Source organism: Physella acuta, unplaced genomic scaffold, assembly GCF_028476545.2.
Source record: "Physella acuta isolate Inbredline_101_S28 unplaced genomic scaffold, ASM2847654v3 ptg000177l, whole genome shotgun sequence".
In the NCBI taxonomy this organism is placed as follows: domain Eukaryota; kingdom Metazoa; phylum Mollusca; class Gastropoda; family Physidae; genus Physella; species Physella acuta.
Genome location: NW_026731696.1, coordinates 331,422 through 390,000, shown reverse-complemented (window position 1 = coordinate 390,000; position 58,579 = coordinate 331,422). Strand labels below are relative to the sequence as shown.

The 58,579-nt window shown below is 35.0% G+C and overlaps 2 protein-coding genes across 9 annotated transcripts; one reads left to right on the top strand and one right to left on the bottom strand.

The window, feature by feature from the left end:
• Positions 1 to 15,590: 15,590 nt before the first annotated feature.
• LOC131936390 (uncharacterized) lies at positions 15,591 to 37,059 on the top strand. 5 transcript variants are annotated; one of them, XM_059293349.1, is made up of 23 exons: positions 15,591 to 15,704; positions 17,921 to 18,011; positions 22,616 to 22,711; positions 24,057 to 24,143; positions 25,558 to 25,655; positions 25,919 to 26,027; positions 26,128 to 26,184; positions 26,851 to 26,919; positions 27,389 to 27,469; positions 27,692 to 27,720; positions 27,927 to 28,329; positions 28,792 to 28,968; positions 29,681 to 29,759; positions 30,440 to 30,592; positions 31,001 to 31,236; positions 31,403 to 31,606; positions 31,803 to 31,957; positions 32,397 to 32,565; positions 32,700 to 32,776; positions 32,887 to 33,081; positions 33,416 to 33,479; positions 33,581 to 33,637; positions 35,122 to 37,059. In XM_059293349.1, the coding sequence occupies exons 1-23, from the start codon at positions 15,664 to 15,666 to the stop codon at positions 35,197 to 35,199; spliced, it is 2,805 nt and encodes a 934-aa protein (XP_059149332.1). In that variant the 5' UTR covers positions 15,591 to 15,663; the 3' UTR covers positions 35,200 to 37,059. The 5 variants fall into 5 exon arrangements, with proteins under 5 accessions (XP_059149332.1, XP_059149336.1, XP_059149334.1 ...); XM_059293353.1 differs by lacking the exon at positions 22,616 to 22,711 and having other exon boundaries at positions 15,597 to 15,704; XM_059293351.1 differs by lacking the exon at positions 26,128 to 26,184 and having other exon boundaries at positions 15,597 to 15,704; positions 27,392 to 27,469.
• Positions 37,060 to 37,445: 386 nt separating this feature from the next.
• LOC131936369 (transmembrane channel-like protein 5) lies at positions 37,446 to 52,223 on the bottom strand. Of its 4 annotated transcripts, none has more exons than XM_059293313.1 (21): positions 52,179 to 52,223; positions 51,279 to 51,395; positions 50,292 to 50,483; positions 49,760 to 49,967; positions 49,443 to 49,512; positions 48,880 to 49,149; positions 48,394 to 48,542; positions 47,707 to 47,857; positions 47,324 to 47,494; positions 46,337 to 46,479; positions 44,633 to 44,708; positions 44,452 to 44,481; positions 43,901 to 43,998; positions 43,400 to 43,492; positions 42,382 to 42,457; positions 41,504 to 41,634; positions 41,014 to 41,178; positions 40,799 to 40,877; positions 40,512 to 40,665; positions 39,714 to 39,737; positions 37,446 to 38,919 (listed from the first exon to the last, which is right to left on the bottom strand). In XM_059293313.1, the coding sequence occupies exons 2-21, from the start codon at positions 51,328 to 51,330 to the stop codon at positions 38,858 to 38,860; spliced, it is 2,394 nt and encodes a 797-aa protein (XP_059149296.1). In that variant the 5' UTR covers positions 51,331 to 51,395; positions 52,179 to 52,223; the 3' UTR covers positions 37,446 to 38,857. The 4 variants fall into 4 exon arrangements, with proteins under 4 accessions (XP_059149296.1, XP_059149295.1, XP_059149297.1 ...); XM_059293312.1 differs by lacking the exon at positions 52,179 to 52,223 and adding an exon at positions 52,013 to 52,161; XM_059293314.1 differs by lacking the exon at positions 52,179 to 52,223 and adding an exon at positions 52,013 to 52,161 and having other exon boundaries at positions 51,279 to 51,361.
• Between the last annotated feature and the right edge of the window lie 6,356 nt (positions 52,224 to 58,579).

Genomic DNA, 58,579 nt, shown 5'->3' with positions numbered 1-58,579 from the left:
ACTTATCTGTTCTACAATGTGATGATAAAGCACACGATGACTGCTAGTTCCCTCCCTAAACATAAACTGTGAAGATAACATTCGAGAAATATTTGTATTCCAATCACATTGATAAGCGTTAAAGGACAAAAACGGGATCTTTCGCGCTTTTACTGAATAATTTTTTTAAAATTAAAATTGAAGCTTAAATTTTGTTGTTTACTTTGTTTTGAGAATGCATATAACACGATTTACAATCACAGAGGGCTTAGTTTTTTTAAAAAAGCTACATTTTTTATTCTCAAAAACAGAAAGGTCATGATGTATCCCAGATAAGTTGGCATTTGTTTGGAATACAAAACTTCGATTGGCTGTTGGATCAGGAAAACAGTAAACTTTGTTAAAATCTAGGTGAACGAATTTTTAATGCATTTCGCCTTTATGTTTCGCATTTTTTTAAATGTATCAAAAATGTATGGTTTAAATAGCATTTTCCGTTTCTTCTATGGATGTCTTTGTTTTCAAATTTGTCACTAAGCGTTGATGTTCCATTTTATCCAACATTGCTTAGATATCGAAATTATTAATAACATTAAAATTAGCATTAACATGATACAAAAATACAATATCAAGTTTGTATTGTATCCGTTTTAATAACACCACACACACAAAAAGTTTGAAATTAACATTTCAATTCTGTTTTCAATGTCCAAATAAGATGAGAAATTTCTGTCATGATTTTTATTTCTGAATGATAAAGAAACCAAATGAACTTTGAGGCTGGTTCGGGCCGACGAAAACAAAAATAAAGCGATGAAGATTGACCCATAACAAGAAACGTTTCATGTCTCCCAGCTCACATACCGCCGGTTTAAATTAGTTTCAAATGACATCAATTAACTTTTCTTGACAACATGACATCAATTAACTATTCTTGGCGAAAGCAGTAATTAACAGGTGAGCCAGGGTAATAAAACAATGACCATAAATAATTTAGTCTACCGGCCGAGCTGTTATTTTATACCGGGTTCAGCTATTAAAAGGTCCGGCTAATGTTGTTTTAGCTTTTTGATTGATTTGAACGTTACGGGAAAACGGAAGATGTCTGGTGGAGAAAAAAATTATTTTAATACACAGAATTTGTTTAATGTGTCCGTCAGAGCAAAAAAAAGTTTTTAATCCACAGAAACTGTTTTAAAAGTTGCTCAAAACAAAAATAAACTATACGTGTCTTCAGCAGGAAATATTTGTTGTTTTGTTCCATTTGTTCATTATTTTAATTAAAAGATTAAACTTTTTGATTGACTTCGCAACTTGTGCATGATGTATATTTGCATTGATCTGCGAGTTACATTTCTGACCCTTTGCTATGTTGTAACAATGATATTTATTTTCATGGATGGATGTGCCATTCAGATGTTAAAAGCTTTACATCTCACCATTTCTTCGTTTTAATTCGTCCGTAAAGTACACTATGAACGAAAGATACAAGTTCCCCGTTTACACATAAAGTTTTAATAAGACAAACATAAAAACCTTTAAACTAACAAGCTTTTAAATTCTCTGGGGGAAAAAACAGAAAATTAAGCTGATTTGCTTTCTGTTTTAAAAGCTTTCGTAGCTCATGAAATCTCTTACATATAATAGCGACCGAAGCTTTTATTAAAGGAAGTAGATTAGTTTTATTTTTCTTATTTTCAGTTCATTTGAAATCGTTCTTATTTTTAGTTCATTTAAAATTGTATTATTATAAAGGTTTTAATATTTATTTTATTTTACACATTTTTGTCAATACTTGGTAATGGCGTTAATTTTTAATAGACTACGACTAAAAGTATTTGCGTTAAAACCCGACTAATAGCCTGTGATCTCTAAAATTCAATTACCTGCCCCTTCTTAGCTCGTCGTCCACGCTCAGGTGAGAAATCAGCTGAGCGTGGACGAACAGTATCAGTTAACCTTCGACAGCCCGCTAGTATTTATCTTGTTATCTCCCTTTTATTATCGAATTTTGTAACTTTTAAATTAAATTTGAATAACTACTTGTCTAACTTATTAGATTAAAAGTAGACATTCTTGCATTGTCTGTTAGTATTTGAATAAAATGTTATATATTCAAGTAGTTCAACGTCACCCAGCTGATAAACACACATCTCTGGTAGAAGAAGAAATCTGGAAATTTTGAACGACATAATTGCATTAGAAGTGGGTCCAAAAATGAATTGCAAGATTTGCCACAAACCCACAAACAGACATTGCGAACTAAGTAAAAGCTTGTAAAAATAGCATTTTTCCTTATGATGGTATATTTCGAAATCTAGAGACGTGTCTTGGGTTTACTTTGACAGTATTTACACAGTTATTTCCCCGTAGGACCTACTTATAGCACTGCGAAAGATACCAGATGGCGCATATTAAAACAAAAAAATGTTTTAATAAAATACTTAAAAAAAACTTTTTAAAAAACCACGTTTTTCTTGTGGACTAAAAAGTAGAAAATAACTATTTACATACATTTGATGACAAAAAACGTGGGTACGTTCACCATCAAATTTCCCGACCCATCTGCCCGACCCACGTTTTTTGTCATCAAATGTATGTAAATAGTTATTTTCTACTTTTTAGTCCACAAGAAAAACGTGGTTTTTTAAAAAGTTTTTTTTAAGTATTTTATTTTCTCCTTTTTAGTCCGTTGCTACACATGAAAAACGTGGTTTTTAAAAAAGTTTTTTATATAGTTTATTTTCTACTTTATCTAATGACTTGATTAAGTATGAATTGACTAAGTGTTTATAAATACACGGACTAAAAAAATCTTGAGCGACCAGGATTCGAACCTGGGTTGTCGCGGCCACAACGCGAAGTACTAACCACTATACGATCACGGCCAGCGCGCTCACATCGATTGGGGCCGAAGTAACTGTGTCAACAAGCCTCCAGTCTTGTCGGTATCTTTAGAAATCATGTCCTCAATTTTATGGTCCTTTGGGCGTAATTAAATTAAGCTAATTACGGTCTCTAATTGCTAGTTTTTATGATTGCATCTGAAATTGTTAGGCGAAAGTAACCTGCATGCCAAATTTCAGATCTATAGAGCAATCAGAAGTGGGCTAATTTTCGATGTCAATTTTAACAACAAACACATCCACGCGAAGCTGAGTTAATAATAAAATACTTAAAAAAAAACTTTTTAAAAAACCACGTTTTTCTTGTGGACTAAAAAGTAGAAAATAACTATTTACATACATTTGATGACAAAAAACGTGGGTACGTTCACCATCAAATTTCCCGACCCATCTGCCCGACCCACGTTTTTTGTCATCAAATGTATGTAAATAGTTATTTTCTACTTTTTAGTCCACAAGAAAAACGTGGTTTTTTAAAAAGTTTTTTTTTAAGTATTTTATTTTCTCCTTTTTAGTCCGTTGCTACACATGAAAAACGTGGTTTTTAAAAAAGTGTTTATAAATACACGGACTAAAAAAATCTTGAGCGACCAGGATTCGAACCTGGGTTGTCGCGGCCACAACGCGAAGTACTAACCACTATACGATCACAGCCAGCGCGCTCACATCGATTGGGGCCGAAGTAACTGTGTCTATAGGCCTCCAGTCTTGTCGGTATCTTTAGAAATCATGTCCTCAATTTTATGGTCCTTGGGGCGTAATTAAATTAAGCTAATTACGGTCTCTAATTGCTAGTTTTTATGATTGCATCTGAAATTGTTAGGCGAAAGTAACCTGCATGCCAAATTTCAGAACTATAGAACAATCAGAAGTGGGCTAATTTTCGATGTCAATTTTAACAACAAACACATCCACGCGAAGCTGAGTTAATAAAAACGTGTTAAAAACGTGTTAATAAAATAATAAAAATGAAAGACATTGCAAGTTCAACCAGTTCTCCCCCATCCGTACTGGAGAGTGCTGCAAGGGAAAGAACTGTCAATAGTGAAATTTGATACAGAAGACTTGCGAGGTTGATTGCCTCCCCTGGCTCACCATTACTGGACCGTATTGCACTGAGCATAGAATTATTGTATGGTAATGCCGTTGTCAAGACGGCACGTCACTCGCTCGATGATTCTCAAATCAGAGGCGTAGCTAGGGGAGGGCGGGGAGGGCGGCCGCCCCGGGCGCCGACCCTAGGGGGCGCCAAAAGGGGTAGAAAAAATTTAAAAGCTCATTTTAAGCTGCAGTTTTGAATAATAAATAGTCAAAGTAAACAAATTTAACGGCTGAGAGCCTTTGCATACTGATTTAACTGTTTTTCACATTGATTGTGTAACTGTAAAACGTATATCCTTAAGAAACAGTGACCGGAAAAACCGCTTTCCAGCTTTCCTAGATAGGGGTTGGGGCGTTTTTTCAAAGACTAAAATCGAAAAAATTCACTCCGGATTAAGGAATAAATAACCGATATTACTCAGAAAAGAAACCCATTGAACTAAAGCGTATTTTACGATTGTGTTACATTAAAAAAAAGTTGACAAAATCCGTTCGTGAATTAAATGAGTAGGCTGTGTGTCTTGACCTACGCGGAAGCCCTGAGACTGAATTACCGAACCTCTTTTTCTCTTCCACTTTCCCCATGGACAAGCACATGCATAGTGATGTTATTTTTTGTCTTCCTCATATTGTGTCCTAACCACCACCTTTTCATTCTCCGCTGTCTTTAACCTAGCTCCGAGCCATACAGTAAAAGATACATCATATTCAGCTATAGCTCCTTATTAAATTTTTTTGACAATGCATTTGAATTCCACATCGACTTGGAGTGTCAATACGCATTTTATTGCTGCTGATTCTAATCTGAACGTCATGAGCGTCAGCTGTTATCATTAAACCGGTTATTATTGCTGCTTCATCCAGTACAATTAGTTCTGAATTTGTTGTTGGTTGTGTGTGAGAAGGCAGCGCACATCTGATAAATCCAAGACTTCGAGCTGTTGTGTCCGTTGGATTCCAGTTTGTTTCCTCTTGCTTGTTTCTTTATACAATCAACCAGTTAACGAAATACCCATGTCGTATTCCAATGTGAACAATAATTTGCTATTGTATGTCAATTGTATGACCTTAATCTAACAAACGTAATCCAAATATACACCATATCATAACAGAGACTGTTCCAAAGATAAAACATAAAAAGACTGTCCTAAACAAATTAGCTTCGCTACAATTTTTTTTTCTGACTTTACTAATCGTCATTTGTACAGGATAATGCATCTTAAGGGGAATTTATTTGGCGTCGAGTAAAGTTTTAGGGAACGAAAATCATGCAGCGTAATTATTAATTTTTTTCCAGACTGCCGCATATATATATATATATATATATATATATATATATATATATATATATATATATATATATATATATGTATATATATATATATATATATATATATATATATATATATATATATATATATATCCTAATATATAAAACCCCACGTTCGCACATCTCTCTCTCTCTCTCTCTCTCTCTCTCTCTCTGTCTGTCCGCAAAATATTTTCGCCGGACATCACGTCAGAATCGGCAGCTATATATGAAGAACTTTTTACGGACTTTTGTTGAAAATAATATGTTAGATGTTTTAAATGTATAACCACAATTTTATTTAAAGAAGAAAAATAAAAAATAAAGGCATATTCGAATATAGAGAAACAGTATTATTTATGCAACCGGAAAAGTGTATAAACTTGGAACAAGAACGCATTTAACAATGACGTCGCTTATTGTTTACACTAAAACACTAAAACAAGACAAAAAATAAAACAAGAGCACGAAACTGATGACGTCATCTTTCGAGTTTAGAATTTTTAAAAATGAACAATTTCATTCAAATATGATTTAGAGCTATGTACGCTATGAAATGTATACAATACGATTTTCTCGGCCTAAACTTAAAAAAAATTATTTTATCTATTTGGATTCTAGATCTAGAGATTCTAGATCTAGATATTGATCTAGATCTAGATGTTCTAGATCATCTAGATCTAGAGATTCTAGATCTAGATCTAGATGATCTAAAAAGCTAAGTTGTCGGGTGCCTGGCACTTCCCGGCGCCGCAGGCGCTTCAAATTTGGCAGGATCTTGCCTTGGGGCGACAGAACACGGGGGCCGGTTGGCCGAAAAGTCTACGATGAGGGGGTCAAAACTGACCTCGACTGACCGGCGCCTTATATGGGCGAATTAATTAAGCATTAATTAAGAATTCTCAATGTTTTCGAAAGCCTAAGCGAAGCTGGGCAGCATGCCTAGTATATATATATAGGGCTTATGGGGGGAGGGAGCCAAACTGAAAGTTCGCCCCGGGCGCCTGGAGGGGTAGCTACGCCTCTGTCTTAAATACTGGAATATGTTGGGGGGGGGGGGGGGTTTAATCTACGATCTTGTATCTTGTTCTATAACAGATGTAAAGAGATTGTAACAGATTGATGTATTACAGTACGGGTGGTCAAGGATTGATGTATTACAAGTCGACAAAGGTTGATGTATTACAGTACGGGTGGTCAAAAATTGATGTATTATGGGTGGTCAAAGATTGATGTATTACAAGTGGTCAAAGATTGATGTATAACAGTACGGGTGGTCAAAGATTGATGTATTATGGGTGGTCAAAGATTCATGTACTGCAGTACGAATAGTCAAGGATTGATGTATTACAACATGGGTGGTCAAGGATTGATGTATTACAAGTGGTCAAATATTGATGTATTACAGTACGGATGGTCAAAGATTGATGTATTACAGTACGGGCGGTAAAGATTGATGTATTATGGGCGGTCAAAGATTGATGTATGACAGTGGTATAACGGGTAGACAATGTACATTTGTCGTATATTGAGCAAGTCTTGTGTATCGGTACTACACCAACAGCATGACCAAATGCCGCTGCACTGGTCTAACCTGACACCAACAGCATGACCAAATGCCGCTGCACTGGTCTAACCTGACACCATCAGCATGACCAAATGTCGCTGCACTGGTCTAACCTGACGCCAACAGCATGACCAAATGTCGCTGCACTGGTCTAACCTGACGCCGACACACAAAGACCGAATGGTCTAACCTGACGCCGACACACAAAGACCGAATGGTCTAACCTGACGCCAACAGCATGACCAAATGTCGCTGCACTGGTCTAACCTGACGCCGACACACAAAGACCAAATGGTCTAACCTGACGCCGACACACAAAGACCAAATGTCGCTGCACTGGACTAACCTGACGCTGACACACAAAGACCAAATGTCGCTGCACTGGTCTAACCTGACGCCGACACACAAAGACCAAATGTCGCTGCACTGGACTAACCTGACGCTGACACACAAAGACCAAATGTCGCTGCACTGGTCTAACCTGACGCCGACACACAAAGACCAAATGTCGCTGCACTGGTCTAACCTGACGCTGACACACAAAGACCAAATGTCGCTGCACTGGTCTAACCTGACGCCGACACACAAAGACCAAATGTCGCTGCACTGGTCTAACCTGACGCCGACACACAAAGACCAAATGGTCTAACCTGACGCCGACACACAAAGACCAAATGTCGCTGCACTGGTCTAACCTGACGCTGACACACAAAGACCAAATGTCGCTGCACTGGTCTAACCTGACGCTGACACACAAAGACCAAATGTCGCTGCACTGGTCTAACCTGACGCTGACACACAAAGACCAAATGTCGCTGCACTGGTCTAACCTGACGCCGACACACAAAGACCAAATGTCGCTGCACTGGTCTAACCTGACGCCGACACACAAAGACCAAATGTCGCTGCACTGGACTAACCTGACGCCGACACACAAAGACCAAATGGTCTAACCTGACGCCGACACACAAAGACCAAATGTCGCTGCACTGGTCTAACCTGACGCTGACACACAAAGACCAAATGTCGCTGCACTGGTCTAACCTGACGCCGACACACAAAGACCAAATGTCGCTGCACTGGTCTAACCTGACGCTGACACACAAAGACCAAATGTCGCTGCACTGGTCTAACCTGACGCCGACACACAAAGACCAAATGTCGCTGCACTGGACTAACCTGACGCCGACACACAAAGACCAAATGTCGCTGCACTGGTCTAACCTGACGCCGACACACAAAGACCAAATGTCGCTGCACTGGTCTAACCTGACGCCGACACACAAAGACCAAATGTCGCTGCACTGGTCTAACCTGACACCATCAGCATGACCAAATGTCGCTGCACTGGTCTAACCAGACGCTGACACACAAAGACCAAATGTCGCTGCACTGGTCTAACCTGACACCAACAGCATGACCAAATGGTCTAACCTGACGCCGACACACAAAGACCAAATGTCGCTGCACTGGACTAACCTGACGCCGACACACAAAGACCAAATGCCGCTGCACTGGTCTAACCTGACACCATCAGCATGACCAAATGTCGCTGCACTGGTCTAACCTGACGCCGACACACAAAGACCAAATGTCGCTGCACTGGTCTAACCTGACGCCGACACACAAAGACCAAATGTCGCTGCACTGGTCTAACCTGACGCCGACACACAAAGACCAAATGTCGCTGCACTGGTCTAACCTGACGCCGACACACAAAGACCAAATGGTCTAACCTGACGCCGACACACAAAGACCAAATGTCGCTGCACTGGACTAACCTGACGCTGACACACAAAGACCAAATGTCGCTGCACTGGTCTAACCAGACGCTGACACACAAAGACCAAATGTCGCTGCACTGGTCTAACCAGACGCTGACACACAAAGACCAAATGTCGCTGCACTGGTCTAACCAGACGCTGACACACAAAGACCAAATGTCGCTGCACTGGTCTAACCTGACGCCGACACACAAAGACCAAATGTCGCTGCACTGGTCTAACCTGACGCCGACACACAAAGAAACAATTTTGATAATCAGCTCTTTGACAACAGTTGATGACAATCAAATTAGCATAAGCTAATCAACCAAATTAGCATGAGCTAATTGGAATCCGCTATAACTTATACAGACTTGCCACTGTAAGTGCCACTCCGCTCAGTACAGAAGGGGGGGGGGGTACTGAACGGAGAGACATCACCGCCAGAATTCCATCAACTAGCAGGAAATGTTAGCACCTCCACCCCCACCCCCCTCCCCACGACCTGCGATGATTGGAAACCCCAGCAAAGACCACGTCTGCTAATTGTTTCTTTTCATATTCGATTTTTTTTTAAATAATAAGCTTCACCTTCAGGTCCGATAAATAACTACGTAGTTCGTTTTATGCGACGGGTTAATTATCGGCCCTTGATGATATTTTAAAATAATATTCTATTATCACCAGAGTTTCTTTCAGACAACTACCGATTATCACTTGTGACATGTCACGTTTGGTGGAGTAGACAGGTGCTAAGGCTCATTGCCACATTTGTGCTAATAGAAGGTGTTAACATTAATTATCACGATTGGCTTAATATAGGTTGTTAAGACTAATTATCACGTTTATATTAATATTGACGGCGAATACTAATCAAGAGGCGGCCATGCTGGAGACTGTCATGTCATGCGCAGTGTGGGTTGAAGACTGCCATAATGCATGATGTCCCAATGATATGAAGATAGCTAGCACGTGGGTTGAAGACTGCCATAATGCATGATGTCCCAATGATTTGAAGATAACAGCTAGTTCGTGGGTTGAAGACTGCCGTAATGCATGATGTCGCAATGATATGAAGATAGCAGCTAGCACGTGGGCTAAGGCTTAAATATGTTGCCAGTCATATTAGTGTGTGTGCTTTCACTTTAATGATAATGTCGTATATATATATATATATATATATATATATATATATATATATATATATATATATATATATATATATATATATATATATATATATATATATAAGCAGTCATGTTATCACTTTAATGTGTAGTCAGTCACATATCACGCAGTCTGTGATTTTAGCAACCGTTCTGTCACGATAGTAGGTTGTCATGTTGGTACGCAGATGGTCATGTTAATGCATAGACAGTCACGTTAGTACCTAGGTTGTCACATTAGTACCTAGATTGTCACGTTAGAACCTAGACTTTCACGTTAGTACCTAGATTGTCACGTTAGTACCTAGTTTGTCACGTTAGAACCTAGGTTGTCACGTTAGAACCTAGACTTTCACATTAGTACCTAGATTGTCACATTAGTACCTAGGTTGTCACGTTAGAACCTAGACTTTCACGTTAGTACCTAGTTTGTCACATTAGTACCTAGTTTGTCACATTAGTACCTAGATTGTCACGTTAGTACCTAGTTTGTCACGTTAGAACCTAGGTTGTCACGTTAGAACCTAGACTTTCACATTAGTACCTAGATTGTCACGTTAGTACCTAGTTTGTCACGTTAGAACCTAGGTTGTCACGTTAGAACCTAGACTTTCACATTAGTACCTAGATTGTCACATTAGTACCTAGGTTGTCACGTTAGAACCTAGACTTTCACGTTAGTACCTAGTTTGTCACATTAGTACCTAGTTTGTCACATTAGTACCTAGATTGTCACGTTAGTACCTAGTTTGTCACGTTAGAACCTAGGTTGTCACGTTAGAACCTAGACTTTCACATTAGTACCTAGATTGTCACATTAGTACCTAGTTTGTCACGTTAGAACCTAGACTTTCACATTAGTACCTAGATTGTCACATTAGTACCTAGTTTGTCACGTTAGAACCTAGGTTGTCACGTTAGAACCTAGGTTGTCACGTTAGAACCTAGACTTTCACGTTAGTACCTAGATTGTCACATTAGTACCTAGTTTGTCACATTAGTACCTAGTTTGTCACGTTAGTACCTAGGTTGTCACGTTAGAACCTAGGTTGTCACGTTAGAACCTAGACTTTCACGTTAGTACCTAGATTGTCACGTTAGTACCTAGTTTGTCACGTTAGTACCTAGATTGTCACATTAGTACCTAGATTGTCACGTTAGAACCTAGGTTGTCACGTTAGAACCTAGACTTCCACGTAAGAGTTAACACATAAAGGTACTGGAATAACACAATCATGTTCAACCTTTGTATAGAAACAACATTGATTGAAACTTGGAAAGGTTGACCTTTATTCTGAAATTACAAATAAATTTAGAAAATGTATAGTTTGGTTTAGCGGGGTTCAATATAGTCTGTGTAAGATGTGCCTGTTGTAGTCTTGACCCGATTCTGAGCCATAACTGTCCTTTAGATCATTTTTCTTCCCTCTGGAACAAGGGCTTCTGTCGTACCTAGGCTCAGATAATGAGAGCTGTCCAAAAACAGGGGGTCAGGGTGGGTAGGGGTGCAGGTAGCCCCACCCCCCGAACAAAATAGAATTTAGATACAAAATAAATACCTTTACCATCGTGTTGTTCGGCAGTGCGTGAGACCATGTGTATGCACGGTTATTTGTTTCATACAGCCATTTGATTAAGCGTTTACATTTGTGTTTACTTTTGATTCGTTTGTGTTTGTGATTTGTTTGTGTTTGTATTTGTGTTTCCGTTTGTGTTTCCGTATTGTGTTTGTGTTTTTTCTTTTGCATTTGAGTTGTGTTTGCGATTTTGTTTGAGTTAGCGTTAGTGTTGAGTTTGTGCTTTTTTTAGTATTTGTGATTGCGGTTTGCGTTGTGTTTGTGTTTTTGTTTGCGTTTTTGTTTTTGTTGGAGTTAGTTTTCCTTTGTATTTGTGTTTGGTTTTTTCTGTTGGTACGTTTAAAAAGATTCACCGTGGTGAAGCACGGATATGCAGCTATATATATATATATATATATATATATATATATATATATATATATATATATATATATATATATATATATATATATATATATATATATATATATATATATATATATATATATATATATATATATATATATATATACATATATATATATATATATCGATGGTCTCGGTCGCAAACCGTCTAACTCAAAAAAATTCAATTTTCTTTTTTTTACGTAAATCAAAAGCCAATATGATTCCCCATAACACCTGAAAATATTAGAGAAATCTGTAGAATGATTATTGAGATATAATCATTTGAACAAACCGCCTATTATTTCTAGCGCTAAAAATCTCGGCGCAAAACGAATATCGCTATATTTGTCAGTACACTTTTGATCGGGAACGCAGTCAGACGCCGTAATCATACAATTTTACAGCACAGCAGTCACAGTACTTATAGGTAAGGATATTTGATTAATTATGTTCAACTATTCTATTACATTTTATCATTTTAAAGAATAATAAACAAATAGTATTTGTTTAATATAGCCTATTTCCAGATTTTCAATAACCAAACTGATTTGTTTACAATTTTTTAGGCTAACACAATGCTTTGAAACTAGATCTTTATTCTAGAATATAAATTTCAATCAAAACAATATAATTCGAATTATATTTCCACAAGAATGTGCAATAAATTTAATAATTGTTAATTCACTACTAGCTTTAGATTGAGGGTTTAGATACGTGTTAAGAAATGTTTATATGGTAGGTTACAAAATGTTTGGCGTACAACGACATGGTTAGTGGTCTTTAGTAAATGCTTTTATGATTACTTTTTCAACAGACAAGCCTATCTCAACACACCAGCCTCTCTCAACATACCAGCCTCTCTCAACATACCAGCCTCTCACAACAGACCAGTCTTACCACATAACAGACCAGCCTCTCTCAACAGACCAGCCTCTCAACATATCAGCCTCTCTCAACAGACGAGCCTGTCTCAACACACCAGTCTTACCACATAACAGACCAGCCTCTCAACATATCAGCCTCTCTCAACAGACCAGCCTCTCTCAACATACCAGTCTTACCACATAACAGACCAGCCTCTCTCAACAGACCAGCCTCACTCGACAGACCAGCCTCTCTCAACATACCAGACTTACCACATAACAGACCAGCCTCTCTCAAAAGACCAGCCTCTCTCAACAGACCAGCCTCTCTTAACAGACCAGCCTCTATCAACATACCAGCCTCACTCGACAGACCAGCCTCTCTCAACATACCAGTCTTACCACATAAACAGACCAGCCTCTCTCAACAGACCAGCCTCTCTCAACAGACCAGCCTCTCTTAACAGACCAGTCTCTCTCAACAGACCAGCCTCTATCAACAGACCAGCCTCTCTCAACAGACCAGCCTCTCTCAACATACCAGCCTCTCTCAACAGACCAGCCTCTCTCGACAGATCAGCCTCTCTCAACAGACCAGCCTCTCAACATATCAGTCTCTCTCAACAGACCAGTCTTACCATACAAGACACCAGCATCTGTCAACTGACAAATCGTTAAGACACCAGTATCTCTCAACAGACCATCCTTTCACAACAGACCAGTCGTAACATTAAGGCACCAGTAACTCACAAGAGACCAGTCTCTCTCAGCAGACCAGTCGTAATATACAAAAGACCAATCACTCTCAATTGACCAATCTTACCCTCCAAGATACCAGCCTCTCTCAACAGACCATTCTTACCATACAAGAGTCCAGCCTCTCTCAAAAGATTAGTCTTACCCTACAATAGACACGCCTCTCTCAACACACCAGTCTTACCATACAAGACACCAGCCTTTCTCAACAGATCAGTCGTAACATACAATAGACCAGCCTCACATAACAGACATTAGACACCAACCTCTCTCAAAAAGACCAGCCTTACCATACAAGAGACCAGCCGATCTCAAAAGACCAGTCAGACCTATCAAGAATTCAAAGCGACAGATATTCGTGCACTGCAGTACAACCATTATGCTACTATCTACTTTAAAGTGAATTAGCAGATAGCTTGCAATTGCTAAGCTAGGGTCGTAAGATTATGATCTCATCTGTAGCCCCTATCAAGTTGTTCAAGAGCAGAAAAAAAAGATAAAAGCTGTCATATTTGAGCACCTAAAAACAAGTCATAAACACACCTTTTTATGATGATTTCCATGATTTTAAAAATATGTTGCCATTTTAATTTATCTTTATGTGACGTTTATTCAAAGAATAAATTTTTAAAATAAACACATTTTTTTGTGTTACATTTTTGTAAAATAAGTAAACATTAAGTCAGTATTAATGTGATTAGTGTGTTATGTCTCATTCATAATATATCTGACAATACGGTTTCTGTTTTTACTATTATCATTCTACAAACCCATCACCCACCAGATTTAGTAAAATAAATTGTGAGAATAGAAAGATGTAATAAATAAAGCATAACCTTCAACAGTTAACAAGTCTAGTGCTAAATACGGACATAATGAATACAGTCGAAAGCGATAAAGCCATACTAAAACATCTCTACTAAAAATTAAACTGACCCCATAATTAAAATATGAGCCCAAAACTATAATCTAATTATTATGAAGTGTTAATTATAAATTAAAAACATAAACATAACTAAATCACGTTCATTGGACAAAACGAACGAACGCGGCTGAGCCCGAAATTCTCGGCTCAAAACAGCTAAGTCTGCGCGCGCACAGATAGACGGTTTGTACCGAGAATTTTAGACCGAGCAAACCGTCTATCTTTTTAAACCTGCTATAATTTTGTAAATATCAACAAAACCCATTTTAAAACGCTACAGTATAGTCGGTATAGAGTTTCTTCGGAGATATCTTTAAAAAAAAATTGTATTAGAGCGATCGAGAAGGAAATAATCAGTTTTTTGTCTCTCCTGTAAAATTTACATTTTCGGAGTTAGACGGTTTGCGACCGAGACCATCGATATATATATATATATATATATATATATATATATATATACATATATATATATATATATATATATATATATATATATATATATGTATATAAATAAAGAGAGAGAGAGAGAGAGGGAGAGAGAGAGTGGGCCCCTAGTTAAAGTTATTGATCTAAAAAAGAGGAAAATGTTAGCCTATAGATCTGTAACATCATTTGTGGCGAAAATCCCATTACACGCATATAATTCATAACTTAAACGTAGGTTTTTAACAATTATATTGCAACAAACGCGAATGAGATTTACCAAATTAACCAGGGGACATAATCATTTTAATTGTGGAGAAATTTCTATATCAACTTACAGTAGCCTCCCTTAGTTAAAAATATTGATTAGGCCCTATCTTGTAATATTTGTTCAGTGTTGTTGTTGTTTTTTTTTAGAAAAATATGCCAATATAGAAAGCAAAAAAAATTTAATTACAAACCTATCATCAATCATTACCTTTACAGTTTAAGTATCAGGATGTTTTTAGTATACGCAAAAAGTAAATATTTTGGTTAGTTTGGCTACCTTAGCGGTGTATTGAAATTTCTTAGTACTCTCCCTTGAAATGTATTTATGCGCGCTCATAGAAACCAGATTGATACAAACAGTAAAATAAGTTTCTCTTCGCCAATAAAATGATTTATTAAAATTCTATGATAATAAATTTTAAGTTTTAGAATAGGAAAATGACAACTTAGTGTGGCAATATTTTTAATTAAACTCTTCTGAAAGCGACAAAAATTTGAACTATTTTTATACTGTGTCGTCAAAGCATTTTTTCATTGTTTACATCAACGTTAGTCGGTTCTTGCTGAATGAATACGCTTACAATACATTGTTGTTTGCATAAAAGAGTCAATTGAAAACTATTAGAATGGCATTCAATGACTTTTAGAACTACCTGACAGTTAGATTTAACATGTCGTCTAATTCAGTTATTAAAAGCGTTGCAAAGAAATTGTAAGTGATTTTTCTTTCACCACTTCTTACCGTTTAGATCTAGATCCACTACTTTACTTCTTCTTACTATTCCTTAGTAGTTTAGTAAACAGAGTAAAATGAGTAAAGTTATTTAATTTCAGTATTCATGAGTATTCTTAGGCTTTCTTGATTTTATTTAAAACATCCAAACCAAGGCTTTAATTTCTTTTTTTACTTGGGATGTCCAGTAGTAGATCTAGTTTTACAACTGCTATACATACAACAAATCTATGATTTTAAAAAGTGTTCGGTCAAGTTGAAAATTCTGTTGGATATTTAATTAAAATTTACTTCACAACAACATGAAGGACGTAGGAACAATAAACACATATCATGGGTATAGTAACAATGCTTTTAAATAAATGTAAACTATCATTTAAACAAGATCCTATGTAATAACTTAGTAATAAGTAAATATTTTTTTAAAACATTGTTTAAAGAGTCAATTTTATTTAGTTATATGTAAGAGGGTCATTCATAAATGACGTCACATATCGTCCAAAAATTTCTGACACCCCCCCCCCCTACGAGTGTGGCATCATTTATGGACGACCCCAAGGCACTTTTTGTTAGGTATTCCACACAAAATTGTAGAGCTAGATTTAATTACTTAATTTTAGCTTCTAATCATAACACAGTGTGATGCAAAGTCTGTAACAAATGTATCTCCTATGTAGTCAATTCGTATGTGTTAATGTGGTTCTCCAGTCCATATTTATGGGTTGTTGTTTTTTTCAAGCACAATATTATGCATGTTGTTGTAGAATAAGATTTGGGAGCCTTTCTAAAAATGGTTGGATAAATCAATCATGACCTGTCTTTTAAAATATGATTGGGTTCATATCCCTTTCAAAGTTTCAAAGTTAGCCATCTTTATTACTTATGGCCAATCAATAAGTAAAGATTATATTGGCCACTTTAATTTAAATATATCTTTTTTATTTTGTTTTATCATCAGAAAATGGAAATTAAATGTTTTATTTGGTTTTCTATTCACTTTACTAACATACATAATCAATTGATGTGGGTTGCATGCTCTGAGGGTAGAGCATATGAATGCTAATCAATAAGACTCAAGTTTGGATCCAGATATTATGAGGCTGTAAGACCTCCCTGAGTCCATTTTTCTTTGTTTGTTAACTGATTTATGATAAGGAAAATAAAGATGCAAGAACCAGAACTGACCATACTGTCTTTTAATATGTACAGGTCATAGTATCTGGTGAACTCAGTTTCTTCTGCCCAATTCACCTCCAGTTCCAAAAGTATAATTTTAATTATTTTGACTGTAATTGAAAGATAATGATTTCCTTAATTTTTTGCCAAAAAATCATTTCATTTTAATAAATTTTATGAGAAAATTGCTATTTAATAATTTTCTAAAAAAATATTTTAAAATATTGTAATGAACTCATCAGTTACATTTGATTTGTTGTATTTCATATAAATATATTAAATGGTATATAGTCTACACATCAAATATAATTTTTAACACAATTTGTTTTCTATTTTTATACCATTTTTCATTTATATGGCCAGCACAATAACAATAAAGAGGTTTGTGATTTTTCTCTGTTGCAAAAATTCTGGTAAATATTTGTCAACCAGCATCACTTTCTTTCTTATACAAATATTGGCCTTCATTTTAAAACAGGCTAATATTAGATTCAGTTAAGTGTCAACTTTTGGGACTTTTTGTTCGGCTGAATGTGTTTTTTTTAAAATGTGTTTCTACTTGTTACTCCATTAGCAGGTCTATTTTTAAATTAACCACAGCAGTGGCTCTTAGCCTGGGTTTTGGTGAGGCAGTCTTTGGGGTTTAGCAGAGGTCAAGATACACACCAGACTCATGTTTTATGATAAGATTTTGTCAGTGAGGTTGGGATGACAAAACTATTAAGAAGGGTTCAGTGAATGCGCATATGAAACTCATGGGGCTCGGTACCTCAATAAAGGTTAAGAACCACTGCACTAAGGTCTACATACTTGCATACAAAACTCTTGTATCTGGTACAGTGTTTGATGGTTTTATAGGGCTATATCATTTCTTCTTCAAATTAGATAATCATTGGATGATCTTACATTTAAAGACTTTTTTGTTGCAATGTAATTCCTTATGATAATTTATTGATCAGATTTTGTCAGTGATTAATAGTTGTTGGGTTTTTTTTTAACAAAGTTCTCTTGTTGCACAGAAAATATTATTTTGAAGTGAAAAGATTGGAAGATGGTTTTGATTTGTCAGATGTTCATCAGCCCCAGTTGATGCACCCACCTTTAAAAACTGTAAGTGTTTTTGTCTTACCTGCTTCAATTATCTGCTAACATGAGAATACCTAAGAAAATGATATAGATTCCCATGCTAGGTCTTTGAACACTCCTGATGTTAGAATAAAATACTATTATTCAATTAAAGTGCTCATACAATTAAATACAAACTGGACTCATAACATTAAAAGGACTAAAAACTGGGCTCATAACACTAAATACAAACTCTACTTCAACTTTTCAACTTGTTTTCATTATGCAATCATTAATTTGTTAATTTGCGTTCATCATTGTCTAAGACAAAACAAAATATTTGAAACCTGTTTGTGTAATTATTGAATGATTGATTGAGTTTTTACATTAATTTGTTAATTTGCGTTCATCATTGTCTAAGACAAAACAAAATATTTGAAACCTGTTTGTGTAATTATTGAATGATTGATTGAGTTTTTACATTAATCCAACTGAATATTTTAGCCCTTCTTTGAAGAATTGGTTGGTAAACAATTAATTAATATTAGTTATATTAATGTTCACTAATTTAGTGCATGTGTTACGATTTTTTTATCATGTATGTTTGTAATCATGGTATATACATTTAACTACACATTGTACCACAATCACCGCACCATATATATAACTCGCTCCAGAAGTATTCACACATCACATATTTACTCGTATATCTACATATGGGATGTTCAACTGATGTTTTGTACTAGTCACTTAGCCAACTCTGCATTATATGTTTTAGGGCACACTTTAACTTGTTTTAATACTTTTGGGGTTTGTGATGGGGGGGGGGGAGGGTACTAGGTCTACATCATTGTATAAATGAAGAATGCAAAGTTTAATTCTTAACGAAGTATAAAAAAAGACGAAATGTATAATCAAATCCTGATATCCACTGGGCCATTTCCATACATCAACAGATCCACAAGTCATCTTCCTCCCTGCTTATCTCTTAAATATGGTCTCAAATGGTTTCTTGCCTGTATTGTTTAGACCTGGTTACCTGTCTGTATCGTTTAGACCTGGTTTCCTGTCTGTATCGTTTAGACCTGGTACCATTTGGTTTCCTGTCTGTATCGTTTAGACCTGGTTTCCTGTCTGTATTGTTTAGACCTGGTTTCCTGTCTGTAACGTTTAGACCTGGTTTCCTGTCTCTATCGTTTAGACCTGGTTTCCTGTCTGTATCGTTTAGACCTGGTTTCCTGTCTGTAACGTTTAGACCTGGTTTCCTGTCTGTAACGTTTAGACCTGGTTTCCTGTCTGTATCGTTTAGACCTGGTTTCCTGTCTGTATCGTTTAGACCTGGTTTCCTGTCTGTATCGTTTAGACCTGGTTTCCTGTCTGTATCGTTTAGACCTGGTTTCCTGTCTGTATCGTTTAGACCTGGTTTCCTGTCTGTAACGTTTAGACCTGGTTTCCTGTCTGTAACGTTTAGACCTGGTTTCCTGTCTCTATCGTTTAGACCTAGTTTCCTGCCTGTATCGTTTAGACCTGGTTTCCTGCCTGTATCGTTTAGACCTGGTTTCCTGTCTGTATCGTTTAGACCTGGTTTCCTGTCTGTATCGTTTAGACCTGGTTTCCTGCCTGTATTGTTTAGACCTGGTTTCCTGTTTGTATCGTTTAGACCTGGTTTCCTGTCTGTATTGTTTAGACCTGGTTTCCTGTTTGTATCGTTTAGACCTGGTGCCATTTGGTTTCCTGCCTGTACCGTTTAGACCTGGTGCCATTTGGTTTCCTGTCTGTATCGTTTAGACCTGGTGCCATGTCATACCTGACACAGACATAATTATGATACGTGAACGGCTACCGTGTGTGATTTAAATAAACGCCTAATCGATAAAGCTTTGAATCGATTTACAATAACCCGTGATCGACCGGCTGCTTAAAGGCTAACGCTTGTTTTCTCGTGGCAAAGTCACGTGACTAGCTACACGTACACGATTGGTTAAGTTCCCTCATGTCCAGGTTGTGCCATCTGTCTGAGGCCTTTTGTGTCCAACATCATTTCCTCATTCATCTAGCAATAATTAATTAACCATGGTTCTTGATAGATAGTATTTTCTTTTTTTTTGACATAGGGCTAATTACATGTGATGTCAGCAAGCGAGATGATTCGATTTATAAATGTGGTTGCTTTTGCTGGGTGAAAATTTGTATTGCCATTTATATGGCAATGTCTGGCTTTTTTTTACGATGAGGGTGTAGGGGGGGGGGGGTGTTCTTGAAATAACGTGTCTTGATTTCTGGACGAACCCCTCTCACTTCTCGTCCAGTTGTCTCAATCACTTCAGAGTTTAATTAAATTAATGGCACGGATGTTAGTACCGACGGGACGGTGGTTTCGTTGACTGAATGAATCAGATGTACTACAGCCATAAAGCCATGTAAAACCCAGTGAATGAATCAAATGTCATACAGCCATAAAGCCATGTAAAACCCAGTAAATGAATCAAATGTACTACAGCCATAAAGCTATGTAAAACCAAGTGAATGATTCAAATGTTAAACAGACCTAATGCCATATAAAAACTGGTAGATTTTGAAAAATCAATTGAAACAGCAAGCTGTCATCAGAAGAAATCGATAAGAGGCAATAAAATCCCAGATGTTCGATTAATGATCTGTTGCTGATTGATTCAATAAATCTCACCCTAAGGATTCTGAATAGCTGCCTCTGTTTCACTAAGCTATGTAATAAACGTCACATTTTTGGTGTCCATGTGCCGATCAAATATTTGATGTCTGCCTATTAATATCCCATCTATGATGCCCATGTTACAAGCATATCTTTGATGTCTACCAACTCTAGGTATTTCACAAACACTTTATTAAAAGACGGATTGAAAGTCATGCTCTACCATCCCGCCCCATTTACGTTCTACTAATTATGTAAGCCAATTACGTATGGATTTGAAATTCAAGTTTCTTGAATTGATTTTAGAGCAAACCAGGCTATACGCATTCCTGACCTGACGACCATATCCTAGTAATTTACACAGACTGCGTCCTCTCGTGATTTACACAGACTGTGTTCCCCTTGTGATTTACACAGACTGCTTCCATCAGTGATTTACACAGACTGCTTTAATCAGTGATTTACACAGACTGTGTTCACCTAGTGATTTACACAGACTGTGTTCCCCTTGTGATTTACACAGACTGTGTTCCCCTTGTGATTTACACAGACTGTGTTCCCCTTGTGATTTACACAGCCTGTGTTCCCCTAGTGATTTACACAGACTGTGTTCCCCTTGTGATTTACACAGAATCCACCCAGTGATTTACACAGACTGTGTCCCCCTAGTGATTTACACAGACTGCGTCCCCCTAGTGATTTACACAGACAGTGTCCATCTGATTTTAATCAGTTACACTGACACTTACAGGAAATTAAACCAGCCTTGAGTAGAAAGTTTAGACGTGTACAATCGATACCTGGATACCTGCTGCTCTATAGCTAAATCTGTAGTTAGCTGTAGGTTTTAAAAGTCCGTGTTTGATCGCTTTAGTGACACTGAATAGACGTAAAGGCTAAAGCCGCATTGTCTTTCCTATGGAGCAAAATTTGAATAGAATATTTGACAGCACGCCAGAGAGTACGCAGTGCTGACTTTTGGTCTTTTAAATGACATTTTGTTTAATTCATGGTTTAAAATAATCAATAACTCAAGGTATGGTCCATAAAATTGTGCGCTTCTACATACAAGCCCATAGCCAATAATACAGTTAGCTGTTTAGTTGCTAAAAACGATTTGGACTAGATACTCTCTATTTGAAGCCTACCTAAATTTTTTCATTCCGATTTTCTTGAAGTGGTAGCCTATAATTATTTTTTACTCGTTAATGGTTTGTGTGTCATATTTAAAACAACTAGATGTTTAATTCAATTGTTTTGTTTAATATGACAAAGAGCTTGGGTTAAAACTCGCGTTAAGTTTGTTGTGGTTGTTTATCAGTGTATTTTTGTTGTGTGGCGATATCTCGTGGCATAAGGGGCCAGGGGCGGGGCCTTGTTTACCACGCTACGGTTTTATGGACGTACTGATGACACTTCACCAGATAGGTTACAGCTGCTTCACACCATTTGCTACACCGTAAATTACAGAAACATGATCCAAGTGTTTTTCTGCTCGATACGACTTCACCTGATACCATTTAAATCACTATTTTGTTGATCGTCATCGGCTAGCACATCAGAACTCATGCGCGCGAAGCACATGGTAAATTGGAAGCCGTTACGCTGCTAGTACTCATACGATCAACTCTCCATTGTTTAAAAAATCATAGCGCCAGACCACTTGGCGGATTAATATAGAACTAGTAGCAACACTTTAGGCCTAAAGCGTAAATATTGTACACAAAAACACTGAATCCAGTCCAACATTAATTCATTCTCATGTCAAAATAATCGTTCAAATAGGCCTACAATTTCAAAATTAGATTCATTGTATGTATAATCATTATCAAAACCATAAGTCTCACTGCATAACGCATCAGTTTATATTTTCATAAGGATAATACAACTCTCGAAGTTTTATTTTAATGAGCTAATTAAGGACCAAAGACTCAGGAAAACTTCTCGGCATTTATAATTTGCGCTGACTTTTCAACAGCTGCCTGCCCATCAGTATAACATGCGACACGATAGAGCGCTCAAGCATTACTTCAGTGAGCCTGAAGTTCGAATCCAACTCACGCATTTGAATTCTGTACGTATAGCAGTGTTTTATTGTAACTCATCACCGCTATATAACCTGGAACATAGTCTGATATATATAATCAACATTCAACATAACCATCACGTGAGCTGCTATAACATTCACGTGATCTACCCGCTATAACTATAACCATCACGTGACCTGCTATAACCATCACGTTACCTATATAACCATCATGTGACCTGCTATAACCATCATGTGACCTATATAACCATCATGTGACCTGCTATAACCATCATGTGACCTACTATAACCATCATGTGACCTGCTATAACCATCATGTGACCTGCTATAACCATCATGTGACCTGCTATAACCATCATGTGACCTGCTATAACCATCACGTGACCTGCTATAACCATCACGTGACCTGCTGTAACTCACGTGACCTATCTGCTACAACCCTCATGTGACCTACTATAATCATCACATGGCATGACCTGCTATAACCATCATGTGACCTACTCTAACCATCATGTGACCTACTCTAACCATCATGTGACCTACTATAACCATCATGTGACCTACATGCCATAATACCATGTGACCTTCTATAACCATCACCTGATCTACAATACCATCACGTGACCTGTTACAACCATCATGTAACCTACCTACTTTTACCATCATGTGACCTACCTGCTACAACCCTCATGTTATAAGCATCACATGTCCTGTTATAAGCATCATATCACTAGCCACAAAAGCCCCCTATGGTCACTCCAACCTCCTAAACTAATAGCTAAAATAAGTTTCAATTGGTCTCTGTGATGACTCAATGTAACGTAACCTCATGCTAAGGTAGCCAACAAGAAAACTACAGCTGCCATAAACTTTACTGATTGTATCATTTACCTGTTATACCTCAACCATGACAAACCATACTTTCACCCTCTTTACTTTCTTCCTTGCATTTTTCAAACAGAAAATTGTTATTTAAGCTGGTGCTATTTACTGCAACACAAACTTTTATTGTTAGTGGGGCAGGGCAAGAATGTAAATAAACCTCATCATTAATGCCTATAATGTAGGGCTGTGAATTCTTGCTCAAATTTGACACACAAACCCATGTACAGCTGTAAATAAAAAAAACAAGCAAGGTGGGAAGCTGCTGAGTTGATTTGTTACTCTAAAAAGTTAATACAAACAAGAAATAATCTAAATACATTTAATTCTGAATGTAGGAAACCAAAAAAATAATAATTTAAAACAAATTTAATACATTTTGTTCTGAATGTAGGAAACCAAAAAAATATTTCAAAACAAATTTAATACATTTTGTTTTGAATGTAGAAAACCAAAAAAAAATATTCAATACCTTTAATTCTGAATGTAGAAAAATGCTAAGGGAAATCTTAGCACTAAACGAGAGCAACAGGTCAGGAAGATGCTGGACAGTTACATGAAACAGTATTCATTTCAGGTATGGTCACTTTTTAAATCTCTTCTACCTCAAAAACATAATATATGCTAGTTAAGTCCATGTCATAAAACTTACCTGAAAATTTCTTTCAAATCTCTTAAATTACTTTTGAAAAAAAATAATTTTTATAAAAAATTGCTGCCTTGTAGTAGATAAGCTACACTGACATTTTTATGCATTTGACTATATAGGAAGAAGGTTTTCCTGCAGTGCCTTCAATAAAGCCACTTAGTTCAAAGGTATACAATATTTTGAGTGCTGTGATATGTGTAGGCTGTCCTTTACCCCATTAAACAACGATGGAATGTCTGATCTGTCTGAAAATTAACACAGTCTTTCTATAGTCAGTTTGCTGTTGAATTAACAATTGTTGACTACTGAAACTATCATGAATGTGTAGTTAGTTATACACAATTTAATACCTCACACTTGTTTTCTAAGTGTTTTCTACATTTTAATTGCACCTGTGTGTTTTCAGCACCTGCACAATCTGATGTCTTAACTTGTTTTACTTCTTAGTTTTTATAGTTCATTCTGACTTTAGACCAAATCGGTTAATTAAAATTCAGTTAATTTTGTATTACAAGATTTAGAGATTAGCAAACCAAAGTAAACAAAACTTTATTGCAAGATTAAGAAATTAGAAAACATTAGAAAACCAAAGTGAACAAAACTTTATGTACTGATGTTGAAGCTTGCAGTAGACTACTGTTAGAACATTATGTTTTTAACCTAAGCTAAAACACAGAGACCTACAATTCTAATTCATTCTTCTAGAACATTTCATAATTAATTTCATGTCTAGACCTAATGAAATCAATGTTCTGTCACTTTACATGTACAAAAGTTGTTGTAAGAATAATTTACTTTTAATTAACGAACAGCAACTTAATTAATATAAAGCATTTTAGAAAATAGATAGCAACTAGCCATGGGATTTTTTTTTTTTCAGAATTCTTACCAGCCTGCTCTTGTCATTTTACAATGTTTTAAATAATAATAGTATTCAAATAATACGAATGTTAAATTTTAATTTTATGAAATCAGAAACTTGAGATAATTATTATTTGGAAGTGACTTAGGTTTTTTCGTTGTGTAATTAAGATATGTATCTGAAATCTATATTGCCCTAAATTAGATATGTATCTGAAATATATCTTGCTCTAAATTAGATATGTATCTGAAATATATCTTGCTCTAAATTAGATATGTTGGCCTATCTGAAATATATCTTGCTCTAAATTAACTTCTGGCCACCAATATGTATTAAGATAGACATATTTATGTGATTTATATATTTTGAGTTTGTAAGTTGTTTGCTAAATTAGATATTATGATATAATAGTATAACCTGCTCTTTCTTGGATAATCATCGTCAAAAACTAATCTAAAAATATCCTGTACATTTTGGTAGAAAAGTGCCCCACCAAGCTGCTATCATTACCACAGATCTAAGGGCTGTACTCATCCTACAGAAACCTCGGGAATTCTTCATAGAAGAAAGAAAAAAAGGTAAAAAAAAATTTTAATTGGGATATTATACTTTTTTTTTCCTTTTAATCATATATTATTTTGTTGACATTCTGTCAAAACATTAGAATATAGTTTAACCCATCTGCTTAATATCCATGTAATACTTTTAAAACATCAAAGAGCTATCTGTATATAAAAATGTAATACTTTTTTCATCATACATTAATGACTAGCTGCCTAATATAAATGTAATACTTTTAAACCATCAAACTTTGAATGACTATCTGTTGACACAATCAAAGAAACCTGATTGGAGGCTGGCCTACACTGAGAGCACGCCCAAGTCAACACATATCTAAAGGGGAAGCAACCAGGCTGGTCAACTCTGCTACAAAAATCTTAGCTGCTTCTGTAAGTAGCTTTCTCATGAGGTTTTCTGTTACACTGGGTTTTGTTTACATTTGTGTTTAAACATTGATTGGTTAATAATGCAAAACATGTAAATTAACAGGAAGTTATTCAAAACATTGACCATTCAAGATTAAGGCTACCATCTGAAGTTTCTGAGGTATTTTAAAAGATAATTGTACAACAGCATGCAGCTTGTTAGAAATTTAATCAGCTGGGCCAGTTCAGACTATCACTCACTGCATGCATCGTTGTCCTGCGCTACATTCACTCTTAGTGATCAATTTTTGTGATGTCTTTCTTTTTGTTTTTTGATTGTTTAAAACTACCTCAGCTATTTCTCCATTGCAGCAAAAATATTTTTTTTATTTTTTATCACTATTCACTCTGAAGCATATGTATAAAGTGAATTTGCTAATTGTATTGCTGTTTTATCAGTTGCTAAGCCTGATTTTGTTTTTTTTTTATATCTATACTTTGAGCAACTGGGAGCAATTTCAGTTTTTAATCATTCCAAATGTAGGCCCTAATTATCTCTTAATCAAAAACTTTTTTGGACTAAGTAATTTTGAAATCTCATTGCTGAACAAATTTTCTTCAATTTTATACTTTGGCTATGTAAAGTAATAGAATTTATAAATAACCAAAAGCACAAAAGCAAAATAAATAAATCAAATTTAATTTATCATCCAATTCGATCAAACTTTCCAGCTATAAAAATTGTACTTGCTACTCTATTTTTTACTATATAGGCTACAACTTAAATAGTCTTTGCTTGCTTTTGATTTTTTATTCATTTTTTATTCAATTATTTTGGTTTTATTAGAGTAACTATGGCCTTTATCCTGGGGCTGTGGACTATTCTTTGTTACAATATGAGCCAATTGTTCGCAAGGTAATTAATTGTACACTCATTTATTACTAGAAGAATTTTAAAATTATGTTTTTATAGAACAAATATTTTTCTAAATGTACTGAAAATAAATACTCATTATCTTGTAACTTTCACTATTTTAGATTTCATAACTTTATATTTATAAACATTTTAAGTTTTTATGATAAAGTAAATTAATTTATATAAAAATAGTTTATGAAACTGGCTTAACCACAGTAATGTCTTATTTGGGTAGACTCACATAGGTAGACTCACAAGGTAGACTCAGCTAGGTCCCACTAATTCAAGTTAATGGCAGTATTTCAACTGAGATTTTAGCCTACACCTTTTTTTTTAAAATACTCCAAGCATAATTATTCTTTCACAAGTATTTTAAAGTTTTCATCCTCTAATTTCATTTGTTAAGAATAATTGCAAAAATAAATTATGAAAATAAAATCACATTTAGATTTGGGTTTTATTTTTTTAGAAGAATGGCTCTAAAAGATCAATTACTGCCAAGTTACCTAATGAGTATCAGACCAAAAAAAGTCAGTCAAGTAAATATAAGGTATGTAGGAGCTGCTATTTAATCTGTAGTTTTATCAGACTTTTTATATCATTAATTACATGCAAGCTTCATTAGTTTTCATGTGTGTTTATTGTTACATGTTTTACACATCTTTTCATGATTAGAAAAGTTGGCAAATTTTTAGGACACAAAAAGTTTCGAGGGAAAAAATATTTCAATTAAAAAGTTAAATAACAAATAATTTTTTTTTGTTGTCTACAGGCATATGATGATACACATAATAAAAAAAGGTAAATGAATAATTAGCACATTATTAAAAAATAAATTAACGTTACTTACATAAAATAAAAATGGTAACAGTTTACAGTTTTTACTTTAAGTTAATATTTCAACTATTTTAGTATAGATATAGATAAGAAGAATTCCATGCAATTTAAAATTATGCTCCATAATTTCTTGTAATAAAATGTAACAAACATTGCATCCATGTGGTCAGGCACAGTCCAGTTTTCCGTCCAAACTCTCCAACACCTTCTCAAAGCTCGAGCTCAACTTACTCTTCAGTAAGTCACAGCAGGAGCTCGCGCAGTAGAACCAGCTCCCAAAGCAGAACAGCAAGAAGTAGAGATAGTTCTGGTAGCAGTACAGCAAGAAGTAGAGATAGTTCTGGTAGCAGTACAGCACATAGTCGTGATAGTTCCAGCAGCAGTACAGTACAAAGAAAAGATAAACCTTCCACACCACCACCATCAGCCAAGTTTCTGTCCAGGACTTTCATCAATTTGCCAGAGGTAAATCAGCAAGAAGAAGTGGGGGTTGTTCATTCTACTCAAACTGCAACAGATGAAAATGAATTACAGAATCATGCTGACAAGAATAGGCAAGATAAAGCTCAGAATGTAAGTGCATAAATATCTAAATATTTCATATATCTAGTTGAGTATTAATTTAAATTAAAAATTCCATGCAATATTTTATTTAGATCTAGTATAAATTAGATTAACCTCAAATAAGTTATACAATATGTAGCTACTTGCATTGGCCCACTTGACATATGGCTTTTGCACATGATGTTTGGAATATAAAAAATAACAAAAAAAGTAAAACATTGAGTAGGCTACTAGATGAAATGAAATCTGGCAAGTTTTATGCTCCATCCATGTTCTAAATCATGGCCAGCATAGAAAATTTTAAAAGTTAAATAAGTTTTTTTTTTTTTTAAATTTATAGGTTAATTTGTAATAATACTACACATGTTGAATTTAAAAATAGTCTGCAACTGTCTTTTTTCTGTGCTGTGACTGTCTTTTTAGATTACTCATTGCAAAAATTATAACAATGGTATCTTAATTGCAAATCAGTCAGAAATTCAAGATGGCCCCATATGTGAGTACCAGGTGCATGTGCGCACTGGGAATCGCTTGGGAGCAAGCACCAAAGCTCCCATCAAGTTGATTATGTATGGGGAGAAAGGCAGAACCAAAGAGTTTGTTTTGGCCAAATCAAAGACCAACAAAATTCCATTCCAAAAGGGCAAGGTACGTCCAACATTTCATTCATCACAAAACATTGTCACCCTGACTAAAAAATAAAACTTATTTAGGCCTTAGCTTTTATCAACAGCTGTCTATGTAAAGCACATACTTTTGCTGAATTAATCAAGTTAAAATCTGTATTGATGTAGACTATTTTTCTATTAGATTGAAATTTGACAAAAAATGTGTCTCTTTTGTAATTAAACTTTTTTATTCTATTTTGTTCAGGAGGATTTGTTTATAATTTCTACATACCATGTTGATAGACTAAAACAAATACAGATAAACTTTTTTTTTTAAATTTTGTTCAGGAGGATTTGTTTATAATTTCTACATACCATGTTGATAGACTAAAACAAATACAGATAAACTTTTTTTTTTAATTTTGTTCAGGAGGATTTGTTTATAATTTCTACATACCATGTTGATAGACTAAAACAAATATACAGATAAACTTTTTTATTCAGGAGGATTTGTTTATAATTTCTACATACCATGTTGATTGACTAAAACAAATACAGATAAACTTTTTTTTTAAATTTTATTCAGGAGGATTTGTTTATAATTTCTACATACCATGTTGATAGACTAAAACAAATACAGATAAACTTTTCTTTTAAATTTTGTTCAGGAGGATTTGTTTATAATTTCTACATACCATGTTGATAGACTAAAACAAATATACAGATAAAATTTTTTATTCTATTTTATTCAGGAGGATTTGTTTATAATTTCTACATACCATGTTGATAGACTAAAACAAATACAGATAGGACATGACAGACCAGAGTTGAGTGAGTACACAGTGGATGATAAATTCTTGTACCTGAATAGTCAAATGGATTTACTTGTTTCTCATATAATTTTATTGTCTTTTGTCATGAAATCTGTCTATTACATTATACCATGTGTATCTACATTTTCAAAGCTACAGTGGATAATGTAACTTTGAAGGATGCTTCTTCATTACAAAATATAAGATAACTTAGTTAACTTGTTCTCTTTTAATGAATATCTGATCAATCTATTGAAGATTTTAATCCAGAAAATCATTTTAAAAAACAAGTCTTAAATATTATCTAAATTGTATTGATTTTATTCTATTTACTAATACATTTATTTTCTTTAGAATTCTTGTTTTCCCTACTGAAGTCTGTTAACTAAAAAAAATATTTTCAAACTAGTAGAGGATAGCACTAACTAAATATTAAACTTGTGTTGACCTACTTCTGGTCTATATTGCTAGCACTAAATATTAAACTTGTGTTGACCTACTTCTATATGGCTAGCGCTAAATATTAAACTTGTGTTGACCTACTTCTAGATGGCTAGCACTAAATATTACACTTGTGTTGACCTACTTCTGGTCTAGATTGCTAGCACTAAATATTAAACTTGTGTTGACCTACTTCTGGTCTAGATTGCTAGCACTAAATTAAAATATTAAACGTGTATTGACCTACCTCTGCTCTAGATTTTGCCTGGTATCTGGAAGGAGTGACCATCTACGACATGTACAACAAGCAAATCTTCCAATTCCCTTGTGAGATGTGGCTGTCTGGTCAGGATGGAGACAAAAAGACATACAAGATCTTACAGGCAGATCGTGAGAGAGACTTTATTGATGGTAGGCTTTGTTTACAGCTCCTAGAACATGGTGTCATGTAGAGAAACTAAATGCTTTTACTTCCTTACAGCTTATTGTGTTTCTGTTATGTTGAGAAACTACATGGTTTTACTTCCTTACAGCTTATTGTGTTTGTGTTATGTAGAGAAATTAAATGTTTTTACTTGATTACAGCTTATTGTGTGATACATTTCTAGCCTTGGGTGATAGACTAGGGCACTGATTACAGCTTATTGTGATGTGTAGAGAAACTAAAAGTTTTTACTCGCTTACAGCTTATTGTGTTTGTGTTATGTAGAGAAACTAAATATTTTTACTTGATTACAGCTTATTGTGTTTGTGTTATGTAGAGAAACTAAAAGTTTTTACTTGATTACAGCTTATTGTGTTTGTGTGATAATTTTCTAGCCTTGGATGACAGACTGGGGCCAACACCAAGAGACCAGGTGAATTCCTCCGAGGATTCTGATCATGTGGTTGCTGTAGAAAAACAGAAGAGAAGTAAAAATGTCAGAAAGAAACAGCCGACAAAAACTTCGAGTGAGACAAGTTCCAGTGAATCTGATGGTGAGGGAGGGAGCAGTTCATCAGGACCTCAGGTCATTCACAGGGTGGACAAGAGAAAGGAGAAGAGGAGTGCGCAGGTGTGATATGTTTATTTCATTTCTTCAGAGGTTTTAGTTTCTAGATATACTGTATACCACCATTTTATGGCTACTAGCTAGGTTTTAAAAGCAGCTGACAGTGTACATGAAATAAACTTTCAGAAGTCAGCACAATACAAAACATTTGATGACTGTTTACTTTCAGAAGTCAGCACCCCCTGTCAGACAAGATGTCGACCAGCCCCCACAGGTGAAGGGCCCAGTTATCACACTCCACACCAGCCCAGGGGGTCAAAAGGTTGATGAAATCCACATGGACAGTCAAGGACAATCTGGCAAGGATTACAGAGACACGGCTAGGTCATCCAAAGACACGGCCAGATCATCCAGAGATACAGATAATCTTGATGTAAGTTTACATTTTATCTGCAGTCTAGAGCTTGTTTCTTAAGTTGTTTCTTTATTTGTATCATTAATTTAATTTACTTTAAGCTTATTGAATCTGATGATTTATTGTTCTTCTCTTCTATACAAAGTATGTCTGCTATGTTCATTTTTATGTAAACAAACCTGGAAATATTTTTTTCTTTTCTTTTTTTTTACAGGGAAATAAATTTGAAGAAGACAAGAAGAGACAGATTGACAGAGAGAGAGCTATGGAAGCCGCTATGATGCACGGAAAGGGAATTCATGAAGCGGTGCGGACGGGTGACCTTGAGAGAGTTAAACACTTGCTTCATCAGTACCCAGAGATGAAAGAGTAAGCTAAAAATAGAATGTGTTCATTGTGCTGAAAATCCTTGTTGCTTGTATCTGAGATTTCTAGCTAAGCTAGGATAAAGCCTGCTGGCTAGATTAAAAATAAAATGTAATGGATAGTCATTCATCATCATCTTTTCTCATTTTTCCCAAGACACGTGGGGCAGTTGAAGTAGAGTTTATCTGTTTCAATTACCTCAGTTGGTGTGGTCAGCACGATGACCCAGCCATCTTAGTTCCCTTAACATGAGTCAGGTACCCATCAGAGCTGGGTAGACTCAGGGATGTCCTACAGACTCCCAAGGTCCAGGATACAAACTGGAGACCTGGACTAGCAGTCATCAGCTCTACCATTAGGCCATTCCACCCCACCTAGATAGCCACTAGTGTTGCCATTATCCTTGCTGTTGTCTTATTTTATAATTGTCCTTATGTTTTAGCTTCAAAGATGAAAATGGCTGGACACCCCTCCATCTGGCCGCTGGGCGGGGCAACATTGAGGCACTGCGCTGGCTAGTTACCAGTGATGCTGAGATTGATGCAGAAACACCCACAGGCCACATGGCCATGCACATTGCTGCTCTTAATGGCTATGTCAACTGTATGATGGTAAATGGCCATTTTTAGGTTCAGTTTGTTAAGCTGAAATACTTTTAATTGAGTTTTTTTTATTAATCTGAAATACTTTTTACTTACATTCTTAGTGTTTTCTGAAACAGTACTATCATCACATTTTTTTTTAGCTTTTACAAGCCATGGGATCCTCTATCTTACATCTAACTAAAGAAAAACAAACAACATTACATTTGGCTGCCAAAAGGTTTGTAATTCTAACATTTATTCTTTCACCTTGATGAACTAAAACCAAAACTTTGAAGGCCTTCAGCACAGAAAGTGTATTGTGACCTAATCAAATAATCTCTGCTGCAGTGGTCACCTGGAGTGTGTCAAGTGGTTGGTGGCCAACAGAGCCCAGCTGAACGCCGTGGATAAGAACGGCCACACCGCCCTGAAGCTGGCAGAAGACAACCACCAGGATGCCTGCGCTGAGTTCTTGAGGGTGTGCATGAAAGAGCTGGCCAACCCTAAGAGCACTTTTGCTCAGATTCACAGACAGTTAACAGGGTAACTGCTATTAGAAGAATAAAATCATAATTTCTATTCATCATTACAATCAGAAAAATACTGAAACATTCACAGACAGTTAACAGGGTAACTGCTATTAGAAGAATGACATCATAATTTCTCTTCATCATTACAATCAGAAAAACACTGAAACATCCATCATGTTTCTCTATAGTTGAACTTTTGAAGTATCTATTTTTGCAGTATATGATCACAGGCCTTGTAAATAAACTAAGTACCATGTACTATTTACTACAACTACCCCAGAATATCATTTACTATGTGTTAATTTCTTGTGTAATACAACTTTAGAAACTAAAACCTAATGTTGCAGAAGTAGCCTCCCTCCCATTGAAGAAGATTCTAGTTCAGTCTCCAGTTCACCACATTGGAAGGATGTAAGTAACAGAATTGTTAGGTGACAGTACTTACATACAGGATTTTTATTTTTAAATAAGTTACATGGTGAATGTAAAATAAATCTTTTTTCTTATCACAGAAAAGAAGTGAAAGTTCTGGAGATGAAAATGAGAACACGAGGGATAAATCTAGAAAGGTGAGCCTCAATCATTTCTGTATGGCACTTCTAAAATCATTTCTGTATGGCACTTCTAAAATCATTTCTGTATGGCACTTCTAAAATCATTTCTGTATGGCACTTCTAAAATCATTTCTGTATGGCACTTCTAAAAGTCTTTCTGTATGGCACTTCTAAAAGTCTTTCTGTATGACACTTCTTAAAGGCTTTCTGTATGGATTTTCTAAAAGTCTTTCTATATGGCACTTCTAAAAGTCTTTCTGTATGGCACTTCTAAAAGTCTTTCTGTATGGCACTTCTAAAAGTCTTTCTGTATGGCACTTCTAAAAGTCTTTCTGTATGGCACTTCTAAAAGTCTTTCTGTATGGCACTTCTAAAAGTCTTTCTCTAAAAGTCTTTCTGTATGGCGCTTCTAAAAGTCTTTCTCTATGGCACTTCTAAAAGTCTTTCTGTATGGCACTTCTAAAAGTCTTTCTGTATGGCACTTCTAAAAGTCTTTCTGTATGGCACTTCTAAAAGTCTTTCTGTATGGCACTTCTAAAAGTCTTTCTGTATGGCACTTCTAAAAGTCTTTCTGTATGGCACTTCTAAAAGTCTTTCTGTATGGCACTTCTAAAAGTCTTTCTGTATGGCACTTCTAAAAGTCTTTCTCTAAAAGTCTTTCTGTATGGCGCTTCTAAAAGTCTTTCTCTATGGCACTTCTAAAAGTCTTTCTGTATGGCACTTCTAAAAGTCTTTCTGTATGGCACTTCTAAAAGTCTTTCTGCATGGCACTTCTAAAAGTCTTTCTGTATGGCACTGCTAAAAGTCTTTCTGTCTGGCACTTCTAAAAGTCTTTCTGTATGGCACTTCTAAAATTCTTTCTGTGTAGCACTTCTAAAAGTCTTTCTGTATGGCACTTCTAAAAGTCTTTCTCTAAAAGTCTTTCTGTATGGCGCTTCTAAAATTCTTTCTGTGTGGCACTTCTAAAAGTCTTTCTGTATGGCACTTCTAAAAGTCTTTCTCTAAAAGTCTTGCTGTATGGCACTTCTAAAATTCTTTCTGTGTGGCACTTCTAAAAGTCTTTCTGTATGGCACTTCTAAAATTCTTCAAGTTTTTAAAAACCTTTTTGAGAGCTCAACCTAAAGAGCCTGTATTGACCTACATTTACCAAAAGTGTGTATGGAATATAGGACTTGTATTATGGTTCATGGCAAAGTGGAATCCCAAACGTATGTTGTGTGCATAAGTTTTTACTAGGGATAATTGCGCACTACTGCTGTTGGTATTGCCTAATTATACTAACACTCATAGTCAATATCTTAACACTCACAATGCACCTATCACTAAGGCAAGTCTGTAATGTATCTCGATTTTACAATATGCTATAAAACAGTACACTGTTCAAATAATTAAAATATCAGGGTTTTTTCTTAAGTTTATTGTTGGAATAAAAAGAAGCGTTTGTTTTACCACAATTTTAGCATCATTACAATAATGTGACATATTTTCATCTGATTAGCATATTAACCACCCTCAAGGAACCCAAGCCAAAGGAGTCTCTGTGATACACGGACTGAGTCAGGAGGTCCATTACTAGGAAGATTATGTATTTTTATTAGTTTTTAAAATTGGTAACTATTGTATGGAACCCATAAAATTTTTGTCAAGAGGTCCATTACTAGGAAGATGATGTGGTATTTTATTTTAAAATAAATAACAATTGAAATCCATGAAACTTACTTTTGGAATGCTGCCTCAATTCTGTTGACATGTAAAACAGCTGAAGTTCAATGCCGTTATCAGTCTTTCACATGAGATGAATTGTTTACAATTTATTGCTACTAGCTAGGCTTTAAAAGCAGCTGACAGTGTACATGAAATCTCTCTCAGGGAGACTGTTTTATTTTGTTGACGAATTTCTGCTACAAATCTTTAAACGTTGTGAACCCAAAGAAATATTCTAAAGAAAATAATCTACAAGTTTTAATTTTAAATAAGATGTATTAAAATGTTCAATACCTATTTTAATTTGTAATATCCAGAATTTAATATATTATCAGAGATTGTATGGTTTTATGTCAGAAATGTCATAATTTAATGTCATTTCCTAATGTCTTTATTGAATATAAATTATTGCACAAATTTTAATTATTTTTTGTGAAACCATTTCCTATGCAGAAGTTTTGTTTTTTCCACTATTTTATTCTCCCTGCTGAACATGGTGTCTTTATATACCTATTGTTCTATACATTTAAACATAAATTCATTAATATTTTGTTCTCCTGCTAATTTTACACCAGTATCAACCTATATGAAATTATTTTGAGTAAATTAATTGTTATAGAGCATGTTATTTTTAGTACCACTTATTTATAATGTAACTGCAGTTGGCTGAATGATTAACCCTCAATGTTTCTGTATTTGTAGTCCAGTCCAGGACCAGTCACCTTTTTAAAAAGGAATCCCTCACTAAAGTATGCACGTGTGGTCAATACTGCTGTACTCAAACACATTTTTGTAACTTTATAAAAAAATGTGTTTCCCATTCAACCTCAAAGCCAGTCAAATGACCCCGCTCAAAGGGCTTTTAAACCGCTGTTAAAAGTCTCTTCCTTCTCAACATATGTTTGTTATCATTTTACTTATTATAAAGACCTCTTTTGAGATTTTTCATTTATTAAAACAAATTTAAAAGGTCTTTTTACACAGTTTTTTTTTTACTGCAAAGTGAACCTGTATAATAAACAACAAAACAAATTAAAACAAGTTTGCTTGAACTGATTGAAGGTGGATAAAAACTAAACTCACAGCTATTGGCTGTTTGAATTTGAACAGTTCTGTGCTGCTCTAAGCTAGAAATCTTAAAATATATTTACTCTGTATTCAAACATATTAAAGGCTAGTTGAACTTCTGACAGTAGATGGCTAATATCTATGGTATCAGAAATGTTTAGATGGCTAATATCTATGGTATCAGAAATGTTTAGATGGCTAATATCTATGGTATCTGAAATGTTTGTGCCTTAATAAGTTAATATGCCAAGCTTACTAGCGTAACCTGGAATGAGATGGTATGAAATAAATAAATTTATTACGTGATATACACCTCCCTACTTGATGCTGTAAACTGAAGTGAAATGGTATAAAAATAAAACATATACCTGTTACACAATACAAGCTGGATTGAGAACATGTAAATTAATTTTAAAAATGTTTTCCAATGGCTTTTCAGTTTGAGAAACATGAAAATAGTAGCTATGCACATGATTGTACTATCTGAAATCAGTTGACAACTTAAGCAATATCTAAGTTCATGTTGTAAATGTCAAGGATCATTGAGTTCCATTATTGGGATTAAAAACTGTCTTAATAAGTTAATTTTACATGTGTAGATAAATATATTGTATCTGTGATAATGATAAACACTTTTTGTTGCAGGGAAATTAAAACCTTGATACTCATATTAAATTGTGCCTTTTTTTTGTTATTTTGTGTTTATTACCAACCACATTAAAATTGTACACAGTCTGTTATATATGTGTATTATGTATGCCTTCCTCCATGAAATAATTTGTCAAATGTTTCATCAAGTGGTCAATAATTATTTTTACAGCTATTTTGTATTTGTAAATGAGTAAAAAACTTTTTGATAGTTATTAGTACCTGCATACTGCAATTAGCCACTCTGTTGTAAAAATATTCACACTTAAAAAAGTCAAGTACACTGAAGACTAGAATGAGAATACTCTAGACCTAATTTGATGTTCTAGCGACAATGCACTATGATCATAAGTCTAATGTCGCACACACTTAACACAGTACCAACAAGAAAATTGAAACAACTTTTCAAAGTATATTTTTGTTTTAATATATGTAACAGTAAGATATAAACCATTATAATACTACCACATAAAACCCTTGTTGCAACTAGGCAGCTGGAATCACAACTCAATTAAAAACCAATCAAGTAAAAAATGCATACTGTTATTTTTAGCTCAGCTTTTGATTACAGATTAAATATAGTAACAAGTAACATATAACAAGTCTTCTTGGTGTTTAGCTGAAGTATTACAGAACATTTTCAGATTGTTTTCTTTTTAAAGTTTAAGGCTACTTCAAAAAATGAAATAATAAAAACAAGGGTTTTTTTTTTTAATAAAAATGAACACAGGTTTAATTTGTAATAGACAAGATATTTCCTCATAAGGCACTAAAAGAAATGCAACCCTTTAATTTAAACTTAAGTTTTTAAACAAATCAACATTTTATTAGAATACTTTGTGTAGAAGAAAGTGTTTAAGGCAAGAGAAGGCACAATGAAAGATGAGGCAATTTTTATAAGTAGCTGGAAAGATACAAGCTACCAGATAAATAAAATATACACAAGCCAAATTAAAACAGTTTACATTTTACATATTACAAAATCAATTAGATAAATAATATTTATACAACTATAAATAATACATTTGATGATCACAATAAATAAAAATTTGATTCCTTTGTAAATATAAATGAAAAGTAAAAGATCATTCATTAGATCATTGAGAGTCACCTGGAGAGAGACAGTAGATAACCATGGTCAAATCTTGTAACCTGCATCAGATCAAATGAACAGTCAAAACGGGAGAAAGACAGGGCACTGGTCAAATCTAAACAAGTGATCAGTGTTCAAATATTGATAAATTTAGTTTTTTAAAGCTATAAATAACACTTGAATACAGACAGTAATTTCTCTGACATATAAAAAAAATTACTTTCTACTGTGGGTGAATAAATCAATTAAATTAACATTCCTTTGAATTGTACCAAACATGCCAACATTATCTTGATAAATATTTGAAAAATAATTTATCAGGTTTACTTGTGTTGAATTAAATCTACAAATAATAATATAATATAATCTACATATAATAATGCACACACAATCTACACACAATAATAGAAATGTAGAATATTCTATTCTCACAAGTTGTGTAAACTTTGGCTGATGAATGAAGACAATAAATCTCCATGTTTAAGTACGTTATCACCAACAAGTGTAAGATATATTGTTAATATTTGATTGCATGTTCACAAGTAGTCTGCTTATCAAGTAGAAGAAATTTTAAAAAACATATTAACTAATAAATATCTGAAGTCACCAGAAAAATGTGATTACATTTAGTGGCCAAACAAGTCACCAGAACATGTGATAACATTTAGGGTCACCAATATAGTTCTCTGCCAAACATTTTTCAAGTCACCAGAACATGTGTTTACAACAACATTGAGGAGCCACCCATATAGTTCTCTGCCACGGTGCGGACAAATACTTTTCCTGAAAAAAAAAGAACACAACTAGTAAAAGATGGTTATTAACAGTTTTAAACTGACATTTTTCTTTAAATATATCCCCATTTATTGAAACATACTTAAAGTCTCTGCATATTAAACCAAATATTGTAACCGTTGATGAATACTGAAATGTATAGCTGTAATGAGTTGGATAACTAAATAATTACAAACTTCATGCACATAAGTTGATCAAGCATAGTTTGGGGAAACTGATTAGAGAAGTGATAAATACAAACAGGAAACATTAGAGATATGAGGGGTAAAATATTCAACATTTAGTGACATGACAGGAAAGTGATCAGACTGATTTGCTGAATTACAACCTGGCAACACAGAACAGCAGCCATGACCAGGTATTCTGTCATCCCATTGAATTATAAGACCAAATGAAATATTATCATAATTAATTAAAACACTAAGCAGAGTAGAGTTAAACACATCAAAACCCATTTACAATAAGTCATCATTATACACAGAGGCTGTAATATTTTTTTTAAATATATAGAGAGAGTGTACGGTCAACATCAAGATCATGTACATCAACTTAAGCAAGCAGCACTAATACTCACCACTCAAATTATTTACCTACAATACATATCAGACATTGAGATTTATTTTTCTTCATTTTAGCAGCACAATTTATGCTAACATACAGCAGTATTTTATAAAATGTCAAGTTCTTAATATGTAAAAGAGTTAATATAAAACATTAATCTTATCTGGCTCTAAATTTAAAACTTAAAAAATGTACATCAAATAAAATACTAAAAGAATTACCTGCCAATTTAGTTGAGCTTGGAACTGAAAAACAAATGTTAAGTCAATAATTAGTCATGAAACTTGTATTTTTAAGGAGTGTGGTAATTCTCTTAGTAAATGATAAACTAATTGATAAACTGAGGAAGCATAATAAAATAGTAATGTAAAATCTGTAGAAACCCTTCCCATGTATTAATCTTTATGAGATCAGCAGCTATATTATATACATTTCAAGCATCTGGGTTAAGCTGGTGTTAAGTTGAAGACCTATTTTTGAAGGGTATGGACAGCTCAGCTAAGAAAATGCTCAATGAAGTGACAATGGTAAGAATGAATTAACCCTTGAAAAGTTTACACTCAGTCATCCGACATATGATTTTAAGATTGTTAAAAAAGGTTGATGAAAATTATAGTGTGAACCTCATGTGGGTGTGACATCACACTATGATGTGGGTGTGACATCACACTATGATGTGGGTGTGACATCACACTATGATGTGGGTGTGACATCACACTATGATGTGGGTGTGACATCACACTATGATGTGGGTGTGACATCACACTTTGATGTGGGTGTGACATCACACTATGATGTGGGTGTGACATCACACTATGATGTGGGTGTGACATCACACTATGATGTGGGTGTGACATCACACTATGATGTGGGTGTGACATCACACTATGATGTGGGTGTGACATCACACTATGATGTGGGTGTGACATCACACTATGATGTGGGTGTGACATCACACTATGATGTGGGTGTGACATCACACTATGATGTGGGTGTGACCATACGCTATGACAGCTCACCTGAATCAGGGGTGAGAGAACTCAGGTTTGAGTGAGTTTCCAATAATTCTATTTTCTTCTGCAGCAGCGGCCCTGGGTGGTTGATCCCACTTTTTCGCCCACGAATTTTCACCTGGTTGAGCAGGTTGATGAGGAACTTCTTGTCTTTACCTTCCTGATTTCAGTTCAATTGTTGGGAAAATATAGTCAAAAACCACATGACTAAAGAAATGCAGTTACAGTGGCTAGAATATAACAGTATGATACATACATGACAAATAACCGAACCCAAACAAACCAACACTTACTGAGATAAGCTGTAGCTTGAATTGTTCCACCATAGCTTTGTGGCTCAGGCTGATGGTGCGGGCGTAATACAAAACCATCCTACAAATAGAATAGGGTATAAATTGTAGGACACAACCATCCTACCAAAGCAGAAAAGTATAAGTTATAGTAGAAAACCATCCTACCAAAAGAATAGGGATTATAGTATGATAGTATTTAGCCAAATGAAACTTACAGCAAAAAGATCAAAAGACCAGCTATAAAACCTGGAGAGTCAACAAAGTTGAAAATTTCTTTAATGACACTGCTCTCGTCCTCCCAATTGGTGATGAGACTGTTGATAACTTCGTACGAGCTGGAGTAATTTTGGTAAGGCCCACACGTATGGCTCGGTGTCACACTATAGGGACAATCAAAATACAAATCAAACAAGCACTCAGTATTCAGCCACACTGCACACACTACAGGCCACAGCCACACACTACAGGCCACAGCCACACACTACAGGCCACAGCCACACACTACAGTCCACAGCCACACACTACAGCCACACACTACAGTCCACAGCCACACACTACAGTCCACAGCCACACACTACAGGCCACAGCCACACACTACAGTCCACAGCCACACACTACAGCCACACACTACAGTCCACAGCCACACACTACAACCACACACTACAGTCCACAGCCACAACCACAAATCACAGCCACACAACTTACAGAAAGATGCTACAGCCTACAGCCACGCTGCACAAGATGAAGAAGACAAACAAATATCCCACAAAGATAGTGTGAGTTCTTGATGCTTTCCAAGGCTTGACAGAAGGACTACAGTTATGAACCACACTATACTGGAATGTAAAATACATTTGTTACAAACCAAACTGGGAAATAAAATGCATCTGATTATGTGGTAAAATTTTGGTATGTAAAAACTGTTTGACAACAGAGCTGTTTGTAAATAAAATAAAAAATAAAAAATGTATAAAAAACGTTTTAATAACAAGCTTTTATGTAATAATGCACTAAAAAGGAGAAAATAAATTATACACTATTATTTAAATAACTATAAAGAAAAGCGTTAGTTATTTAAATAGTAATGTATAATTTATTTTCTACTTTTTAGTGCATTATTACATAAAAGCTTATTATTAAAACGTATTTTATGAATTTTTTTTTCAGTACTTTAAATTTTTAAAAGAGTTGTATGACTAAAAACCATTGCGCACCTAATTAATGTGATGACGCGTGTATAATAGTGCGGAATAGTTGGATGAGACAGCCTACTAATTTGGACAAAATTTCAATTAATTCATAAAAAATTAATTAGGCATCCAATTAAGTTAAATTTAATGTCATGTTGCGTTGTCTTCATGACTTGACCGATGTGCCTACTTTGAACCGAATCTATTAGAAGAGCCCATTGTTTCGCTCAGGCGTTTTGATCTAGACAGACTGAGGACACACTGACGACAGAGACAGTGAGTTAAATAAAAGCTTGTAAAAACTATGCAATTCAAATTTCCAATGTTTTAAAATATTCTATATAAGACAGAGTTGAGAGTGTAGCAGAGCTGAGAGTATCAAGATGAACTTACCCTTTTGACATAAAATATAATAATCAGCTTCAATATGACAACAACTGGCAGCAGTGGGCTGTAAAACACTCCAAGCCTGGAGACAAAATTAGGACATTTTGTTTTTGGTCATTGTGTAAAGCTGGTCACAGAAACAATTGTTCTTTCGCACTGTCAGGGAACTGCTATCTACAAATTATCAGTGGGCCCCTTCGACAACTACTTATGAGGGAGGAGTTTTAAATAAAAAAAATTAAAATTTAATTTTGTATTTTTTACATCCTGATTGTACACTAATACTGTATTATTAACGTTAGTTAATTTTTATTTTATATCACTATTTTTGGATAAAAAAATTACTGAAGGCCAAACGCAGTAACATCACAGGGGGTGACTCAGTGACAGAAAATGGTAACATTTACTGTCAAAACAAAAACATGTTCAAAAAATAAAATATTAGGGGGAGAGGGGAGACACCAAACTAAAATTATTGGAGGAGGTGGGGTGATACCCTCAGTAAGCACACAGGGTGAGACCCGACCTAGTGATGCCACTTACCAAACACAATATTCAAAAAAATTCTCATTTTTATTTAGATTTGTAACCATCTTGCCCAAGTATACGTGACATTTTATTAATACGGGTAGGACTGTGCAGCAGACTAGGCCTTGTCCCATCCCATCCACCTCTAGGTGCCACTAAATGTGCTACATCACGTAACTGCAACCTCTAGGTGCCACTGCCTGTATACTATGGAATGAGTGGGTACCTTTTACAGATTTTTTATATTTTTTCTAAAGCAGAAAAATAAAAGTTGAATTCCATTTTTTTGTTTTAAAAATGTAGTATTAAAAACCACTAAAATTCCAAGAAAAGTTTTACTTTTCAAAGAGGAAAAAGGCCACCTATGTTCCTTGTGCCTCAATGCTTTGCTTATGCTAGCTTTACAGTGGCTACACCCCTGCCGCCAGTATACATGTGCTAAATCACGTAACTGCAACATACCAAAAATCTACATGCGCTACATTACATAACATACCAACATAGAGTCTGTGAGTAGACCAACTCAAGCGTGTGCCGGCCAATGGCAAACTCAGATTTTTTTATTCTCTCCCATTTCAATGAGATAAGCCTGAAATATTGATGAACACATTACAATGATCAATCTATCAATGAGATAAGCTTGAAATATTGATTTAAAAAATGATCAATCTATCAATGAGATAAGCCTGAAATATTGATTTAAAAAATGATCAATCTATCAATGAGATGAGCCTGAAATATTGATTTAAAAAATGATCAATCTATCAATGAGATGAGCCTGAAATATTGATTTAAAAAATGATCAATCTATCAATGAGATAAGCCTGAAATATTGATTTAAAAAATGATCAATCTATCAATGAGATGAGCCTGAAATATTAATAAACATACTGATCAATCTATCAATGAGATAATAAAATTATGTTCTACTCAAAATTTAAGTCATCAGTCTTTAAGCAATATAACATTAACATCCAAAAAATACAGGAAAACTTACTTTCGTATAAACTCCATGAAAAAAGTATAGCCCATATTAAAGATAAAATCCACAATAACCAGTCTGTAGATTTCTTCACCAACAAATGTCTCCCAACACTGAAAAAGGGAGTTAATAAACTATTTAGTACACTTTTTTTTATAAGACCTGATTTTTTCCATATTAATTGCCAACATTTTTTATTTTGAACAGATTTTTTTTTAAATAATGTATTTTCTTAGTAGGGATACTATTTCAGACTCTTACAAAATTAATATTTAATCTATAGTTAAAACACCGGATCTGAAGAAATTCAGAAAGATATCTTTTCTTAGGGTGCCTTGACAATAGTTAAATTTATCAAGCTATTATTATTACTACAGTATTAATAAAGCAGTCAAATAAACTCTTTCCTCCAAATTTAATCACCTGCGCTATGCTTCAAATTAAGCACAAATTATTGTCAAACACAACACAATCATATAAATACAAAAAAAGTTTTAAAATAAGAAAACTTGAAACAATTGTGTATAAACTTTCAATTATTTTAAGTTACTGAACAAATTTATCACCAATCCTTTGTAGTTTTTTAATCCTCCAAGCTGAAAACAGAATGTTAGTTAAATCACCAACCATTGCAATCAGCACCAGGACATTGATGAGAAAATAAATGTGAGTAAAATCAACAACCCTTCACAGCCCTCACACTGATGTTAATCTATGTTTCATTATGCATATTTGCTTATAAGGTACCTTTAATTCTTTAGAAGCCTCCTGCAGCCAGAAATAAACAAGGACACACAGCATGGTGGCTTTCAGTGCCATCTCTCTGTGGGAGGATTAAAAAGTTGGACATTAACAAACAAAACAATTACAGGACACAGCATGGTGGCTTTCAGTGCCATCTCTCTGTGGGAGGATTAAAAAGTTGGACATTAACAAAACAATTACAGGACACAGCATGGTGGCTTTCAGTGCCACCTCTCTGTGGGAGGATTAAAAAGTTGGACATTAACAAACAAAACAATTACAGGACACAGCATGGTGGCTTTCAGTGCCATCTCTCTGTGGGAGGATTAAAAAGTTGGACATTAACAAAACAATTACAGGACACAGCATGGTGGCTTTCAGTGCCACCTCTCTGTGGGAGGATTAAAAAGTTGGACATTAACAAACAAAACAATTACAGGACACAGCATGGTGGCTTTCAGTGCCATCTCTCTGTGGGAGGATTAAAAAGTTGGACATTAACAAACAAAACAATTACAGGACACAGCATGGTGGCTTTCAGTGTCATCTCTCTGTGGGAGGATTAAAAAGTTGGACATTAACAAACAAAACAATTACAGGACACAGCTTGGTGGCTTTCAGTGCCATCTCTCTGTGGGAGGATTAAAAAGTTGGACATTAACAAAACAATTACAGGACACAGCTTGGTGGCTTTCAGTGTCATCTCTCTGTGGGAGGATTAAAAAGTTGGACATTAACAAACAAAACAATTACAGGACACAGCTTGGTGGCTTTCAATGCCATCTCTCTGTGGGAGGATTAAAAAGTTGGACATTAACAAACAAAACAATTACAGGACACAGCTTGGTGGCTTTCAGTGTCATCTCTCTGTGGGAGGATTAAAAAGTTGGACATTAACAAACAAAACAATTACAGGACACAGCTTGGTGGCTTTCAGTGCCATCTCTCTGTGGGAGGATTAAAAAGTTGGACATTAACAAACAAAACAATTACAGGACACAGCATGGTGGCTTTCAGTGCCATCTCTCTGTGGGAGGATTAAAGAGTTGGACATTAACAAACAAAACAATTACAGGACACAGCATGGTGGCTTTCAGTGCCATCTCTCTGTGGGAGGATTAAAAAGTTGGACATTAACAAACAAAACAATTACAGGACACAGAATGGTGGCTTTTAGTGTCATCTCTCTGTGGGAGGATTAAAAAGTTGGACATTAACAAACAAAACAATTACAGGACACAGCATGGTGGCTTTCAGTGCCATCTCTCTGTGGGAGGATTAAAAAGTTGGACATTAACAAAACAATTACAGGACACAGCTTGGTGGCTTTCAGTGCCATCTCTCTGTGGGAGGATTAAAAAGTTGGACATTAACAAAACAATTACAGGACACAGCTTGGTGGCTTTCAGTGCCATCTCTCTGTGGGAGGATTAAAAAGTTGGACATTAACAAACAAAACAATTACAGGACACAGCTTGGGGACTCTCAGTATCTTCTCTCTGTTAAATAATTAAAAAAAAATTTAAGTTTAGTAGGATCATATTAATATTTTTATTGATATTACTGTTTTTTATTACATGCATTCAAACATGTATGTTTCAATTTATAATAATCTGAAATGTAAACAGTGTATTAAATAAGATTTAAATTTATTAAAAACACAATAAACAAGACAAATCTTATTGATATTTTTACAACTTTACTCACCTAAACATATGAATATAGAGCTCATATTTTGGTAACTGGTAGTTTTCCTTTCCCTCCAGGAATGTAAATATCATTGGGACAAAAAGTTGGATGGATGATAAGACAACCGGCATGGCTAGGGGTCGAAGAGCTGGAATGGAAGTCTGAAAAACAGAGCACCATCAGAAAAGGTTATTTGAAGAAAGGAATTTTTTCCTGCTAGTGGACGCGGGAAATAACATGTTTTATTTACGTTGGGTTTTTTTGTTATTCTATCCCAGTAATTCATTTTCTACAATTAATTTTTTTTTAAATTATGGGCAATGTAATTAGTGAAATTAAATCTAATTAAAATGCCTCTGCTGTTGAATCAGACTTTAGTTATAATGTAACTATTAAAAAAGAAAGTAGCTGCATAGCTTATTCTATCTTAGCATTTAAAATAGATTTTTTATAAGAACAATATTGTTTACGTTTTTCTGGAATTAGTGCTATTTTTATTTATTAATAGTAAACTATTATGCTAGTGAACCTCTTACATAATAAACAGACCAATTTTGTGTATAATGCTTTTCATTTTATATGGTTATTTTTTTTTTAAATGCTGTGGTTGACAAATGCATCATCTTTTTGCCCGCCCATTGGGGAAGTAGTTTTGATGCCCTGGCCGGTAAAGGGTTAAACAAAAACTAAATGGAACTAAGTTACATCTGATATGGTTTTTGTAGGCATGCACTTTTACTTTACAATTTTTATCATGTGACTCTGGATTCGAGATAATTATTATAAAATAAAATGTAATTTTTATTCATTACAGTTTGATCTATACGACATAAGTTACTTAGTGTGTTGGATGTGTCATGTGTGACCTACTTACAGAGTTGGATCTCCCGGGGTATGACCTACTTACAGAGTTGGATCTGCTGGGGTATGACCTACTTACAGAGTTGGATCTGCCAGACATGACCTACTTACATCATTGGATCTGCCGGGGTATGACCTACTTACAGAGTTGGATCTCTCAGACGTGAGAGACAGCTCGGTGGAAACAACGAAGGTGGTGTAACCACTCAGGGCCAGCAGACAGCACACAAACAACCAGGACAGGAGGCGCTTCAGCCACGTCGTCACCATGTCTTCTTTAATAAAAGAATTGAAGGATTTCCCAGCAAGAAACTCCTGGAAAAATATACAACTGTGCTACTACATGACTGCGTTCACTTAGGACATACAAGTAGTTCAAAAAACTATTTTACAAGCTCACAAAGACATCCTGTCAAGTGTAAATATTACCTTAGGCGTTAACTATTTTCTTAATGTTTAAGCTTCATGAGGCTTGAGTGAAAACAAATATAAAGAAAAGAACAAAATAAAACAAGACTGATGCCAACCTTGATCTCATTATAAATACTTCTTTGTTTGAGCTGGCCAGTCTCAACTGATGTGATACCATAGTCCCAGCCAGTGTAGATCAAGTTAAAGTAGTACATGCTGGTACTGCCACTGGCTTCTATGTAGTACAATCTGTATGACCTCAGATAACTGAAATAATGACATGTAAATCTGTATGACATATTGACATGTAAATCTGTATGACCTCAGATAACTGAAATATTGACATGTAAATCTGTATGACATATTGACATGTAAATCTGTATGACCTCAGATAACTGAAATATTGACATGTAAATCTGTATGACATATTGACATGTAAATCTGTATGACCTCAGATAACTGACATATTGACATGTTAATCTGTATGACTTCAGATAACTGAAATATTGATATGTAAATCTGTATGACCTCAGATAACTAAAATATTGACATGTAAATCTATATGACATATGATGGATAAGATTTAAATATAAACCAGTTTTCAGATATAGCTGACATATTGATAATGTAAACTTGTTTCAAATCAAGGTTAGAACATCATATCCATCTTTCACAGTTCAATAAGATCCTATTTATGGCCTGGTTTCAATATTGTTGTGAAATTACACCAAAGGCATCTAAAATTCTTAACATAATTTAGTGAGTAAACAACTTAAAGCATAGGAAGTAAATATGTACAATACCTGTAGCCCAGGATGATCAGACAGAAGAGATAGTAGCCCCCTGTGGTTAAAATATAAGCATATTTCATATTGTAGTTAGCTCCCTTGCTGATTTCTATTGTCATGTTGGTGTAGAAGCCATAGTACATTTCTGAATTTTCAAAGGCACCCTGTAAGTGCAGGAAATTTGCAATAAGTTAACCTTTTCTAAGTTAACCACTTTTCTAAAATAACCACATTCTAAAATAAGTCATCACTGTTGTTTTGACAAGATAATTTTGTAAATATTGACAATTTAATTAAAAGTTTTTTTTTAATTTAACTATCATTTGAAATGAAAAGAATGTTTTTCTTTGAATATGAAGTATATGCTACTCAACATCCTTTAAACCCTAACATGATACATCATCACCAAACTCAGACGTGATTCCCAAAAGGAAAATCACATAATAAAACGAATTAAGCCTTAAAGTTTAAGCACCACTAAAAAGCCAAGAGGAGACTTACAGTCCCAGTAAGCAGCTCCACGCCAGTGAAGGGTTTCCTCAGCTCAGAGCTGTGCTTGTCCACATAATGGCTGTAGAGAATCTGGGGGATGACTAGAAAGGTGAAGGTCAGCAGGAAGATGGGGATGTTGATGAGGAGCACCCACTTGAGGAAGATGAAGTAGGAGGCGACGCTGGTGCCAAAACAGCCCTCAATGACCAGGAGATGGGAGCGCCACAGGTCAAACAAACGATGGATTTTCTTCATTTCAAATTTCACGTGTCTCCAGGTCTGCAAGTTTAAAAGTGGCAAACTTAAATACACTGTAGTAGTTTCCCAAAGGCCAGAGATCTAATGCCAGCAATGCTCAAATGTAGCATGTAATTTTCAAAAAGTAAAATAAAACATAATCAGGCTATAGAATGGAAATAACTCAGCACTAGAAACAAAAAGTGATATTGTGAGGTTTTTTACTGCATATCTAAAGGAGACTGCAATTATACTTAGTTACTTACATCTCCCCCCCCCCCCCTATTACTTGTTACCCCAAGAAGTGAGAGAAGAAACAACCAAAAAGATTGTACCAGGCTTGCTGTGTACTTGATCAGTTTCCACCTGGACAGTGGACGACTAGCTTTGATGGACAACCTGTGTCTGTAAACAGAGAGAACGGCAGTTGTGCTCCTGCGCTGCTGGCAATACAAAACATCTAACAAAATGTTAAGGTACACTGTGCCCTTTTTTTAACACTGCAACCTCTCAAATTATTTAAATAAACCAAATTAGAGCAATTAAAAATGTAATCATAATGCATGTCCAAAAGTTTAAAAATTCCTTCAATGGAAATATAAATAGTTACTTAGGTTAAATACTGAAAAAAGTAAAATTTGATCAAACTGACTTGATGCTTCTTTTCTTAGTTAGAGTTGTGGGGATGTTCCTGACAGCAGCATCAATGTCATCAGCCAGGTCCTCAGAACTCTCCTGCTCCAGGCTCTCAACAATGCGGTCCTCAAGGGCGTTGTCAGTGTTGATTCTCATGCTTGTTCTCAGCAAGTGTGTGCCTCTCTTTCTCAGTAGGGTTCTGGCTGCCATGTCAGCCACATCCTCTGTTCAGAAATGTTACAGCTAGTTACATGTTCTATTCATAAAAATTATAGCTATAACATCTATACATAAAAGTTATAATGCATAACAGTTTTAATTCAGTGTAATAGCCCTCAATATTTAAGACCAATACTCAAAATAGTAAAAAGACACTAAATAAATTCTTTAACATAGCTGTTATTATTCTTCCTGATCCATTTCAATACAAGAACACAGTTTAGCTTTTAAATAAATAATTATTTTAGATAAAACATAGTAATGTCCTTAAAAGTACTTATTTCTGTACAAAAACAAGTCATATTGTTGATTTGTTAAGACCAACAAACCTAATTGCCGACTTGGCAACTGTTGCAGTAAGTCTGAGAGGTTTTGATCATACACTTCCATATTTTCCTCCATGGTTGAGTTATGTCCTTCAACAGTTCTATGGCTCACTGGTGATTCTGTGACTATACCGTTTCTATGGCGCAGCTGGACATCTTGGTCATCACCATCACCGTTTTCATAAAATTTGCTGTCTGACAAAATATGGAACATACACATCACCGTTTTCATAAAATTTTCTGTCTGACAAAATATGGAACATACACATCACTGTTTTCATAAAATTTGCTGTCTACTTCCTCTAATTGACAAAATATGAAACATACACATTGAAGAAAAATGTATATAATGTTTAATTATTTGGATAAGTTTAAGGTATGTTACACATGATTCATACCATTAGGGAAAAATTCCCAGCCAAATTCCATTATAAATGTTTAAGTTATTTAGCTTTTATAAACAGAAAGGAAATTAAATTATAATATTTTTCTCAATTGTGTGCAACTAATTTTTATTTCATGATGGAGTTATAACTACAGAAAATAAATAAGTAGCAATGTTATAGTTTTATCCAATCCTTAAAACACACCCACCACACACACACTCCTCCTGCATATAAATATATTAAACCTTAAAACTTTTCCCTCTATGATTGGTTTACTTTGAGGATAAATAGTTGTAAATAACAATAGAAATGGATGCATTTGTTCTATCACTTTTATATCGTGAAGATGTCTTGTTCTAATTGAATTGTATACATCAAAACAACTTGGTGATGGTAACAGCGAAATGGAATGGGGGGGGGGGGGAGTTTATGCCTAATATGAGCTGTTGTTACTCTTTTAAATTAGTCCTCAGGCCTCTTACACATACATTTCAACCCCCCAAAAAAGTCTAAATACATAACTAAGTCTAAATGGTATGGAGGCTTATTGCTTTTAATTGACCAAGTTAGAATAGTTTGTATAGAACAACTTGAATTTATTTACCTGCAGCAATAGAAACATGTCTATTTTGACGGGTTGAGTTGTCTTTGTCCATTTAATCGTCCCGCTCTCTTTAGACATGGACACTGTCATTCAGAAGATTAAGATGACGTTGTAGCACTAAGGATTAATAATCATATTAAATGTTTTATTTATCAATATTAAGGGTACATTATCATCATTATGCAAACTTGTACGATATTTCGAGTCGAGCCTTTGTATCCTTAGCAGAGCTAACCCCCTGCCTGGACTCAATCAACCTGCTGGCTTGTTACATTGAGTTCAGTTAAATATAAGCTCAAAACAATAGGCCTAATAAAAAAAAAATCTCAATTTAATTAAGCAATTGAGTGCAGCGCAGCCTAGAATAATCAACTAAATCAACTGAACACCAATTTATTAGGCTTATTAGGTGCCTACTTAGTACTTACTACTTATTTTCCGAAGATTCTATTGTTGGATTTGGTAATACTTAGAGTTAGAGTCTACTAAACTAAAATTATAAAATAAACTAGGCCTAGGGCCTAGCCTATGCCATATTCAAAATATTTTAACTTTGTAATTTTCTATGTACTATTCTGACTACTGAACTACTTAAAACTTAAAATTAATAGAAAGGGGAGTGTTAGATTAAGATTATTGGACATTGGTAGTTTACTAGATCTACTCTAGTTATTATAAATTATTAGTTAACTAAATTACTAACAGTAGGCCCTAAATACTAAATACTAACTTACTGTATTATAGAATCTATCTAGAATTTGGATCTGGGCCTAGAGATCTAGATTCTAGATCTAGATCTAGATCTAGATCTAATCTAGATTCTAGAAATCGACATCTACGATTAAGTCTTAAGATAGAGAAAAGTCAGAATAAACGGTATTTTCATTTAGATCTACTTACTCCCGGATGTTTATCAACAAGGATGTAAAAAAATAAAAAGTTCGACTTCTTTATTCATTTTAATTCAATTTTTTAAAATCTTAGATCTAAATCTAGATCTAGATCAGTCTTAATGTTAGACGTGAAATATTAGCCCAACATCTTTAAATGTAATTTTTAAAAATATTGGAAATGGGCATTGTATGTCTAGATTTAGATTTTTCAACAATTAATTAATTTTCTAAAACAGACAAATCTAATATACTAATATACAGTATACAGACCCCATATCTAGAGAATCTAGATCTAGAATCTAGATCTATATGTTAGCTAAGACTGGGAAAGCTTATTGTGTACTTTTTGTGTCATTTAATTTGTGCAAGCTCATTAATATGTGAAAATATACAAAGAGTAACAAAACAAATTAAAATAATGGTAAGTAATAAAGATTTTTTAATTCTAAATAATTTATTCTGTTGCTTCCCTTGTTTATAAAAAAATTCTCACAGTATTTTTACTTTCTCGTGTATATATAGAGTATAGAGGAAGTATTGTAGTCGTGCATAAAAATCACATGAAAATTTGACAGTTTTCATCGTTTTACACCTCAGTACTTCATCATATACGGAGTATACGGAGCACCGGCGGATGCGCCTGTTAGATTTAGTTAACGAGTGTTTTAGCACATCCATTGTACCCATAGCGTATGGCGCTCTTTAAAACAAACAGACGTCATAGCCCGCCTGGGTATACGACGATTTAATTACCGATTTCAGTAGCCCACCATGTCCCTATGTAAGGAGCTATTTAAAATGAATGTAGGCACCATAAAGCCTTGGGAGAGGCCGGGATACACTGGGTAACACGATCGTCGGGACGCCTGTTACAGTTAGACCATTGAATCAAGCAGTACCACTGACCCTGTGCAGGATGCCCAATCAACAAGTCGTAGGAGCCAAATCTACTGTCGGTACGCCGCCCTCATACATTTTATTATTCATCGCAGAGACTTTCCTAGGAGTGTTCTCAACAACTTCCCATAGTTTCATAGCGATTGGACAGATCGTGTAGTAATGCATAAAAGACCCACATGCATACACACACACACGCGCGATTGGACAGATCGTAGTAATGCATAAAAGACCCACAGGCACACACACACACACACACAGAAATACTTTCATTTATATTTCATCATCACCTTTCCTATTTGTGCCCAAGACACATAGGGCAGATGAAGTAGAGTTCATATGTTTCAAGGACCTCGGCATATAAAGGGATAGTATGGTCAGCATTATGCTTAGCCGCCTTTGTTTTCCATAACGTGAGTTAGGTACCCATCAGAGCTGGGTGGACTCAGGGACGGTCTACTAACTTCAACCCGGATTCGAACTCGAGACTTGCGGTTTTGCAGCCTAGCTCTCTACCGCTAGGTCACGCCGTCCCCTTCATTTATATTTAGTGAGAGGTTTTTGTTCATGTAATATTTACCTTCATATTTTAAGAAGAGGCGGTCCAAATAATACCATAAGAACTAGATTTATAACCAAGAACTAGATTTAGTCCTATTCTTAACACTAACAATAAATGTATTGAGAGCATTCATCGTTAACCAAACTCTCGAAGTGTCAGTCAGGATTGACCAATAATCCAGTTATTAAATGTAGCCAAGCTATAGAGACCAAAACACCTGCAGAAAACGTTGTTTTAATGTCCTTCCTTTCCTAATCACCCCCTTCCCACCCAGCCCCCCCCCCCCTGCCCACACACACAAACAACTTACGCCGATACATTCAACATTTTTTCATCTTTCTGTATTTTTATGTATTCACACTCTAAAAAATAAATTAATCCCATAGCCCTTTACTATAAAACCATAACTTGAATGTGTGCAAGATGAGGATATCCCATACCTTTGTGCTACTCGTCAGTTATGTTTCCACTGCCCCTGATTACCGCTCTCAAATCTGCTTGAGTTTCTGGATATGGCATCTAATTTCTGTCGATGGTGCAGGTGTTCTTGGAGGCGTTCATCGGGCAGCTACAACAAACACCTGCTACTTATTGTTGGAGGAAGGAGCTTGAGCCAAAGTTGTAAGGGGATGGGAGCTTAAATCTTAGGTGTCTGGGGTGGAATCTCAAATCTTAGGTTTCTGGAGATGGGAGCTTAAATATAGTTGTTGGAGGTGGGAGCTTAAATTTTAGGTGTCTGGAGGTGGGAGATTAAATGTTAGGTGTCTCGGGGTAGGATCTCAAATCTTAGGTCTATGGGGTGGGAGCTTAAATATAGTTGTTGGAGGTGGGAGCTTAAATCTTAGATGTTTGGGTGTGGGAGCTTAAAACTAAGTTGTGGAGAGGTTTGAGCTTAAATCGTCCTTGTGGTTGGTGGAATCTGAACAATGGATGGCGTCGGAGTTTTAACCAACATCTTGAGGAATATTATATATATATATATATATATATATATATATATATATATATATATATATATATATATATATATATATATATATATATATATATATATATAAGTGTGTGTGTATGTAAAGCTGGTGTAATTGTAAGGCTGAAGTGAAAGACTGCAAGTATGAGCATAAATCAACATAGCATGACTTATACAATCATATATAGTAATTTAGTGGTCCATAAATTTTAGTCCTCTACAAACAAGATTAAGGGGAGACAAATTTAAGAGTTCCGGACACTGAGCTGCAACCTTGAGCAGGTAGTTGGGTTTTTTATCACATATTCAGTTAATTAATAGAGTTGTCATGTTGGTGAGTCTCTACTGAATAAACCTAACTGAATCTAAAAAAAAACGACCGATTGGAGAAATTTTTTAAAGTCTTCACCCTTGCGTATCAGCAAGACAACCTTATGATTGTGGTCCATTATCTTAAGGTCCATATGTTCTCTCTCCGTTTCACAGGCGTTCAAATATTTACCATTTGTATTGCTCCATCTCGTGTTCACAACATACACCAGGTATTGAACCCATGGCGAGTCCATAAATATTCAGTGTAAAAAAAATGTTTAGGTAATTGTGTAGTAGTGTAAAATATAAGGCAGATAATCAGAGGTGTGAATGGAGGCGAGCGAGTTGACGAGATTCCGTCCCCAATGTTGTCGACATGGAATAAAAACGTGCTTTTTAGATTTAGACCGTAAAAAAAAAATAAAAAATAAAAACTTAAGCCTAAAATTAATTTAGAAATTTTATATTTTTAGAATAAATGTTATAAAAGTTGCAAATCCAGAGAACTTGAAAATAATTTGTTGAGTTTAAGGCTACATTTCTATTTATTTTCATCAAGCCTAAGTTATAACCGGATGTTTCACTTTCGTAAGACAAATATTGATTGGCTGTACAGTAACTTAGTGATCGATAACTATTTGTTTACAAAACTTTGCAGATCAAGTTTTTAAATAACTATGCACATTTAAAACCCCATGACCTAGTTTTCTATTTTTAGCTTACAATGTGTACAATAAAATCAATGGCGGCCTATCCAATAGCAGGATGCCATTGTTTATGTCGCCATTACACGTGAAAACCAAATTGTTTTTGCTTTTTTTTAAAATTTGTATTTAGTTACCGAAAATATTATAAACATCAAATACATCCAATCTTTAGTAAAGTCCGAAAAAAACCAGATAGACAGGATTTTATAACCATATTAATTGTAACTACGCTGTGCATGATTTTTAAATGAATTTATACACCTCTCAAATACCTTTGAGACTTTTCTCGCTGGTGTCCATTTACATGTTTTGTTTGTATAATGCTAATCTTGGAATTACAGATATATGCTTAAAAATGAGAGAAAAATAGAATTTCCACTTGATTAAAGCTATATAAATGATGAGAATAAATAATCTTACAATTACAAAACCGTTATTGGTAGGTATAAGAAATATCTGAATGGTGTTACGAATAATATAAAAACGATAACAAATTGTAAAAGCGAACTCAGCTAATTGAAAAATGACTGTTGAAGACAACATCGTGTAAAGCACAGTTACGGAACTACACAAAAAGGCCCCACGCAATATATATATATATATATATATATATATATATATATATATATATATATATATATATATATATATATATATATATATATAATTAAATTATTTCCTAAGTTAGTAATCTAACATATTTTTTGCAAAATAGATAAATATCCATCGTGAGACAACAAACATAACCGCAAACTTATTTCGGGCCAGATGTAATCGATTATAAAATTGTTTTTATCTCATGTTATGTCCGCCGAAAAATTATGAATAGTGAACTTCATATCTAACAAGTCGGTCAAAAGAATATGGAACAAGAAAGTTGATACCAGTAATGGTTTCACTTGTTCGTTTTATTCTTGTTTTTTATTTTATTTATATTGTAACTTTTTAACAAATTCCTTTTTATTGCTGAATATATCTTTAGTATGTCTTACTTAGAAAATAATCAAGGGGGGGGGGGGGGGGCAATCTCTTTTTAATTTGCTTACTACAAAACTATTTAAATGGGCTTTTTTTTGCACCCTCATTATTAAACATTTTAAAGAAGAGCATTAAGAAAATGAAGTGGTTTGAAGGTTCGCATATCTTTCAAACTATAGCTCATATATTTGATTCTTTCTTTTTCTACTTCTACGCAACATCGAGTGTCAAATACTGTAGAACAATCACTGCTCTATGGATAAAGTAGTCCATCTAAAGTAAATGTTAACGTTTTGATAATCCAAATTAATATATTCCATTACTTTCATTTTATCAACGCAGGTTTAAGTTTACAAATTCACAAGGTATGTAAGAATTATTTTATTTTGATTTTAAAAAATTGCATAGGTTTGCAAGTTTCTATCAACTCAATACACTGGCTAGTCTTGAACCACCTTGTTAATTTCACCAACTTTCTCACCCCTTCCCCGCCATATGGGACATCTCGATATACAGACAGAAGTCTTGAACCACCTTGCGGATTTCACCAACTTTCTCACCCCTGCCACGGGAGACTAAAATGTTTTTGTATACGTTAAAAATCTAACGCCCCCCCCCCCCCTCTCTTGACGCGTCCAAAAGGTGATCCTGCGCATTAGTGCTCTACTGGTGCGTATAACTACGGCAAATTTACGGAAATTCCCGATACTGCAGCTCTAACACAGGTAGATGAATATAGTTACTATCTACATTACTCGGCGCTATTGACTACATTACATGTAAAACTCTAGTATAACTTGCATACAGAAGATACAACCTTACGTTGGATCATGACTCCCATTACTGACCACAGCAGGTATAATTGTATCCTGGAAACGCTGTAGCTAAGTGGGACTTGGTCTTTAAAGCGATCTTCCCTCCGCTTTGGGAACTTGATAGTCGAGTTTATTTATCCCGATACAACTCCCGCTAACAGCTTAGACCCCCCCCCCCCCCCCCCCCCCCCGCTATAAGCACAGACACCAGATCACCGACGTGAGCAGGTCCATTTGCTTCAAGACAAACCCATCCGCCATTTGTACATCAAGACACTTTTTTTCACAAAAGATGGTCCAGCTAGCAAGTGCAAGCGAAAAGTAGCAAAACATACGAGCATTCTGAACGCTGAATGTTTAGCCGAATACCACAGAAATAAATACTAAGAGGGTTGAAAGCTGCAGAATAAACATTCTGCCACGGGGACATTAAAACAGCAATTTAACGTGTTGTGACAGCGATTTCCAGATCATTTCTGTACGCACCGAGACAACTTGTATCATCATCAAAGCAGCCCGCCCAGCCATGCACTCACATTGACACACAAGGCAGAACAACAACAATTTTGCTTTCATCTGGCCTTTGTTTCAAACATTACATGGTGAGGGGAGGGGGGGGGGGGGGTGATTATTGGAACATATTGAAAAATAAATTTATTTTATTTTAAAATGTCAGTTTTTAAAACTTAAGTTATAAGTTACCTTAGTCAATTTTTGTAGAACAAAGAATTAAATTTCTGAATGATGAAAGCGCAATTCATTAAGACCAAGTGTTTATTTAAATAAAACATATTAATCTAATGTAAATCTTATGAGGATGTAGTAATAATATCCGCATGAAAGTGAAAGGGCCAGTAACTCCCAAAAAAGATTTGTTTATTTAACTGAAGTGGCCTCTGCAAACTGTGTCTAGTGAACAGAGCACGTTTGATTATTTAAAATATCGCGACATGCCGTAAAATATTTGGTTAATATTCTGATATGCTTGGATAAGAGTTATCAATAACATAATTTCAAATATTATGTTAAGATGAGAACAAAAATCACCCGGTGATTTTTCACCGTCATCACTATGTAAACATAACGGAGTTTCCAAATACCGAGAGCTTATGAAAATCCGCATAATCCATTCAACAACAAATAGCGCCAAAGTTGCCAGATACGTGC

Coding starts and splice junctions, on each gene's coding strand:
- LOC131936390 (XM_059293349.1), top strand. CDS start 15,664: ATGTCGTCTAATTCAGTTATTAAAAGCGTTGCAAAGAAATT. Junction 22,712..24,056: donor AACTCACGCATTTGAATTCT/GTACGTATAGCA, acceptor TTCTGAATGTAG/AAAAATGCTAAGGGAAATCT. Junction 33,480..33,580: donor GTTCACCACATTGGAAGGAT/GTAAGTAACAGA, acceptor TTCTTATCACAG/AAAAGAAGTGAAAGTTCTGG.
- LOC131936369 (XM_059293313.1), bottom strand. CDS start 51,330: ATGGACAAAGACAACTCAACCCGTCAAAATAGACATGTTTCTATTGCT. Junction 40,666..40,798: donor TCAAGCTACAGCTTATCTCA/GTAAGTGTTGGT, acceptor AACTGAAATCAG/GAAGGTAAAGACAAGAAGTT. Junction 39,738..40,511: donor TTCTCTCACCCCTGATTCAG/GTGAGCTGTCAT, acceptor TTTGTTTTTCAG/TTCCAAGCTCAACTAAATTG.